The 60,948-nt window shown below is 43.3% G+C and overlaps 5 protein-coding genes across 10 annotated transcripts in view; 2 read left to right on the top strand and 3 right to left on the bottom strand.

Annotated features, from left to right (window-relative positions):
• The first annotated feature begins 12,436 nt into the window (after positions 1-12,436).
• On the top strand, positions 12,437-16,294 carry emp1 (epithelial membrane protein 1). The gene is made up of 5 exons (XM_038978417.1): positions 12,437-12,519; positions 13,836-13,919; positions 14,198-14,300; positions 14,886-15,026; positions 15,394-16,294. Exons 2-5 carry the CDS (start codon positions 13,845-13,847, stop codon positions 15,549-15,551), a joined length of 477 nt encoding a protein of 158 aa, XP_038834345.1. The 5' UTR covers positions 12,437-12,519; positions 13,836-13,844; the 3' UTR covers positions 15,552-16,294.
• On the bottom strand, positions 16,180-21,292 carry zgc:101679 (uncharacterized protein LOC450058 homolog). 2 transcript variants are annotated; one of them, XM_038978408.1, is made up of 12 exons: positions 21,175-21,291; positions 20,685-20,731; positions 20,434-20,506; positions 20,046-20,205; positions 18,929-18,997; positions 18,582-18,702; positions 18,107-18,199; positions 17,915-17,979; positions 17,679-17,760; positions 17,496-17,542; positions 16,870-16,925; positions 16,180-16,697 (listed from the first exon to the last, which is right to left on the bottom strand). In XM_038978408.1, the coding sequence occupies exons 1-12, from the start codon at positions 21,231-21,233 to the stop codon at positions 16,616-16,618; spliced, it is 954 nt and encodes a 317-aa protein (XP_038834336.1). In that variant the 5' UTR covers positions 21,234-21,291; the 3' UTR covers positions 16,180-16,615. The 2 variants fall into 2 exon arrangements, with proteins under 2 accessions (XP_038834336.1, XP_038834338.1); XM_038978410.1 differs by lacking the exon at positions 17,496-17,542 and having other exon boundaries at positions 21,175-21,292.
• On the top strand, positions 19,879-33,791 carry si:ch211-243a20.3 (uncharacterized protein LOC100151507 homolog). Of its 5 annotated transcripts, none has more exons than XM_038978414.1 (6): positions 19,879-20,217; positions 21,951-22,048; positions 24,180-24,378; positions 31,216-31,347; positions 31,478-31,607; positions 33,184-33,791. In XM_038978414.1, the coding sequence occupies exons 4-6, from the start codon at positions 31,233-31,235 to the stop codon at positions 33,506-33,508; spliced, it is 570 nt and encodes a 189-aa protein (XP_038834342.1). In that variant the 5' UTR covers positions 19,879-20,217; positions 21,951-22,048; positions 24,180-24,378; positions 31,216-31,232; the 3' UTR covers positions 33,509-33,791. The 5 variants fall into 5 exon arrangements, with proteins under 5 accessions (XP_038834342.1, XP_038834341.1, XP_038834344.1 ...); XM_038978413.1 differs by adding an exon at positions 24,759-25,389 and having other exon boundaries at positions 21,951-24,378; XM_038978416.1 differs by lacking the exon at positions 24,180-24,378.
• si:ch211-243a20.4 lies at positions 21,460-23,892 on the bottom strand. Its single transcript, XM_038978411.1, has 6 exons — positions 23,631-23,892; positions 23,081-23,368; positions 22,506-22,624; positions 22,253-22,381; positions 21,907-22,026; positions 21,460-21,687 (listed from the first exon to the last, which is right to left on the bottom strand). Exons 1-6 carry the CDS (start codon positions 23,692-23,694, stop codon positions 21,628-21,630), a joined length of 780 nt encoding a protein of 259 aa, XP_038834339.1. The 5' UTR covers positions 23,695-23,892; the 3' UTR covers positions 21,460-21,627.
• A 7,466-nt stretch (positions 33,792-41,257) lies between the features above and the next one.
• grin2bb (glutamate receptor, ionotropic, N-methyl D-aspartate 2B, genome duplicate b) overlaps positions 41,258-60,948 on the bottom strand; it is a 129,273-nt gene continuing 109,582 nt past the window's right edge. Inside the window, 3 exon segments of the mRNA XM_038978590.1 lie at positions 41,258-42,076; positions 42,078-43,868; positions 46,318-46,556. Of these exon segments, the coding sequence (XP_038834518.1) occupies positions 41,258-42,076; positions 42,078-43,868; positions 46,318-46,556 (2,849 nt within the window).

Raw genomic sequence — 60,948 nt, 5'->3', positions numbered from 1 at the left:
TCTGGGGTGGTTGAGTAGCACCAGGCAGAGCTGTGCCTGTGGAGGGAAGGGCGGTCAGAGGGGGGCTGGGCGTCAGGTAGAGAGGATATGGGTGGTGTGGCTGGTAGTGTGGCACATCCAAGGGATATGGGTAATAGCTACAGATGGTATGGGCAGAGGGAGTGCAGGTGACTGGCTGAGGGTAGAGGTGGGGAGGGTAGACCGTGGGCATTGTAGGGTCAAGAGTACCTGAAGGGAGAGTCTGGTGAGGACTAGCCGTGACTGGGCTAGGCAAGGGGTAGTAGATGGGTATGAAGGGGTAATGGTGAGGACCAGATGGGGGGTAGTAAGGACCATAGGGGTAATAGTATGGACCCACAGGCCATTTAGGTTGGGTATTGGGATCAGGATTGGGGCTCCCAGTAGCAGACATGGGCTCTTCAGTAATCAGGGCCTGATTGATGGTCATGTGGACCCCATATGGGTCATTTGGATCTGCAGGTGGTTTTGGAGGTTGGAAAACGGGTGATGAAGGTTTGGATCCAGAAGGGGGAGGAGGAGATCCGGTAACAATGGGGTAAGAATGACGTTCAATGGCAGTAGGTGTTACAGGAAGAACAGGTTCAGTATCGAGAGGAGGAGAAGGTTTGGTATAAGCGGCGGGAGGAGGAGGAGAAGGTTTGGTATAAGCGGCGGGAGGAGGAGGAGAAGGTTTGGTATAAGCGGCGGGAGGAGGAGGAGAAGGTTTGGTATAAGCGGCGGGAGGAGGAGGAGAAGGTTTGGTATAAGCGGCGGGAGGAGGAGGAGAAGGTTTGGTATAAGCGGCGGGAGGAGGAGAAGGTTTGGTATAAGCGGCGGGAGGAGGAGAAGGTTTGGTATAAGCGGCGGGAAGAGGAGAAGGTTTGGTATAAGCGGCGGGAAGAGGAGGAGAAGGTTTGGTATAAGCGGCGGGAAGAGGAGGAGAAGGTTTGGTATAAGCGGCGGGAGGCGGTGGTTTGGTATAAGCGGCGGGAGGCGGTGGTTTGGTATAAGCGGCGGGAGGCGGTGGTTTGGTATAAGCGGCGGGAGGCGGTGGTTTGGTATAAGCGGCGGGAGGAGGAGAAGGTTTGGTATAAGCGGCGGGAAGAGGAGGTTTGGTATAAGCGGCAGGAGGTGGTGGTCGGATAGCTATAAGAGGAGTAGGATCGACAACAGAAGGACGGTGAACACCAGGGGTGATTTCATTATAATAGTTGAGCATGGGATTGTGGGTAGGGGGCGGGGAGAGGTAAAGGGAGTCACGGTGGTCTCCAGAGCCGTAGGGGTGATTCCCAGGCCCCATGGGGAAGAAGGGCTGCTGGCCTGGGTATCTCCCTGGGAGAAGCTGATGGGAGCCAGGGTATGGATCGTGACCAGGGTGGAGGAGAGGGTGATAACCAGCTCCACCGTAAGGGAAATGGGGAATTTGGGGATACATGCCATGAGGGAGGTGGTGGGGGAACGCAGGAAGTTGGGGCATCTGTTCCTGGGCTGGGGGTTGAGTATAAGGGGTGATGGGAGGAGAGGTAAGGGGAGGGCTGGTGGAGGGAGCAAAAGTCACAGGGTCAGGTATCTGCTGCTGTGGGTCACCAGGAGAGAAGGGTTGAGAAAATGGAGGAGAGGGAAAGAAGGGAAATGGAGGGGGGTATGAGGGGCAGGAGAGGATGAAGTCCTGGCCGTCCAATAGGACCAGTCGATGAACTCCATCCTGAAAGAGGAAACATTTTATTTATATATAAGCTCAATTCAATGCTAGAGTGGACTCGAAGTTAAATTGAATGGTTGAGTATCAACTTCCTACAACTTACTCTGATGGTCACACATGGGGCTGTAAAGGGAACATAAAAGATGAGGTCTTCTGAGTGGGACTCCACATGGTAGGCACACTCTTCAGACACAAACGGCACCCACTCGCCGTTCTCTGTTAGGGACAGAGAGAGAGAATGAATGAATCAGTCATAATCCAAATGGGAACATGCGCAGAACTAGCCAACTCACCTATGACCTGTAATGTGTGTATGACCTCCTCCCCTCCATGTATCTGGATGGCCATGCCAAAGTGGGAGCAGAGTACTGAGGGGACAGAGTTTGGGGGGACAGGGTGGGGTCGGGGGTCAGGGTGGGGGACTGGGCAGATGATCTTCACAGGGCTGCCCCACCACAGCATGGGCAGGACATAACTACCATGCTGATTGGGGGGAGGGAGAGTGAGGGAAGAAGAGAGGGGAGAGACAGACAGTGATTAATCTCATGTTCTAGTATGTACAAAAGCAGGGTGGATTGTAGAGTGAATGGACAGGAGGCAGCCGGACTGAAGGTTTCTAAGAGGAACAGAGCATCAAGGCCAGGCACCACAGGCTGAAATGACATTTCTGCAGCTACCTACAGTATTCATTTTGAGATGTTGATATTTTGGTTCATCAATATTAGTATTTTCAAAAAGTAAAAAATACATTTTAAATTCCCTTTAGTTTATCAAACTACAGTCAGCCTTTTAATTCATTTTAAGCACTTAAAATAGACATAGGTCAATCATTTTAAATCTCACTACTTTAAATGACACAATTTAAAAATCAATTTCATATAGTGTTACAAACTGGACTATATTTAGTAACTTACTTTGAGGAGATGGTGATTTGGTCTAAATAGGCATTTGGCAGTCTAATTTCAGTGTACTGTCTAACTGCCATTTCTCGAAAGTCAGACTACCCACACGCCAACTCACTTTCTCAGCTTCACCGTAGGGATGGTGCCAGGATCCCACCAGACATGACGCTTGGCATTCAGGTAAAATAGTTCAATCTTGGTTTCATCAGACCAGAAAATCTTGCTTCTCATGTTCTGTGAGTCCTTTAGGTGCCTTTCGGCAAACTCCAAGCGGATGTAATGTGCCTTTCACTGAAGAGTGGCTTCTATCTGGCCACTCGACCATAAAGGCCTGATTGGTGGAGTGCTGCAGAGATGGTTGTCCTTCTGGAAGTTTCTCCTATCTTCAGAAGAACTCTGGAGCTCTTTCAGAGAGACTATGGGGTTTTTGGTCACCTCCCTGACCAAGGCCCTTCTCCCCCCGATTGCTCAGTTACCCTTCCCCAGATCTGTGCCTTGACACAATCCTGTCTCGGAGCTCTACGGACAATTCCTTTCATCTCATGGTTTGGTTTTTGCACCTGACATTCACTGTCAACTGTGGGACCTTACATGGACAGATGTGACTTTCCAAATCATGTCCAATCAATAGAACTGAATCACAGGTAGACACCAATTAAGTTGTAGAAACATCTCAAGGATGACCAATGGAACCAGGATGCACCTGAGCGCAATTTTGAGTCTCATAGCAACAGGTCTGAATACCAATATAAATAAGGTATTTTTAATACATTTGCCAAACCTGTTTTCCCTTTGTCATTATGGGGTGTGGTGTGTAGATTGATGAAGATTTATTTAATGTTTTTAATCAATTTTAGAATAAGGCTGTACATAACAAAATGTGTAAAAAGTCAAGGGGTCTGAATACTTTCTGAATGCACTGTATATTCTCCAGACTTGCCCAGATAGAAATTGGTGATGTTTAAAAAATATATATATACATACAAATTCTACATACATTTTTCATTGGAAAAATGGACAACCTGATCTGGACAGAATGTGCATTTCTAGGCTGACTTCAAGTTGTCCAGAAATGTATTTGCACGATATGCAAATATGTGCACATTTAATGACAACACATCATTTGCACATTTCAATACAATATTTTATACAAAAGAGGTATAGTTGGGCTACAGTCAACTGGAAAATGTTGATTGTGATATGATTAGGAGGGGGGGTTACCCTTTCTTTGAGGGTGTGGGGCCTGTCTAAGCAACCTGGGGAAAATATTCTACCTCCTGCATGATGTAGCATCCATCGTATGGTGCCATCATCACCATCTCTCTCCAGGTAGTCTTCACATGGTAGCCACAGGACGGCGGCAGCTGGAACAAGGAGATGGGAGAGGTGCCCGCTGGAACGATAAACAGGGGCATATTCAATATTCAGGAACCTACCCAAATTTGTCCAATATAAACTCTTGTTTGCTTCTTAAAAACAGTAAATGGTTTCCATAATGAATACTTAAGGGCCAGGAGTTTCCAGACCACATGACCTTGCCAGGAAAAACTCCTGGGGTATACTCATTTAGCAGATTCCGTTGCAAAACATTTGCAACAGAATTCGTTTACTCTAGGAACCAAATGGAAGTAAACAGTGCAAGCGGAACAAAACGGGGAGGGGACCTACATTAAATTTGTCCAATAGAAACTCTAGTTTTCATTGCAAAATATTCCGTTTGGAGTAAATGGTTTCCGTTGCAAAACATTTTGCAACAGAATCTGCTAAATAAATACACCCCTGGCCCCAGACAACTAAACTAATGAGCCCATTTAATTATATTCCATAACAAGTCACTGATGCTTTCACATTGTGGTAAAGGTCTTTTAGAAATATTGGGTGGGTCTCCAACGCTTACCTCTATCCACCAGTAGATGTGTGTATCCTCGTCCAGATGCAGTGAGCATCATGAGGTTGTCATTACACTGGACCAGAGGCCTCATCGACAGCCATTCACTGGAGTGGGGGTTGTGGTCAGCTGATGGACCATAGACCTTCCCTTGAAAACCGGGGCCTTCAAAACCTATTGGATAAAAGGAGAGATCTTTATCCATGCCCAAACACCAATTTAAAATGCATATACTACTGATAAGGTATCCTAATATATGTGATATTAACCCACGACTGCTTGACCTCACGCAGTTCCAACTCCATTAAGTTTGCTGACGACACGACAATAGTAAGCCTGACTACAAACATCGAGACGGCCGACAGGGAGGATGTTGGCACTCTGACTGCGTGGTGCCAAGTAAACAACCTGTCCGTCAACTTCAGCAAAACAAAGGAGCGGGTTGTGGACTTCAGGAGGAACCAGGCTGGGCACCGCCGGGGAGACGGTAAAAAACAAAACATCAAGTTCCTTGGGAAGGTGAAATGGTTAAACCACAGACACCTCGGTTAAGAAGGCACGACAGCGACCCTTCAACCTCAGGATGCTGAAACCCCATTGAGAGCATACTGTCGGGCAGCGTCACAGCTAGGTGCTACAACGGGTGGTACTCTCAGTCGAACTCACCATTGGGTGCACACTGTCTGACCTCCAGGACACCTACAACACCAGGTGTCGTAGGAAGGTGATACATCTGGGACCCCAGCCACCTGAGCCACGGCCTGTTCTCCCTGCTTCCATCACTCAGACAAGGGCAGTACAAGAGCATCATGGTAAAAACTGGAAGACCAACCAAAAGCTTCTACCCCCAGACCTTCAGGATGCTGAATAGTCACCTACCTGCTCCCCTGTCCCTCTCCTTAACAGACATGTACCCTGCCAGTTAACATTTACCATTGTTAGTGTTATGTATATATTTTATTTATATTATTTATTACATTTGTTTTAATTTCACTTTGACCTGCATTGTTGGAACTCAAGAGTTTAAGATTCACATGACAGGGTTGCAGGTGTAATTACAGGGTACATGTAAACTATTTACACTTTAATCTAATAATAGAAACAGATTCACCTTTGAAGACTGCCTGATGTCCAGCATTGTAATCCAGAGATCTTTTCTGGACATTGAAACCATTACGCACATTCAAAGGCGCCCGCAAATCAGTTGACTTTAGATCAATGTTGGGTTGACTCGAATTATTTATGGAGTTCTCAGGAACGTCAATGGACTCTGCACTCTGTTCTTGAATGCTGGAATTATTAATAGTGGGTCGTAGATTGCGCCGAAGAATGGCCTGTCCGCCCAGGTACTCAGGTTTGTGCTTGGCGTCTTCTTTTGTGTTGATCATCGGTTCTCTGTCAGCATTTGACGCCTTTTCATGATCCGCATTAAAACCATTCAACTTTTCTACACTCAATGCACCACAGAACAAGTTAGAAATAGCTACAGTTATTACACATAAAAACACAACTATGTTTCTCTTCTGTTCGGAAGACATCGCCAGATTGATGCTTCTGCGCACATGCGCATAGAGGCCAACACTCAGGTAAAATCAACTACAGGGCAATGAATTAGGCCTAATTAGTGAGGACCAATCAGATGGCAGCTCGTTATGAAAAGGCTGATTCCGTCTCAATTAACCTTATTACAACAAAACGTTGATAAGGAATTTTCCCAACACTTTCCAAACATTTCCAAAAAGCTGTCGTTCCTTTTTGAAAAAACATGCAAGTCTATGGCTGTGTCTACACTTGACCCTTACATGTGACTTCTGCTATCAGAATCGCATTGTGTTCAAGGGGTCAGGGATGCATTGGCACTCCCTTGTAGGAGCAGTTCTCCATTGGAATGAATGAAATTCGACAGTATTTCAATTAAATATTTCAAGGACAAAATTACATATATTTAAGTATCTTTTGTTGTAGTGGGGACAGTAACATTAGTACTCTCTAAAAACAATACTTTAAGAAAATGTTTTATATATAAAAAATACAAATAAATAATGTTTAGCTCACATAATATACTTGAAAAGTATGTATTGAAATGTCTGTAATAGAATAAACGTGTCAAAAGAATATAGACATTAATAAATTACTTTCTATAGCTTCCTAAATCTTTTTTTACAGTTTACATCTTCAATATGGCGCCTCCAGTCATCCAGGGCTTATGCACGTCATTGGTCTGGACGCAATCAGGCAACCGAAAGTGCGTACAGTGGGTGACGTCAGCAACACTCCGCCCACGAGTGTTTTGGGAGAAACAACCCCATTCCCAGGTGTTGAGGTCCAGAGGGAGGAGAAGGCCTATTCTGGTGGGGTAAGGGGGCTGGAGGGACATACTTAGAATATTGTTTTTGGTGCTGGACAGCCTCCATATGGGGGAGTTGTGGAATCTCTAGATCCTATGGTGTTCTTGTTGGAGGAACAGGGGGCAATATGCTTCCTCTGCAGGTGTTGATACATAGAGGGACTGATGATACTGAGGGAGGAGGAGAGAGAGGATGAGGGGCAGCGAGAGTAGGTGGTTGAGTGACAGGTCTGGTGTGTTGGTTAGGCTTCTCTTGCTGGGGAGAACTGGGGTGATTAGTGACAGAAACAGTAGGATCATATGTCAAAGCCACAAACGCAGGTTGATGTTCCACATGCACGTATTCTTGGTACTGCTCAACCCTTTGACTGTGTTATGTCTCAGCAGGCTGAGGTGGTATGGGAAAACTCAGGGGAGAACTTGAAAGGAACTGGCTTAAAAGGAACAGGCTTGATGGGGGTGGAGTGGGTATCATGTGTAACTCGGGATTGTCGTGGATGAAGGGAAAGCAACGGGGGGTCTTAGCTGGGGACTTGGTGGCTGTGAGCGGTTGGGGAGGGGAAGGGGTAACAGCCTTATCCCTGGTATTTTTTGGGGTGTCGGGTAACTTCCGATGTTGTACTACAGGCACAACTGGGAGAGGGGGTTGGATGGTGAGAGGGGTTGGGGAATGGGTGGGTGGGTGTGAAATGGTTTGCGGTTTGTGAGGCAAAGAATACATATAGTCTAGAGATGCATCAGGCTCCTCATAAGAGTCATAGTGGGGGTTGTTGGGGTGTTGTAGGTAAGGGGTTTGGAACAGGCAGGAGAAAGACAGGTCCTTTCCCTGGATTAGATCTGTACTGTTTACATGCCATTCTATAGGAGAGAGAAAACAATACCCTTACGTAAGGCATACATTTTAAAATAAACTGACCAAATAAGCATAATAAAATCCCCTCTGGAATTGCAGGTACCAACAGCTCACCCATTTATCCCCTAATCATAATGTACAGGAAGCAGTTATAATCCGGTGAGTAACATTAATGGCAGTTATTACTGCATGGCAGTTGTGTACAGTTCCATACATAGCTTTAACTTCACTGTAGTCCCACAAGTTGTGTTGGGAACTACAAACACCAGAGGCTCAGTAGTGTCTTCAGTGGGGTACCAGCATCGGGACGCAGCATACAGGAGCGGCACCCAGTCACCATTCACTGAGGGGGGCGAGAAGATCAGAGGTCAAAGACATTGCTCAATGACCTCTATTCAACTGGTTTAGGCTGCATCCTGATTCTCCGACCACCCTTCTCCCAAATCGTACACATGCACACTCCCTGTCATGGATTTAACAATGGTGAAAACTCCCTTAAAACCATTTCTTGCACCAATCCAATGCATGTGTGTGGAGAATTGGGATTCAGCCATAGTCAAGATAGATCATGTCAATTTACCATGAGATCAAAATTCCTGTACATACAGTACTTACTCCACGGTCTCCTCTCCATAGATCATCAGATCCATCTCAGATCCCAGACTTGTGGCCTGAGGAGAGGGCACCGTGACTGGATGTGAGGCCCTCACTAGAGATCCATACCAATACACTGGCAAAAAAAATACATATTTAACCTTTATTTAACTAGGCAAGACAGTTAAGAACAAATTATTATTTACAATGACGGCTTACACCGGCAAAACCCGGACGACGCTGGGCCAATTGTACGCCGCTCTATGGGACTCCCAATCACGGCCGGTTGTGATACAGCCATGACAATGTAGTCTGTCCCCTGCAAAAGGAATGGATGTTATTATGAGCTGAAATGTGGAAAACCCATTCTAGAAAGCTGCAATGCAAACAGTCATTATTCACCTTGATTCGCAATGTATCCATCAATAGAATTCCAAGCAGTAGAGACTAGCCAAGACTATTCTGGATTGTTCAGATGCATTACATGCCAAGGAAGGATCCAAGACCAAACATACACAGCATGTAGTCCAAAACAGATTCAAGACCAAACATACACAGCATGTAGTCCAAAACAGATTCAAGACCAAACATACACAGCATGTAGTCCAAAACAGATTCAAGACCAAACATACACAGCATGTAGTCCAAAACAGATCCAAGACCAAACATACACAGCATGTAGTCCAAAACAGATTCAAGACCAAACATACACAGCATGTAGTCCAAAACAGATCCAAGACCAAACATACACAGCATGTAGTCCAAAACAGATCCAAGACTAAACATACACAGCATGTAGTTCAAAACAGATTCAAGACCAAACATACACAGCATGTAGTCCAAAACAGATTCAAGACCAAACATACACAGCATGTAGTCCAAAACAGATCCAAGACCAAACATGCACAGCATGTAGTCCAAAACAGACCCAAGACCAAACATGCACAGCATTTAGTACAAAACAGTCAGAACAGAAATCCACACAGTCTTCATAAGTGAGAGGGGCAGATGGGAAAGGACAGGAAGTGGAGAGTGAATACCTCCTGGTGAACAAAGCATCCATTGTAGTGTATCATCAGGACTGCCTCTGTCTGAGGTCTTCAGCTTGAGGCCCTAGCCCGAAGGGAGGTGGGACAGGGCCAGCGGAGAGGCTGATTGGGACAGGGCCAGCAGAGAGGCTGATTGGGACAGGGCTAGCGGAGAGGCTGATTAGGACAGGGCCAGCGGAGAGGCTGATTGGGACAGGACCAGCGGAGAGGCTGATTGGGACAGGACCAGCGGAGAGGCTGATTGGGGCAGGGCCAGCGGAGAGGCTGATTGGGACAGGGCTAGCGGAGAGGCTGATTAGGACAGGGCCAGCGGAGAGGCTGATTGGGACAGGACCAGCGGAGAGGCTGATTGGGACAGGACCAGCGGAGAGGCTGATTGGGGCAGGGCCAGCGGAGAGGCTGATTGGGACAGGGCCAGCGGAGAGGCTGATTGGGACAGGGCCAGCGGAGAGGCTGATTGGGACAGGGCCAGCGGAGAGGCTGATTGGGACAGGGCCAGCGGAGAGGCTGATTGGGACAGGGCCAGCGGAGAGGCTGATTGGGACAGGGCCAGAGGAGAGGCTGATTGGGACAGTGCCAGCGGAGAGGCTGATTGGGGACAGGGCCAGAGGAGAGGCAGGGACGTCCACTAGGAAATTAGAAGTAATGACGGTAATAAGAAGTAGCATCATTCACTGACTGGTAGGGACAGAATTGATTAAGTCAAATACTACTGTCTGGACATTATGTAGTGCTCAGACCACCTGGTAGCTAATTTATACCTAGTCCTAAATGGCACCCTATTCCCTACATAGTGCACTACGTTTGACCAGAGCTCTATGGGGAATATATGGGGAATAGGGTGTGATTAGGACAGACTCAGATTTAGTAAGTTTAAGACCAGTACAGTATTATCATTGGTTTTCAGCCATCCCTATAACCTGACTGACTAACAGGTCTTGAGTGAATGGATACAGATCTTTATTGAAAAGCAATGTTAACTGTGTTAAGCTAGAAGCTCCATATGACTTCCACAAGGCCTATGAGTGTTACAATATGACTTCCACAAGGCCTATGAGTGTTACAATATGACTTCCACAAGGCCTATGAGTGTTACAATATGACTTCCACAAGGCCTATGAGTGTTACAATTATGACTTCCACAAGGCCTACTACAATGTGACTTCCACAAGGCCTATTACAATGTGACTTCCACAAGGCCTACTACAATGTGACTTCCACAAGGTCTACTGCAGTATGACTTCCAAAGGGCCTACTGCAGTATGACTTCCACAAGGCCTACTACAAAATTACTTCCACAAGGCCTACTACAAAATTACTTCCACAGGGCCTACTGCAGTATGACTTCCACAAGGCCTACTACAGTATGACTTCCACAAGGCCTACTGCAGTATGACTTCCACAAGGCCTACTGCAGTATGACTTCCACAAGGCATACTGCAGTATGACTTCCACAAGGCCTACTACAGTATGACTTCCACAAGGCCTACTACAGTATGACTTCCACAAGGCCTACTGCAGTAAAATACTTCCACAAGGCCTACTGCAGTATGACTTCCACAAGGCCTACTGCAGTATGACTTCCACAAGGCCTACTGCAGTATGACTTCCACAAGGCCTACTGCAGTATGACTTCCACAAGGGCTACTGCAGTATGACTTCCACAAGGCCTACTGCAGTATGACTTCCACAAGGCCTACTGCATTAAGACTTCCACAAGGCCTACTGCAGTATGACTTCCACAAGGCCTACTGCAGTATGACTTCCACAAGGCCTGCTAGTGTTACAATATATGGCTTTACATACATCTGTCAATTAAGAATTTTGGAATGTCCTGTTTCTGGAATGTGAACATCAGGATGTCGCTCCCACAATGGACAGTGGGGTCCACCGCTGTATAGCATGCCTATGATGTCCCTTCTGGGGTCCGAGCCCAGGGTCTGGAGAGTAGATCTGCTGTTTAACTGAGGCAATATCTTCAGGACATAAGGTTACATTAGAACAGACTCATTATCATGCGTAAGATAAGGAAATACCTGTATTATTTTGTAGCCTAAGACTAGAAATACACCTATACATTTACTTACTTGAAAAGGTGTCATGGTCAGGCTGATATTGCTGTTGGACATCACCATGGTACCCACTGAGCATCCTGTAATTGACAAAACAACATTCCCCAAGACATGTCCAAAGTAGGCCTACCTACTGAGCAAAAGTACAGCTTTGAGGTGAAAACTCCCATCTAGGAAAAGTGTAACCACTGTAAATTTGACCTCAGAATGTGAAACTCTACAGGCGAAATTCGACTATAAAGCCAAATCTGTATATTAGACCTGACAGCTGTAATTCCAAACGGATTATACAAATGTAGAGCGCTTCTCACATGTGCAGTTAATTATTAATTAACTCAAACAAAACAAAAATCTGGTTGGATTTCATCATGGAAGAAAAAGAGACATACAGTAGAAAGAATTTGTTAATACCTTGAAATATTGAAGGTAAAAAAGTAGGCCTATAGGCTAAAGTACAACATGACATCCATAAACTATGTAGATGGGAAAACATTGCAATGGAGATGACGTGTGCAGTATGTCATTACCCAAAACACGAATAGGTAATGGTTGTTGCTATTCTATTACTCATATTTGGGTTGCTGCTGCGATACTGCGTACAGAGGGGGATTGGGTGTTGTTGTTTACTTATATGAATGTGAAGTAAAATACTGTATGTGTGTTGAGAGCTCATTGTAAAAGGGAGAGGTGTAGCCTACATATTGCTTTGAGGGCGGGGGAGGGGGGCTAGAGTGGAGCGCAACATATTTGTTTGGTTCCTTTTAGAATTAAGAATATACTACAAACTGGGACTATTCTGCACACATTCCGTACACAGCCGTAATTGTTACTCCATTCATTCAACGAGCTCCTTTGAAGATCACTTAGCTTCACGCAGTGTTTTGACAGAGGGAAACGTTGCCTATTTGTCATAGACTTTTAAAGTCCCTGACTTTTTAAAGATACGAACAAGTTTGAGGATATGGGTGGGGTTTGGGAAAGGGGAAAGGGAGGGAAGGGGCCGAAGAGAAAAAAATAGTGATGTGTAGGCTATGAATTCGATGCTGGGTGGGTCTAACGTTACAGCTTTTCAGAATTGCAAATAACTATCGTGCGTAAAAGCTCCTTCACAGGTAATGTTTATCAGCCTAATGCGGTTTACAATTTCTATGCAATGGGATTGGTGGAGGATTGGTACTGTTTAGCGAATTTTTTGAAGGCTCTGTGGGCGAAAACAATAGTTTTGGGGAGGTATTTAAACGTTTTATAATGGAACTACATTCAGTTGATAAAGACGCTTTGGAAGGATTACATGGATTTCACTTTTGCGAGCTGCAAAAAAACGTCAACATAGGTTTACTTTATGCATAGTATTATAGATCATATTTTAATAAATATTTTGTATTCATTTATGTATAACACATTTGTTTCATAGACTCACTTCTGTCGTCGTATTCTCGCGCTCTTTTCTCATAGCCTGTGTATGGGGCCCGTTGCAACTAACGGGGATAGCATCCGTAACAAATGGTAATGTGCAGCCTAGTAGTCCAGATAAAATACATGGCCACGTTGAATAGCCTATTATTTTTCTCTACTGAAACTTGCTATTGAGTCCCAAAAAAATATGCAAATATTCAGGTTAATAATGATTAGTCTGCAGTTAGTGTAACGAATAGTGTAAACTTTTAGGCCTAATAACTTTATACACTTGAGTAACTTTTTAAACAATGTTGTCGTGATGGTAGACCTACAGAAACAACACTTATTACTTTACCCTCTAAGCGGTCTAATTGTAGTTGATAACAAATAAACGAATCTATAAACTCCTTTTATAGGCTAAACGTGAATGAGCAATCGAATCCAATGATTTGAGTCGTATTTGAAACGAGCCCAATTGACCATTTAGGTAGAGCGCTCTTCTATCCCAGACCTGGATCAAAAACATACGTCAAATACTTTAATGTGTGCTTGATTTATCTGGGAGTTTGCACTTTTGGGTATATTTTATTATTCCCATTGTAGGCAAACCAATTCAAGCACAATACAAGCATTTTAAAGTATTTTACATGTATTTGACCCAGATGTGGTTATGCCTCGTATTTAGTAAGATAATTAACCAATAAGGCCGAAGGTGGTGTGGTATATGGCCAATATACCATGGCTAAGGGCTATTCTTAAGCACAATGCAACGCGGAGGGCCTGGAAACAGCCCATAGCCTTGGTATATTGGCAATATACCACAAACACCCGAGGTGCCTTATTGCTATTATGAACTGATTACCAACATAATTAGAGCAGTAAAAATAAATGTTTTGTCATACCCGTGGTATACGGGCTAATATAAAACAGCTTTCAGCCAATCAGCATTCAGGGCTCGAACCACCCAGTTTATAATAAGCAGCATAGCCTACTCACTGTATATCTTTCCACAACACTTATCTTTTCTCAGTTAGTCACAATGTTGGTCCTGGCTGGAATCGTTGTTCTTCACATTACCGCCATCATCCTGCTTCTGGTGGCAACCATTGATAATGTAAGTAAATAAATATCCCCTTTCCTTTTTCTTACTTTCACATGCTTCCAATGTCACCTCAGTGACCCCTTCTGTTCCATCTGTTCTACTGCTCCATATGAACTTCAGAACGTCTTTATGGACACCATAAAAAATACAGGGCTAGAACAAAAATGTCCACTGTTGGGCCTAAGTATCCAACACTGAAAACATGGTTACAACACTGTTATGAGATGATATAGCTGTTAGTAAGTTTTGTTACAATGACTTTGCTACTCTTCTCCTGTGTTGTTTTGCAGGCCTGGTGGTTCACAGACTCAGTGGCCACAGACGTGTGGGGCCGGTGGGAACTGGCAGGCTCAACTTGGCACTACACCAACCTCAAAGGAGACTATGCTGAAGGTATAGTACAGATGCCGTATCTTAATTTGATGACCCTGTTGTTGCAGGAATTTTCCGGCACAGCAGGAAATACAAACTTGTAGTGTACTCAAGGTTTGAGAAGGCTTCGAAAGTTTGTAATTTCTACTTTAAAATGTATCAACTCCTACAAAAAAATGTCATTCACATTTCCTGTTGTTGCAGGATTATTTTCCTTCTGGTTGAAACTGGCTCACATTAAGATACAGCATCTGTGGACTCACCTCTTGTTATGGCTACACAATATTAGCTTCTACCAAAACAAGATAGAGTGGACATGTGCATATGCTTATACTCGCTCGGTAGGCAGGGGTCGAATTAAGCTTCCAAAGTGAAACTAGTTTTGATGTGTTCATTTTACTGTGGTGAGTTCCCAGAACGGTTTTATTTCTACCCCTGCTGGTAGGCCTACATGACATGAACAAAAAAAAAAGATATATTTTGTAATTATTATTAATTAAAATAAATGACTGTCATTGTTCTGTATGACAAGAGTATAGTGTGTCAGGATCAGTATGTGCATCTTCCCATCTCATTGAGCCCTGTTCTCTCTGTATCCCCTTATAGAATACCTCCAGGTAGTGCAGGCCGGGGCAGTGCTGGCCTGCATCTTCTCCATCCTGGGCCTGTTTGTGTTCGTGGCTCAACTCTTCACCTTGTCCAAGGGCCAAAGGTTCACCTTCTCTGGAGCCCTGATGCTCATCTCCTGTAAGTAGCTTGGGTCCCTGTATCTGCATCTTAATACTGTATAATCTATGTAATGACTGATATAAACACAGTGTATATGTTTTGTTGTAGTCCAGCACTAGCAAACAAACTAATAACTGATGCAAACTGATAACTAATCATCCAGTCTTTGAATGCACACCCTGTGGGTGGGTCCCCATGAGCATGATTGAAAAACACTATTGTTTATTGCTATAACTATCACTGTAATTTAAGTTCAGGTTGAAATAGTCTCATCAGCAGTTGTGTCTACAGCCCTATGAGTGACTTTGAGGTGATGTTTCCAGTACAGCACATAACTGTTATTAACCTAACAGGTGTTTTTAAATCTCCCCTCGTCTCCATCTAGGTCTGTGTGTAATGATCGCTGCGTCCATCTACACGGACATCTTCCACAAGCAGGACCAGGGCTGGTTCGGACACTCTTTCATCCTGGCCTGGATCTCCTTCGTTCTCACCTTCATACTGGGCGTCATCTACGTGGTCCTGCGCAAGAAGAGCGAGTAGAGGAACAAGGGATGAAGGGGAGGAGAGGAGGATTGTAAGGAAGGATAGTTTTTATTACGTTTTTGCATTGTGTTGGAAAGGGATGGAGGGAGGGGTCTTAATTAGTTTATTAACAGTCCCAGTATTCCGATTTTTCTTGTGAGGAGGAAGGTGGTACAGAAGGGGGGAGAGCGGACCCCAAAGAATTGTATGCACAATCAATTTCTATGCAGACTACTGCATGCCTGTTCAAATGGGAGATTTGTAATGTGTAATTGATATAGTACTGTATTTTTCAAGGTATGCTACGTACCTGTTGCAGTACTTGAACAATCAGCAAACAAGCTTTAATTTCCAGTACATGTTTTAAAAGGAATTTGAATTTTTATTTTTTATAACTGAAGTATTTTATAACCAATTGTAATTGTTTTTTGATCTAAATACATTGTAACCGGTTGTTGTGTAATTGTCGTAACGTGTATTCTAAGGGCATTTTAATCATGTGTGATTCTGAGTTTTGGTTGGCTTCTATATCAAAATCTATTTTAATCATGTGTGTGATTCTGAGTTTTGGTTGGCTGCTATATCAAAGTACATTTTAATTTGTACAAGTGAAAAAGGTAAACCAGGAACAGAGGTCAATGCGGTGTATGTAATATCACCATTTATTATAATGCAGTAGAGGGATTCTGTTTTGTAATTACATTGGAATTTAAGCCATGTGTGTTCAGACTATACAATTTATTAACAAAATAAAAACGCTACAAAAAAAGCATATTTTTCATTCATATTTCATCTATTCAACATATTTCCAATAAATAACTATTTGATGCAAGACTTCACCACGAGAGCAATCCTGCGACCACTAATAGGCATAACAGGGGATGCAGTAAGATGTACAGTATGTCCTTCACAATGACATGCTTGGTCCGGTTCCCACATTTTTAGAAAAGACGCAACATGTGTTTGTGAATGCAACCCCACCAAAACATTATTCAAGAGGCCCTACAACAGACCAAGACAGAGACAGGAATGTTCCATTTTGTGTCATTCCGAGGGGGTGTAGTGAGTTGATCTGGACTGTACTAAATCCCCTGTCCAGAGGGGGTGATCCGCTCTTGCACCACCAGGTGAAGGAGGTGGTTCTGCTCTGCTGATAGAAGAGGCCTGAGGCATGAAGAAGAAGAATTTACTGTCCATTTTCCTTACAGTCTACGGAAATGTTCTTAATAATTTAGAGACAAGATATCAATGAGAAAACCATAAGGAAAAAAACTCAATTGAAATGTGTATTGGAGCTAAATAGCTACCACATGGCTGAGATTTTATTTTTGCTTACCAGAGTTCAGGTTGAAGAGACTTGAGGGACTCTGTGTCTTTTTCCTGGCAGGCCATCTGCAACAACACAATGATAGACTGTTATAGACTTAAGACTTTGAAAGCCCAGCATAACCACGAATATAGATCAGCATAAAGCTAGAATCCTTAAACCAAAACAATAACAAAGCGTCACCCTGCCTTTGTTTCTGTAAAATGCTGAGGGATGGGCCTGGAGAAACATAACCACTCTAATTCATATACAGAGCTATGGATGCAAGGGCTGACCATCCATGAGATCAACATTATAGTTTTAACCATGTTGTTAGGCTGTACAATTCTGGTTTACATATGCATTGTTTACAAACATTGGAGTAAAACAAGCTTCTATTTTGCGTTCTGATGGGGTACGACAGTTGAACTAAGCTCATGAGGCATTTACAAAGTTATATTCTTCAAGAATCAATGGGTATATACCATTCATTCATAAGATGTAGCAACGATGGTTTCTTGCTTTAAAGTTGACTCAGTCCTACAATTATGCTCATATTAATCCTCATGTGACACTTGACCTTCTCACCCGGACATTAAGAGCCAATACATAGCTATTTTGTGTGATATCGTCTAGTAAGGAAATATGCCACATACCACAACTGACTGCAGGAGCAGGAATACATTCTCAGGTAGGAAAGTCACTACAATGAGAGGGTTGGAAATATATGTTTAACAATATATAATTATGAACTTTGTTCCCCATCCCAACCTTGCTAGTGTTGTGTGTATGAGTGTTTAAGGTCAGTCAGGTTAGAATAATGGCTGTGGTGTAGTTACCCTGACTATGAGGGTCAAACGACTCCCAGGCGTATCTCTCCAGGGTCTGGGCATGCTCTGGCAACAACTTCTGGGGAGGAGGCTGCAAAAGACATTGACATTCGTTCACAGCTTTCAGAGAGATAACGCAATTTAGCAGTGATAAATCATCTGTAAGTGTTTGTAGGAAGGAATTGAATACAAGTGAAATGTAATGGTATAAGAGGGGACAACAATCTTCGGTAAGCTGTGCTTACCTCAAGCAGCATCAGCAAAAGTACTCTGGAAATCTCACACTTGGCCACAATGTCCAGAAATGCACCTAAGAAGACAATGAGCAGACGAAAAGCATACTGTTATCAGTTTCAGAATAGTTAATGAACTTCCCGCTTTAAGACAGGAAGTGATGAGTTAGCCACAAGTGTTGGGCCAGTCCATAATGTCCTCACCAACGGGGGTGCTGGTGCCGGGCAGTTGCAGTCCCCTCTCCTGACACATCAGCTGCATCTCTGTAAGCACGGCCAGCGCGCCGTCATAGTCACCTGACACACAGAGAACAGACAATGTCTATTACAGGATCATGATGTTGTTGTTAGGATTAGAAACACACACACCAGAGTTGGAGTCAGTTCAATATCAATTCCAGTAAATTCAGAAATTGAATTGCACTTCTCTGGAGAAATTCCATGTCCAAAGCAACTTATTGGAATTGACATGGTCTTGACCACAACCCTGCTATACTCTAGTCCCCAACACATGTATATGCTTCAACTGACATCTGGACCACATGCAGGTAATCCCCATACCATAACCCAGTTTCCTGGCTCAGAGATCAATACAGAGTTGAAAACAAAGAATAACACAAATCTTTACCTATTATGGTCCAGACCCATCAACCCCCACACATCCCGCCACTGTACTCACGGGTGAGTATTTTGCAGGTGGCCATCTCTCCCATAGACAGCAGAGACTCAATGGGCTGCTGTGTCTGTAGTTCTGCTGCTCTCTGGTAGTGAACTATGGCCTCACCTGGTCTGTTCATCTCCTATAGACAAAGATGAGAAGAGAGAGGAAGAGGAAGAGAGAGAGGGAGAGGAAGGGAGAGCGGGAGGGAGGGGAGAGAACAGAAGACAGAGAAACAGAGAGAAAAAAAGAGAGAAAGAGAGAGAGAGGATGAGAAGGATGATCATATGATCTTAATTCACCACACAGACTGACATAGAAGAGGAATGGTTGCCAATCTATCTTTTGTGATCAGTTTGGTCCATTACCTTGAGGGCATTGCCAAGTTCCAGAGATAGACTGGCGGCCATGACAGGCTGGTTCATCTCAATGTAAACCTGAAACAGATTTGTAAAACACAGCATTATACTACTGTCTCCAGAGGACTCTAGGGGAAAGGCCAGGGAAAATGGGTTGTTAGTATGTATGGTAAATTCTCCAGATGCTTGGTCTATCTCTTTGTAGCTGTTATTTCAGATGGATTCAACAATTAACTAAAGAGGATTAGATTATCATTTAAATGCCCTAGCAAAACCAATACAGATATTCTGATTGATCATTTTCCCGTTCACAGCTGTTGTTCACCAAGCCTGGTTAAACTAGACTGAATGCTGAGCTCACTTTTGTCTCACTTTATGTCAGTCAGTTCCATCTGGTTTAATAGGGAAGCTTATATTCATGAGCTCGCCTTGACTGGCAGCTCTTTGAAACGCCTCTGTCAAGAAACGTGGATGCAGTGAGCAGTGTTGCAGTTAAATCATCTCAAGCAAATTTGGTGAAACGTAAAGCAACTCAATACAACATTGAAATTACATGTGTTTTTTAAAATATTTTTTATACATCTATGTCTCTTGTGATGCAGTTCACAGCAGCACGGACGGATGTGTTGACATGACAATTGCGTCAGAGTTTTGAATGCCCTTCCCCCCCCCTTTTGTTCCATGCTGGCTGAAGACCAAGCTAGACAGTAACTAGCTAACACCAGGCACAGATGGAAGTATCTTTGCCATAGATGAAGAGTAACCTTTTAATTATATTTGCTGACACCCTACAGTCAAATTTTGCACCAGTAAAGTAGCTATCTAGCTACTGTATATAAACCATGCCCCTCTGCAAACATGTGACATCACACGTGCTGTCCCCCTATCCCGATAATAATCCCGCCTCCTGAAATAAAAGTGTTTGACATGGGGGAGGAGACCAGTAACTTTATGATCAAACTTTACCAATGTAGAAGCAACAGTCATGTTTCATACTTTGATCTGGTTTTATCCAAATATCATCAAATTTCATGAAAAACATGATTTTGACTGTTCGTGACCTTTAACTTATGACTTGTTTGTGTATCTCTATTCTATTATGTCAAACATTTGTAGTCTTTTTTACCTTGATGGCAAAGCTGTAGCAGTTGAGTGCGGCCTGCAGGTGCTCGTCGAAGCCTGGGGCTTGTAGTGCTCTGTTCTCCTTCTCAGAGAGCAGGAAGAGCCGGGCAGCATCGGTCAGGGCCAGGGCCTCCCCAGGAGCATTGAAAAGAGTCTGCTCACACCTGTGGGTTCAGGTATGATATAACAGGTATAGATTATATATTGTTATGTGAGATATCTAATTTACATTATAATAGGTAGTAGGAAATAATGTTGGTTGTAGGATACTTACAATGGAGGAGAAAGGGCAATATTGATCCATCATTCTATGCTACCCATGTCTGTATGATATTAATAAGGGCAAACAATATGTTCTGATTAGGGGGCAATAGTTAGAGATGGAGACTTGCCTTGCCATTGCAAGGTCACAGAAGGCTGCATACTGAAGACAGTCTTGCTGCTTCAGCTCTTTAGCCAACTGACCTGCAGCCAAGCAGAAATACTGGGTGAGATGCAAGCCATATAATCAACAGAAATGTGCAAATGGTGTACTTAATAGTAGGGGTCATCATCTGAAAACATGAACATATGAATGAATTGCTGATATGTTAGAAACATGGTTATTAGTCATAATTTTTTCCAGGAAACATTAGTTACTCACCAAACTGCTCACTTGCTTCTGCTACATTGGGTTTCCGAAGAAAACGTCTAAGATGGACAAAGTGAAATTACAACTAAGCCAGTAGAGACAACAGAATGTCCGACATGTTTAGTTAGCTAGTTACCGTTAGCCTAGTAACCACTGCTCTAGTACCTGATTAGCTACAACGCTAGAAAACTAACGTTAGCTAAACAATCATTATCATTCAGGGACGAGGATTCATTTGAAACAGCTAACTAAATATCTAGTGCCAGCTAGTTAATGAGATTAGCCAAAACATGGTAAAAATTGTTTTAAAAAATAAATAAAACGCTTTTGGGGCTTTTCTTTGGACCCATGGAACTGACAGCAAGTTTAGCTGGCCACCGTTAGCTAGCTAACGTTAGCTGTGAAATCCTGGCTCGCAATTCAAAAGATTAGACGATCATGCATTACACATAGTCACTCGAATGGGTACCTAAAACAAAACCAAGAACGTAATAAATCGTACTTTTTCAATTTATTTGATACAGCACGATATCTCATCAGAAAGTCCCCCTCCGCTGCCATGGTCAACAATAGATGAAAAACGTAAATAAACCTAACCAGGAAGTAGAGACGGGAGACGCGTTTCGATTGGTTCTTACTCAAAATAGCCTAAAAGTCTCATTGGATACAACCTTATTATGGTGGGATTTTGGAGTACAGGGGTTCAGTTTGCAAAATCTCTCGCTAAAATGAATCTGACATATTGCAGATATCTGTTAATTAGACAAAATAACAACCAGAGACATTCCGTGATGATAACAACCAGAGACACAGCAGTTTATTTTCAACAGAAGTCACGAAGCTGCAGGGTAAAATACATACGTGATTTTAGGTCTGTGTAAAAGAACAAGAGAGATTGCAAAGGCAGGAAAATAGAGGCATATAGATTCCCAAACACAGTGCAGATGCCAGTAGGTCAGAAATTCTCATAGACGCATTCAAATATTCCTTCCCCTTGCGGCGTTGCATTCTCCATCTGTAGGAGGAGAGTGGGAGAGAGGTCAGGACAGTAGCATCCTCATTAACTCGAACAGGTCTTTATCAACATTATTGGTAGCTATAGGTCTACTCATATCTATTTGGGGGAATAGAATATAGTAGAAAAATAGAATACAATTAAATATAATATATCTGGAATGACAAAACCAAGGCTTTAGTAATTTATATTTCCTGGTTAGTGTATGTTCACACTGACCGATTCCTTTGACTTTCTCTTTGCTTTGACTTTCCTCTGGACAGATTCACGGTTTACTGCTGCTGCTGATGCTCCTGGGGTCAAGACCTCATAGACAGATGCTGGCCGAGACTCTAGACTCTGAGAGAGGAGGGAGTTCCAGGTGAGACACATTCATTCTTGTGGATTACATAGGGCCTACAGTGGATGTGAAAGTTAATCAAAACAGTGAATCTTTGTTGATGATATTCTTTTGATGACCCACACACAGCTTTGACATGTGTCAAGGTGATTTTTTTTTGTTTAACTCATAAAATCAATGTGATATAGTTACAGCAAGTCAATGGAGATAGAGAGACATGCTTACAGCGTAAACTGAAGCAGAGGCAGCTGCATTCACTGATGTTTTACTGTTCTCCTCCTCCTCTTCATTCTCCCCTCTATTCATTCTGCTTACTCCACTACCGGTACTTCCATTCTTCAATATAAATTGACCCTGGAAATCACAAGTTAACACACAAACACAGACTGATACAATGACAACATATCAACCACAACAGAAGGGTACAAAAATATACAGTGTTTCAAAACCTCCACCAAACCTTTCTCAAATCTCTTACCCATTCGCTTTTGAACACATATATGGAGCCGATCACACTGAAGATGAGGAGGCCTGTGGTAAGAGCCCCCAACACGATGAAAAGGCTGAAACCAGAGTAAGGCTGCCAGTACCCCTCGTCTGAAAGAGAGACAGAGACAGAGACAAATACAGAGAGACAGAGACAAATACAGAGAGACAGAGACAAATACAGAGAGACAGAGACATATACAGAGACACAGAGACAAATACAGAGACACAGAGATACAGAGACAATAAACATAGTACAATTCGAGTTTGTCCAGTGTCAGTCAATGGCTGAACACTTTGGTTGGAAGTAGATTAATGTCAAGGGGAAAAAAAAGAGTTAGAGGGCTTTTTATTTTCATGATGCCAATCATGCGTGTTGTTGATGGTGGCGTGCATCTGACATTCAGCTGACATCTACAGTATTTGTACCAAAAAAGGGATTGTGTTTTCACAATCATGTCAACAATTCCTGTTACTCAACATGTGGATAACAGAAGTTTCACTAACTGACTAACTGTTATCTTTCTATCATCCCTTAATTTTCTTCTTCTTCTACCACACACTCACCTTTCACCAGAAGGGTCCAGAAGATCTCCACATCTTTATACTTACAGTTATACTCTCCTGAGTACGAACTGTTATATGCTGTTATTTCCCAATTAAATATGCTTGTTTTTGTTTCAGGAGAAAATAGAATATTCCATTCTTTTATCTTCTTTTGGTCTGGAGGCCCAGAGCAGACTAAGTCGCTGGAGCTCTGATTCATTGGGATGGTCACTCTGAGTTTGTAATGGACCGTTTCTCCTGCCAGAGCCACTCTGATTCTGTCCGGCATGGAGATGGCTGGGTTGGCTTCTAAATTACACAGGGGGATGTAGAGTAAGGCTCAATCTGACATCTAAGAACCAAATACGCAACTTACTTATGTATTGATTTGCAATACTTTGATATATCCCGCTAAAAATACATTGATATACAATGTTGATGAGAAAAGACAATTCTGTAAATGACAACAGGAATTTCTATCATGACATTTCTAACTTCTAACATGAAAAAATGACTTTCAACAGTATCATGGTATTGGTATTTAAATGTTTTGTTAATTAAATACCCTTACCTTGAGCCTGATGATTTCCCAAACACATCAGCACACACAGAACTCCCACCATCCAGAAGCACATTTTGAAGAGACACCAAAAGTTTCGTTTTTCCCCTCTGTTTCTATTTCTCTGTGGTCACTTGAGATAGGAATACCTGTATCAGTATTGGAAGGATTTCGTCGAATTTCCCAAACAGTGTATGAGTGTCGCTCTTAGCCTTTCCCCTGTTCAGATTGCCCAGAATGTGTATGTCTATATCTGTTAGTCTTGGCCTCAGAGAGGTCGCAATACTGGGGTTCCTGTTTTGCCCTGGCTACTTCCTCAAAGTATTAATTAATGTGAGCCTTGTAAAATCCCCAACCATCAGAGATAGAATGACCAAGATACTGTACTGATCTAGGAGGCATAGGCTATAAACAGATTATGAAAGAAAGCATGAAGCATTTACAGCAGACAGGGAATGTCCAAAAAGTAAAGTTATTACAGTATGTATTCTTGTGTATGTTTTGTTGTGATACCACAGGCAGCTACTGTGTTATTATTGTGTTTGTTACGTCACTCACCAGATCCATCCCAGATGCAGTGTTGAGTTTCCTCCACTGTGAGACAGTGTTGGAGAGACCCAGAGTTGAAGTTCAAACCACACGTGAGCACTAAATGAGAGTCTGGCCCTTCAGATGAAAGAGAGAGAGAGAGGAAAACATCTGAGAAAGAGAGAATGGAATTCGTGGGAGGTGACAAATTGTCTATGTTAATGAAAACCAGGTGAATGTACATCCGTTTGACTTCTCCTCAACTAATGCTCTCAGTCAGTGTGGAAGGAAGAACTGCACAGCATTGCAACACCTCTGCACGTGCCTATGCCTCTTCCCCACTTCCCTTCTTCCCTCTCTCTCTATTCCCTTCTTTTACAAACTCTTTCCCCTGTCATCCCCCTTTCATTGGCAGAGCTAGAAGCCAACTCTGACCTCACAGCAGCCACTGCACAAAAACAGACTCAGAGAGAGAGAGAGAACAGAAATAACATCTGGATACCAGTGAATAAAAATGATGTTCACTCTATTTCATACCATTCCCCCTCTCCTTATCTATCTCTAACTCCCCTCTGACCTTAAATCACTTTCTTGCATTCTTTTACCTGGCAGGGCAAATCCACTGTCAACAGTATGGAAGGTATTCACCTGGATTTGGTCAGTTGATGTATTGGACTGAACTTGGACGATAACCAGAGCTGGATGAAATGTGTCATCATTTGAGAAATGTGGAGAATTTGCTGTTATACTTTTGGGTTCTTGAAATAATGTTATAGCTCATAGGATAACAATCATTCTTTACCTCCATCTGCATCAGAGAGATGGGGAAACAGAGGGGTGGGGAAGGGGGGAATGACAGGAAGACTAAAAAGAAAAGTGAATATGAAGAGAACACGTACGTCTGGAAACAGCTGGAACCCAGAAAGAGAGGGGGAGAGAGAGAGAGAGAGAGAAAGAGGGAGAGAGAGAAGAGAGAGTGAGATGTGTACGCTCCTCAGTCCTCTCACAGTTCACAAATAAAGAGTTCTTAAGTGGGTCCGCACTGCCCAGCCACATTCTCCTGCTAATCACATTACTACTGCAGGGACAGAGAGGAGAAGAGAGGGAAGAAGAAGAGGAGACCAGGGCATTGGAAGAGTGGAGGAGAGAAAAGGGGGAGATAATACTTCAAATAAAGTGAAGGCACCAAGTTCTATTGAGTGACAATTTGGACCTGCTAAATTAAACCTAATTCCCTGAAGGTGTAAGTATTGTTTCATTCACTCATTTAAAACACGCAATGTACTTCTCATCCAGCAAATGCATTGGTTTGTTGACCTTGTTTCAGTTGTTTGTGGCACTGTTGTTTTACCGTTGACAATTTAACTGGGATAGATACAGAACCTTATCTTCCTGCATGGGTCTAATGTGTCTGTTTGGTTCTTGATATGTTTATTGAAACAGCTCCACCATATTCAAGTTTCACGTTTCAATGTTTATTCGCCACCTGCACAGGACACCACAGGTGTAAAACAGTACGGTGAAATTCTTACCTTGAGAGCCCTTTCCCAACATTGCAGTGATAATAATATACTGTAGATAATAATAGAAAATAGAATAAAAAATACAATTAATAATAAAAACCCCACAAGAACTACGATGACAGTTAAAGAAACGAGAGTGCAAGTACATACAGGTCAGTATCAGTACCTTATTCAATGTGCAGGGGTACTGGAGTGGTAGTATATACAGGTCAGTACCAGTACCTTATTCAATGTGCAGGGGTACTGGAGTGGTAGTATATACAGGTCAGTACCAGTACCTTATTCAATGTGCAGGGGTACTGGAGTGGTAGTATATACAGGTCAGTACCAGTACCTTATTCAATGTGCAGGGGTACTGGAGTGGTAGTATATACAGGTCAGTGCCAGTACCTTATTCAATGTGCAGGGACACTGGAGTGGTAATATATACAGGTCAGTACCAGTACCTTATTCAATGTGCAGGGGTACTGGAGTGGTAGTATATACAGGTCAGTACCAGTACCTTATTCAATGTGCAGGTGTACTGGAGTGGTAGTATATACAGGTCAGTACCAGTACCTTATTCACTGTGCAGGGGTACTGGAGTGGTAGTATATACAGGTCAGTACCAGTACATTTTACATTTACATTTACATTTTGCAGACGCTCTTATCCAGAGCGACTTACAGTAGAGTGCATACATTTTATTACATTTTCATTACATTTTACATACTGAGACAAGGATATCCCTACCGGCCAAACCCTCCCTAACCCGGACGACGCTATGCCAATTGTGCGTCGCCCCACGGACCTCCCGGTTGCGGCCGGCTGCGACAGAGCCTGGGCGCGAACCCAGCCCAGCCTGGGCGCGAACCCAGAGACTCTGGTGGCGCAGCTAGCACTGCGATGCAGTGCCCTAGACCACTGCGCCACCCGGGAGTACCTTATTCAATGTGCAGGGTTACTGGGGTGGTAGTATATACAGGTCAGTACCAGTACCTTATTCAATGTGCAGGGGTACTGGAGTGGTAGTATATACAGGTCAGTACCAGTACCTTATTCAATGTGCAGGGACACTGGAGTGGTAGTATATACAGGTCAGTACCAGTACCTTATTCAATGTGCAGGGGTACTGGTGTGGTAGTATATACAGGTCAGTACCAGTACCTTATTCAATGTGCAGGGGTACTGGAGTTGTAGTATATACAGGTCAGTACCAGTACCTTATTCAATGTGCAGGTGTACTGGAGTGGTAGAATATACAGGTCAGTACCAGTATCTTATTCAATGTGCAGGGACACTGGAGTGGTAGTATATACAGGCCAGTGCCAGTACCTTATTCAATGTGCAGGGGTACTGGAGTGGTAGTATATACAGGTCAGTACCAGTACCTTATTCAATGTGCAGGGGTACTGGAGTGGTAGTATATACAGGTCAGTACCAGTACCTTATTCAATGTGCAGGGGTACTGGAGTGGTAGTATATACAGGTCAGTACCAGTACCTTATTCAATGTGCAGGGGTACTGGAGTGGTAGTATATACAGGTCAGTACCAGTACCTTATTCAATGTGCAGGGACACTGGAGTGGTAGTATATACAGGTCAGTACCAGTACCTTATTCAATGTGCAGGGACACTGGAGTGGTAGTATATACAGGTCAGTACCAGTACCTTATTCAATGTGCAGGGACACTGGAGTGGTAGTATATACAGGTCAGTACCAGTACCTTATTCAATGTGCAGGGGTACTGGAGTGGTAGTATATACAGGTCAGTACCAGTACCTTATTCAATGTGCAGGGACACTGGAGTGGTAGTATATACAGGTCAGTACCACTACCTTATTCAATGTGCAGGGGTACTGGAGTGGTAGTATATACAGGTCAGTACCAGTACCTTATTCAATGTGCAGGGACACTGGAGTGGTAATATATACAGGTCAGTACCAGTACCTTATTTAATGTGCAGGGGTACTGGAGTGGTAGTATATACAGGTCAGTACCAGTACCTTATTCAATGTGCAGGGGTACTGGAGTGGTAGTATATACAGGTCAGTACCAGTACCTTATTCAATGTGCAGGGGTACTGGAGTGGTAGTATATACAGGTCAGTACCAGTACCTTATTCAATGTGCAGGGGTACTGGAGTGGTAGTATATACAGGTCAGTACCAGTACCTTATTCAATGTGCAGGGGTACTGGAGTTGTAGTATATACAGGTCAGTACCAGTACCTTATTCAATGTGCAGGGGTACTGGAGTGGTAGTATATACAGGTCAGTACCAGTACCTTATTCAATGTGCAGGGACACTGGAGTGGTAGTATATACAGGCCAGTGCCAGTACCTTATTCAATGTGCAGGGGTACTGGAGTGGTAGTATATACAGGTCAGTACCAGTACCTTATTCAATGTGCAGGGGTACTGGAGTGGTAGTATATACAGGTCAGTACCAGTACCTTATTCAATGTGCAGGGGTACTGGAGTGGTAGTATATACAGGTCAGTGCCAGTACCTTATTCAATGTGCAGGGGTACTGGAGTGGTAGTATATACAGGTCAGTGCCAGTACCTTATTCAATGTGCAGGGACACTGGAGTGGTAATATATACAGGTCAGTACCAGTAACTTATTTAATGTGCAGGGGTACTGGAGTGGTAGTATATACAGGCCAGTACCAGTAACTTATTTAATGTGCAGGGGTACTGGAGTGGTAGTATGTACAGGTCAGTACCAGTACCTTATTCAATGTGCAGGGGTACTGGAGTGGTAGTATGTACAGGTCAGTACCAGTACCTTATTCAATGTGCAGGGGTACTGGAGTGGTAGTATATACAGGTCAGTACCAGTACCTTATTCAATGTGCAGGGGTACTGGAGTGGTAGTATATACAGGTCAGTACCAGTACCTTATTCACTGTGCAGGGGTACTGGAGTGGTAGTATATACAGGTCAGTACCAGTACCTTATTAAATGTGCAGGGGTACTGGAGTTGTAGTATATACAGGTCAGTACCAGTACCTTATTCAATGTGCAGGGGTACTGGAGTGGTAGTATATACAGGTCAGTACCAGTACCTTATTCAATGTGCAGGGGTACTGGAGTGGTAGTATATACAGGTCAGTACCAGTACCTTATTCAATGTGCAGGGGTACTGGAGTGGTAGTATATACAGGTCAGTACCAGTACCTTATTCAATGTGCAGGGGTACTGGAGTGGTAGTATATACAGGTCAGTACCAGTACCTTATTCAATGTGCAGGGGTACTGGAGTGGTAGTATATACAGGTCAGTACCAGTACCTTATTCAATGTGCAGGGGTACTGGAGTGGTAGTATATACAGGTCAGTGCCAGTACCTTATTCAATGTGCAGGGGTACTGGAGTGGTAGTATATACAGGTCAGTGCCAGTACCTTATTCAATGTGCAGGGACACTGGAGTGGTAATATATACAGGTCAGTACCAGTAACTTATTCAATGTGCAGGGGTACTGGAGTGGTAGTATATACAGGTCAGTACCAGTAACTTATTTAATGTGCAGGGGTACTGGAGTGGTAGTATATACAGGTCAGTACCAGTACCTTATTCAATGTGCAGGGGTACTGGAGTGGTAGTATGTACAGGTCAGTACCAGTACCTTATTCAATGTGCAGGGGTACTGGAGTGGTAGTATATACAGGTCAGTACCAGTACCTTATTCAATGTGCAGGGGTACTGGAGTGGTAGTATATACAGGTCAGTACCAGTACCTTATTCACTGTGCAGGGGTACTGGAGTGGTAGTATATACAGGTCAGTACCAGTACCTTATTCAATGTGCAGGGGTACTGGAGTTGTAGTATATACAGGTCAGTACCAGTACCTTATTCAATGTGCAGGGGTACTGGAGTGGTAGTATATACAGGTCAGTACCAGTACCTTATTCAATGTGCAGGGGTACTGGAGTGGTAGTATATACAGGTCAGTACCAGTACCTTATTCAATGTGCAGGGGTACTGGAGTGGTAGTATATACAGGTCAGTACCAGTACCTTATTCAATGTGCAGGGGTACTGGAGTGGTAGTATATACAGGTCAGTACCAGTACCTTATTCAATGTGCAGGGGTACTGGAGTGGTAGTATATACAGGTCAGTACCAGTACCTTATTCAATGTGCAGGGGTACTGGAGTGGTAGTATATACAGGTCAGTACCAGTACCTTATTCAATGTGCAGGGGTACTGGAGTGGTAGTATATACAGGTCAGTACCAGTACCTTATTCAATGTGCAGGGGTACTGGAGTGGTAGTATATACAGGTCAGTACCAGTACCTTATTCAATGTGCAGGGGTACTGGAGTGGTAGTATATACAGGTCAGTACCAGTACCTTATTCAATGTGCAGGGGTACTGGAGTGGTAGTATATACAGGTCAGTACCAGTACCTTATTCAATGTGCAGGGGTACTGGAGTGGTAGTATATACAGGTCAGTACCAGTACCTTATTCAATGTGCAGGGGTACTGGAGTGGTAGTATATACAGGTCAGTACCAGTACCTTATTCAATGTGCAGGGGTACTGGAGTGGTAGTATATACAGGTCAGTACCAGTACCTTATTCAATGTGCAGGGGTACTGGAGTGGTTGAGGTGGGTTCATACATAAAAAGTGGCTGGTAGTATGATGTACATGTAAACAAGGCTGAAAAGTGACTGGTAGCAGAACGGGAGCATGGAGAACAGTCAATGTCCCGGGTGACCGGAGTCTTTGGCAATTTTTCGTGCCATGTTATGGCTTTTCAAACTTGTTTCTTGTGAGGATAGGTGTTAATTTGTATATTCCATTCTCCCTCTGGTCTGGTGCCAACTGCAACACGAGACCCTCTTATGAAGTCATTTACAAGACTTCTTTCATGAGTTATCATCTAAGATATCCAAAACATTCCAAGTGATTACCAATCCTTCTCATGGTCTCCGTTCTGGCTATAATCCCCTTCCTGCTCTTTATATTGCCTTGTTTCTGGAACCAATACAATACAATCAAGGTCTTCAAACTGTTTGCTGGTTGGTTGGACACATGGTCCTTCTCCTTCTATCACACCACTGTCCTGAAGACACAGGCCCCACTGTCCCTCACACAAAATAGATTTTCTTCAGGCTTTGAAATAAACTAATTGAGTTTGTTCAGTCCAACAGGTCATAAGACTGTCTGACTCCTGTCCTTACCACAAATGAATGGCTATGTTACCTGTTTTCAGTTATAGTATTGAAAACATACTTTGAGAGACTTTCAAAGAGCGATAGGTAATATAGAGGGTTTCTAAGATGACCTATACCAAACCAACATGTGAACATGCACGTGGATCTGTTTTCAACTCTTAACTGGGCCACGGAGAGACTGTTGGCAGCCTTGTGTGGAAAAAACTACTTTTTCTTCACTCTCTCTCTCCCTCTTTCTGATTCTTCTCTCTGTCTCTGACTTTCCCTATTTCTTCTGAACATAATCAAATTGTTGTAATGTCACAGTGAACTGATTTTGGCTAATTGGCAGATTTTTTTCAATCATTCTTGTTGTGTTTTCCTTTTCTTCTTCATAAAGGGCTGTGTCTTCTCATCATGGCCCCTCAAACTGTGATGCTGCTGCTGCTTCTGGCTGCCATGGCGACCATGGCCCAGTCCGTTAGCGAGGAGAACGAACTGGATTATGGGTACTGGAACTACCGGGAGGGAGGTAAGCTAATAAATAAGAACATCCAGCCAGCCTACTCAGTTGACGTCAAGGAAAGAAAAAGCAGAAGTGAAACAGACAGGTCTTTCATAACAACGTCTCTTCTTCCTTTTCTCTGGGGTTGTGGTTGCAGCTGAGAGTGTGAACGTGACCACTGTCCGCAGTGTGACCAGAGTCCTGGACGTCTGGGGAAAACGCATCTTCAACGAGATCAAGACCCTACTCCACTCTCAGCCCAGCACCCTGCTCCCTGACTACTCCAGGTAGGAGTACCAGAGGGACATCTTTACTGTGGTATAGGTCAACAGAGTGTACAAATCCATTTTACAGTACTTTCAGAAAGTATTCATACCCCTTGACTTATTCCAAATTGTGTTGTGTTACAGCCTGAATTCAAAACAGATTAAGTATATATGTTTTTCTTACCCCATCTGCAGACATTACTCCATAATGACAAAGTAAAACATGTTTTTAGATATTTTTGCAAATGTACTGAAAATTAAATACAGAAATACCTCATTTGCATAATTATTCACACCCCTGAGTCAATACATGTTAGAAACACCTTTAGCAGCGATTACAGCTGTCTTTCTGGGTAAGTCTCTAAGAGCTTTCCACACCTGGATTGTACAATATTTGCCCATTTAAAATTCTTCAAGCTGTCAAATTGGTTGTTGATCATTGCTAGACAACCGTTTTCAAGTCCTGCCATAGATTTTCAAGCCAATTTAAGTCAAAACTGTAACTAAGCCACTCAGGAACATTCACTCTCTTCCTGGTAAGCAACTCCAGTGTATATTTTACCTTGTTTTCCGTTATTGTCCTGCTGAAAGGTGACTGTCTCCCAGTGTCTGTTGAAAAGCAGACTGAACCAGGTTTTCCTCTAGGTTTTTTCCTGTGCTTAGCTCCATTCTGTTTATTTTTTATCCTGAAAAACTCCTTAATGATTACAAGCATACCCATAACACAGTACAGCCACCACTATGCTTCAAAATATGGAGAGTGATACTCAGTAATGTGTTGTATTGGATTTGCTCCAAACACAACACTTTTTATTCAGGACAAAAAGTGAATTGCTTTGCCACATTTTTGCAGTATTATCTTTGTAGTGACTAGGTGTATTGATACACACACCAAAGTGTAATTAATAACTTCACCATTCTCAAAGATATTCAATGTCTGCTTTTTTTATTTTACCCATCTACCAATAGGTGCCCTTCTTTGCGAGGCATTGTAAAACCTCCCTGGTCTTTGTGGTTGAATCTGTGCTTGAAATTCACTGGGGTACAGAGAGGAGGTAGTCATTAAAAAAATCATGCTAAACACGATTATTACTCACAGAGTGATCCATGCAACTTATTATGTGACTTGTTAAGAAAATCTCTACTCCTTACTTATTTAGGCTTATCATAACAAAGGGGTTGAATACTTATTGACTCAAGACATTTCAGCTTCTCATTTGTAATTCATTTGTAAAAATGTCTAAAGACATAATTCTACTTTGACATTATGTGATATGTGTAGGCTTGTGACCCCCCAAAAAACTCAATTTCATTCATTTAAAATAACACAACAAAATGTGGAGAAAGTGACAGGGGGTGAATACTTTCTGAAGGCACCGTATGTCTCTATAATGAAGTTGTAGGCCTATAAAGTTATTTAATCTGTCCAACAATGTGTGAATGACATTGTAGATTGATGTTGCTAAGTTCCTGTTTTGACTCTACAAAATATTGACCACTGCAGATGAATAATTTGAAGTTACTGTCCAGGTTCTTAAAGTGTGATTGATTGCCAGTTTGAAGTGCCTGTTGCTAAGTTACTCTTTGTGTCCTGCAGGGTGCGCCCTCTGTCCGAGTCACTCAACGATCTCTTCAGGGAAGTCACTCTGCTGCACAGGCGTATCACGGAACTCACCCATCGCCTAGCAACCCTGGAACCATTCCTCCGTCGCCACGGCTACCGGGACGAGGGGGAGGAGGGAGGGGGTGGCGGTAGCAGGGCTCTGCCACCTCGGAGCATGAGAGGTGGCGCAGCGAGACTGACGAGGTACACCTTGAAGAAGGCGGTCCCTGTGAGGGGGACTAGGGTGGTGAGGAGGAGGAGGGTGAGAGTATACAACAACGGACAAGTTAGGATGCTGGAGAGTGCGAGTGAGAGATAGCGGGAGGGATTGTGGACTACGGAGGAGTGTGATAGTAGGAAAGTTAGTGTTAGGGTTCTAAGTTCAGTGAGAGGTCAAAGGTGAAAGAGCGAGTAATTAACGAAATAGAGTCTGCAAATAATTATAATGTATCAAAATCTGATATCTATTGTAGAAAGTTGATGTAAAATGTATGTATTCTCTATCTCTGCTTCATTATAAACAAAGATGTGCATCTGTAGTTGTTATGTGTATCAATCCATGAGAGAGCAATGATATATTCATTAAACAAACTCATCAAGTCTCAACTGTCTGATCATCTCATTCAGAACTAGCCAACTGTGGCTGCATGGCCATGAAAATAATTCCGTCATTTGCATGGAAGCGTGATCACCATTGGATTCAAAACCAATCGCCACACAATTGATTTTAGAGTACCACATTATCAGTACACAATAGAACAAAATGCTACTATTGGAGAGGATGTTGTATGCCACACTGTTATGTTTTAATATCTGACTTTAAAGGGTGACTCCCTATCCTGTTATTCGTTTGGGATATCATTATTTTTTTCCCGTTAGCTGTAGTCACAAAGGGTAATACTAAAGCCAGATGGTATATATACTGTGTGAGTGTGGATGTGTTGTGGGCATAAGGATCGAACTTTGTGCCCTCATTAAAACTTTGCCAAGCGTTTCTACAGCAACCGTTCCTTCTCTCCTTTCTCTCCTCTCCTCTTCCCCATCTCTGCTTGTCATCCTCCGTTGTTTCTCTCTAGCCCTGTTTATACCTGGTTCTAACATGGGTCCTTTTTCCTGATCTTGTCCACATTCTGATTGATCCCGCATTTTTAGACAGGTTTACACGATTAAAAGACGCATTGTGTAGACCAATCTGGGAGCGTTGAAACCACTTAAATCATCATTATACCGGCCTCTAACATCATTGACAGGCTGCACCATTGACTTATGCCACCAACATGTCTTCAAATAAATAACTTATTATTGGAAAGAATAGCTGTGAAACAATTTGCATACAGGGATGGATCAGGAAATTTGGTCACAATGCAGACACAAAAATCTCTACTTCTTAATCTGCATTCCATTATGACTCTCTCTCTCTCTCTACTCTCGCTCTCCCTCTTTCTCTCTACTGTCTTTCTATTCTCTCTCTCCTCTCTTACTACTCCCTACTCTCCTCTTTCTCTACTTGCTCTCTCTCTCTCTCTCTCTCTCTCTCTCTCTCTCTCTCTCTCTCTCTCTCTCTCTCTCTCTCTCTCTCTCTCTCTCTCTCTCTCTCTCTCTCTCTCTCTCTCTCTCTCTCTCTCTCTCTCTCTCTCTCTCTCTCTCTCTCTCTCTCTCTCTCTCTCTCTCTCTCTCTCTCTCTCTCTCTCTCTGTACTTTCCATTTTGGTATTGTATGTTGATCCATTTTCCCATCCAATCCACTAAGACAGTGAGAATATACAGTATAAATCCTCAACTCTTCCCCATCTCTTGAATAAAGAGCCAGTTGCTAGGTAACAGTTAATTGTCAAGTAGTTACATGTGTTGCAATGTGTTCTATCAATGTGTTCTATCAATGTGTCCTATCAATGTGTTCTATCAATGTGTTCTTGTTCTACCAGTGTTGTTTATAGCACTAGCTAATTATTTATCTCTCATTGACATAGGATCATAGCAGAGATCTTGAATTATACAAATATAGATACAGAGATTTGCTTTACCAAAATCTCAAAGAGGGTTTTGTGGATGACTGGTTTCTTTAAATATCTCCCTTGTTGCTGGTCAGAGCTCTTTCAGAAGAAAGAGAGACAGAGAGAGAGTCTCAGGAGGAGAATTTGGAGTCTTTCAAATTCTGTATACAATATCCTACTGGCTCACTTTTTATCAGTGTGTCATTCGTCACCTCCCTCTCCGTCTGTCCTGGCCTACAAACCTGCCTCTCCAACATCTTGAGTAACCTCAATCTCATTTCAGTGTCCTACTTGTGAAAGAAAAAAGACAGGCAGAAAGATACGAAAATGCAGAAAAAGGAGAGCTACGGAGAGACAAGATGAAAGGTAAAAGGGGATGAGAGGAATGGGAGGATGGACAGGTGTCCTGGATGAAAGTGACAATACAGCAACAGGATTAAAGAGGAGGAGTGATACTGGCCATTTAAATGACAGATGAATCTGAGAACACTTGAAAAGGCCCTGCACCTTTAAAGGGGCAATCTGCAGTTAATACAGACATTTTTGGACTTGATATGTACCCGTTGATTCTTGAAGAATATTACTTATAAATACCTCATGAGCTGTTGTACCCCACCAGAAGCCAAAATATAAGCTTGTTTTACTCCAATGTTTGTAAACTAATTAAATTTAAACAAACACTATATAGAGTCAAAACATGTTTACAACTATAATATTGATATCATGGCTGGTAAGTCCTTCCATCCATCCATAGCTCTGTCTAGGAAGTTGAAAGTGGTTACAATTCTCCAGCCCCATTATAAAAAAAACGAAACAGGGGCGGGGAGGCACTTTTCTATTGTTTTAACTGCTGAATGACCCTTTAAGGTATTGGTCCTTCGAGACAGATAATTCCAATATATACAAAAACATATACATTATCATGAATCGCAGACAAATGAGAGACCATGAATGAATGTTGAAATCTGTTTAGAGGGGGAAAATAAGAAAACGTAGGAATTTCACAAATTACATGATTTCATTGTTTTATTATTAATACTCAACACTTTGTTTTGTACAAAGAGACAGAAGAAGAATATTTCTTAGCACTTATTTTCACATCGACTGTGTTTAATTATCCTCATTTTAAATATTATTAAATATTTAATCACATTTGTTATTGTTCTTTAACACATGTCATTTCTTCCCATACAAAAATTAAAGAGTGACTGAAATGTTTAGTCATATATACATTTTCACAATCTGTACAGTTCTAGAAATGGTCGTGTTATAATTTTCTCTTGGAAACACGTAAAATAAAGGGTTGCCAAAGAAGAAAAATGATAACTTGTAAAAATGTAGTAGAGAGTCATGATGTTGTGCTTATGTTATAGCCACTAATGTCATTACCATTAGTTGTGTAACAAAAACAAGTGTGTATGCCGGTCTTTTACCAAATTAAAGTGAATAGAAATACATACACACACACACACACACACACACACACACACACACACACACACACACACACACACACACACACACACACACACACACACACACACACACACACACACACACACACACACACACACACACACACACACGTAATCAAGCGTATGTACTGAGGCACATACAACAACAACAGAAAGAAAGAAAGAAAGAAAGAAAGAAAGAAAGAAAGAAAGAAAGAAAGAAAGAAAGAAAGAAAGAAAGAAAGAAAGAAAGAAAGAAAGAAAGAAAGAAAGCAACTTACTGAAGAACGAGTGGTTGTAGGGAAAAAACAAGCAAAAACATTGAAAATCAAAGCTGGTTCATCACTTCATAAAAACGTTATACCAATACCTTTACCTCATTCACAGGAATTTAATAATACCAATACCTTCACCTCATTCACAGGCATTTAATAATACCAATACCTTTACCTCATTCACAGGCATTTAATAATACCAATACCTTTACCTCATTCACAGGCATTTAATAATACCAATACCTTTACCTCATTCACAGGCATTTAATAATACCAATACCTTTACCTCATTCACAGGCATTTAATAATACCAATACCTTCACCTCATTCACAGGCATTTAATAATATCAATACCTTCACCTCATTCACAGGCATTTAATAATACCAATACCTTCACCTCATTCACAGGAATTTAATAATACCAATACCCTCACCTCATTCACAGGAATTTAATAATACCAATACCTTTACCTCATTCACAGGCATTTAATAATACCAATACCTTCACCTCATTCACAGGCATTTAATAATACCAATACCTTCACCTCATTCACAGCATTTACAACCAAACATCAAGAGGAGCAGAGAAGCCTGAACTTCTCTTCTTACACTTCTTCTGGTTCCATAATAAATCTGTTGAAACTATTTCTGTCATAGCAATTATTCCTATTGACAATTCTGTTTACTGAATTTGAAATATTTTAAAATAACGACAATTTTCAGAGCAAAATTCGATTTGTCTTTTTACAGAGACAAACACACACCAACAAGGATCAGAATCAATTAAATCGATTAAAAAGTCCAGATATCATTCCCAAACACCCACTTTTGGGATAAAATAGAGTCTAAGTAAAAAATGGAAAATAAAACAATTCCACTGATGCATGCATGTCCTTACACACTGACTCAATATCATACACACTGACTTGTCAGTCATGAAAGAAGGAAAAATCTTTCAAAGTTTCAATAGGGATGTACAAGTATTGATCAACTAATCAATAACACTGATTGTGCTTAGATCGTACAATTTGGTTTGGCAAAAAGACAAATCACTTAGAAATGTAATATTTCAGACAGCTATAACTTAAAGTAATTCATAAATAGAATAAATCAAATGAAGATATGGGGTGTCCTAAATTGATTATTACAACAATGACATGGAGGTGAACACAAATACAGCTTGGACCTGGATATCTGTCTGTGATAAGTTGTGGCTTTAAGGTCATCTTCCATGGACATGAGGTTATCATTGATGGAAGTGACCCAGAGACATTGGCAAAAGCATGATAAACAAACCACTGGACTCAATGCTTATAGAATAGGGGAAAACATTTTCCTTTCCACACTATGTGGAGATTCAACGTTTTTTCATTTTTATCATGGCGTTGGTTTGCTTTTCTCCACCTTCTACCAAGTACCTTCTAGGACAGTTGTGAGGACTGTTTTCCAAAAGGAAAATACTGTCCAGTGCCTTCAATCACATTTGTAAATTCACAAGATATTTGTCCTTGATAGATGAAAAGTGGTTGTTCTGGTTGAAATAGACAGAATTATTCAAATAAGGTTTTATTTTAAACGCAGAGATTAAGAATTCTTGCTAATACTAGGCCAATGGTAACCCTGTCCTGGACAAGTACTCAAGCTTCACAAACGCCATTGTCCTTGTATCCTACTTATGTATCAAGCCATTGTCCTTGTATCCTACTTATGTATCAAGCCATTGTCCTTGTATCCTACTTATGTATCAAGCCATTGTCCTTGTATCCTACTTATGTATCAAGCCATTGTCCTTGTATCCTACTTATGTATCAAGCCATTGTCCTTGTATCCTACTTATGTATCAAGCCATTGTCCTTGTATCCTACTTATGTATCAAGCCATTGTCCTTGTATCCTACTTATGTATCAAGCCATTGTCCTTGTATCCTACTTATGTATCAAGCCATTGTCCTTGTATCCTACTTATGTATCAAGCCATTGTCCTTGTATCCTACTTATGTATCAAGCCATTGTCCTTGTATCCTACTTATGTATCAAGCCATTGTCCTTGTATCCTACTTATGTATCAAGCCATTGTCCTTGTATCCTACTTATGTATCAAGCCATTGTCCTTGTATCCTACTTATGTATCAAGCCATTGTCCTTGTATCCTACTTATGTATCAAGCCATTGTCCTTGTATCCTACTTATGTATCAAGCCATTGTCCTTGTATCCTACTTATGTATCAAGCCATTGTCCTTGTATCCTACTTATGTATCAAGCCATTGTCCTTGTATCCTACTTATGTATCAAGCCATTGTCCTTGTATCCTACTTATGTATCAAGCCATTGTCCTTGTATCCTACTTATGTATCAAGCCATTGTCCTTGTATCCTACTTATGTATCAAGCCATTGTCCTTGTATCCTACTTATGTATCAAGCCATTGTCCTTGTATCCTACTTATGTATCAAGCCATTGATGGAAATTGCCAAAACATTCCATAATCATCTTCGGCACAATGTTGAAAGTTTACTGAGATTTACTGAATGTTACATCCAGACTGTCTTGTGTGGCCTGTATAAAGTGATTGATTTGTTTTGGTATTCACAAGGAAAAAGCTAACAAATAGTGAATAGTGATTTTTCTCCCCAATCCCCATCTCAAGTGACCACCTTTAGTGATATCTGAATTCTCAGAAATTATAACACATTCTAAGTAAGTCAAACATAATTAGTGGTTTGATCAAGTCCTTGACGTGAATTAAGGAGAGACATACAGTATACAGTACAGTAATAGTACAGTGATTGGGTGAAATGAAATAAATAAACCAACGGAGACTTTCGTTCCTCCCTGTGTTCACAACACACCACTCTCGACCCATCCCCCTTCTGATAAATGTGTCTTGATAATATAGCAGCAACAGCTTACTGCCATAATACAAATGAAATAAGTAACACGTCCTGCTGTTCATCTCTCCATTCCCAGAACATGGACCATATCTTAAAAGTAGAAAACTGTCAAGTCCAACTGAAACCAACTCCATTGAATCACTTCCCAGCAACATATAGGCATACAAGGGGATTTACATATATTTAGCAAATACTGCATCTATGCCAAGTTTTAAAAAACAATACAAAAATGATAATAAGTGTAATTGATAGTTTACCTTTGGGTATATAAGGGGGTGATATGTTGGGATTTAAAACGGTAAATCAAATGATTTATGGAAAGCTAAAGGGTGAGATAAGAGCCTCTTGACTGGCACCCGAGTGAAACGAGCAGAAAACTACATCTTCCATGATGCAACTATCTCTCCTTTCAGGTGGGTGGATCTCGTTTAAAGCAAAATGTCAGCTCAGCGGATTCTCAGAGAACATGATAACCACTTTATGAATTACTAGTTAATAACTGAATTGTCCACAGAATGAACACCCTTTCTACCGATAGGAGGAGGAGTCTTCATATCTTTATGATTGTAGTGAATTCAGTAAGGCACATCCCGCTCGGTATCTGAGATCACCACTACTCCCGACGTACTGCCAGGCAAAACAAGAAATCTAAACTGCAAACCAGTATGATGCCACATAGGGACTTTCTCCTTCACTATAAGATGTCAAGTATATGGAAAATGTACTCAGCAAATCATGCCTTTCACATACAATATACTTTTTTCACAGCACTCCAAGAACAGAAGATATGGATAATCAAGAATTAAGAAGAAATCTGAATTACACAACCTAAAAGTATTGGTACTTAAGTAACATTTCTTCCTAACAAAGAGTCTATTAGTCTCCTGTAATATGGTGGCCTAGCAAATAATTAACAACAGTACAAATATATAACAACATGAACTATTTAAAAAAAAAAAAAAAAACGAGCCCAAACTGAACATCTTAAACAATTTAATTATATTCAATAATATCATTAACAACATTATCAATACAATTATTGTTAGTTTACCCTGTTACTTCAAGAAAAGTATTCGATTTTTCATTCATTTGATTGTATTTCTGATAACTAAGCAAAACATTTGTCTTGGTGTAAGGAACAGCAGGCGAGCGGAAGAGAGGGAAAGATAAAAGAGGGAGTGAAGAAGGAGAGGAGAAACGGAGGAGAGATTTCTCTCCTCCTCCCTCACAGTCTCAGAGTCAAGCAGCAGAATCCATTCATTTCCTCATTAGAAGTCGCGTCGCTTTCTGTTACACTTGACAGTTCCTTCACTCTCCTTCACTCTGTCCGCAGTGTCCATTGTCCAACTAACCTTCCTCAGTTAGAAATATGAGAACGATGTCCACAATGTAGCGGCTATTCGTTCTCCTCAGACGGAGAAGCAATTATCCTGTTCTCTAGCTCCGTCTCTTTCTTTCAGACGTCAGACTCGATGCTGGAGAGCTTCTCGTAAACGTGGCCGTTGCTCGAGCCGTTGAAGGGTCTCTGTCCGCCCTGCCCCACCAACCCTAACCCCCCGTCCCTGACCGGCAGTAGCTTGTTGCCTCCCAGTCTGGGGCCATGGTGGTTCCCCATGGGCCCCCCCAACCCTCCCCCGAGACACAGATCATTGGGGAACCTGGGGGTCACGTTGGACATGACCCCCGTCGTGGCTGATGCCGGCAAATATGAAGGCACCCCCATGGAGCCTCGGAAGTCCCCGCGGCTGTTGTTGAGGAGATGCTGTGGCGGTTGTTGCTGTTGCTGTGGAGACATTTTGACGTAGTACGGTTTGCCGCCATGTAATAGACACTGGTCGTCGCCGAAGGTTGGGATGAAGGGGTTCTGGGTCACCTTATCTGGGTAGAGAGATTTAGACAAGGAGTAAGTCCCGGCCCCTTTGCCACTACCGCCCCCACCACCTCCACCTCCCATCATTCTTCTATCTCTGTCCCTCATGTCTTTCTCCCCCACCGACCGACGGTGCAACCCACCTTCGCCTCGTTCGCCTCGGAACAAACTGAAGGAGGAGCCTCCTTTCGCCCTCTCCCGCTCACTACCACCCCGACTGAAAAAGGAGGGACTATCTCTGTCCCTCTCCGCGTACTGGGCAAACATTTGGGCGTATGGGCTAACGCCCTCCATGTAGCGGTCTTTGTCTTTCAAGCTCACGCTTCTGGGCGGGAGGAGCTGCCCCCCTCCCCCTCCTCCCCCACCTCCTCCTCCTCCCCCGCCCATGCGTCCGCCGCCCCCCCCCCTTCTGCAAATCTACAAACGTGTCGTAGGAGTGTTGCCTCCGTAACACCCGCCCACCTGGCCCTAGCTTCCTGCGCTGTGCATGACTTTGTGATTGGCCAGCACCCCCCGCATCACCACTCTTCCCCCTTCCACCCCCCATCTGGCTAAATATGAGGTTATCTTCACTGATGTCATACAGGTTGCCTGGTTTCTTACACGACTCGCACCGTTTGCAAGTAGCAGAGCTTGGACGACTATTTCCCCCTCCGCCACTAGGGCCCCCACCCCCTCCTCCCCCTCCGCCACTAGCGCCCCCATGCGTACAGGTCCCCCCTCCTCCATGGTGAGAGATGGACTTCCCTCCTCCTCCCCCGCCACCACCACTGTGATTCCGACACTCCCAGTCACCCCCTGCTATGCCTCCACCTCCCACTTCAGACATGTTCTTCTCCCAACACGTGTGGGCCTGTTGCCCTGACGACCCCAAGCCCATTCCTCCGACTACGCCACTTTTACCCTCTGACTTCTTGGGTTTGTTACCTTTCAGGAAATCCTCCACGGGCACTAAGCTCTTACAAATGCCACTACCACTACTACCGCCACCGACTCCTCCTCCCCTACCGCCCATCGGACAAGGCCCGTCGGACATATCCACATGCTCCCACTGGGCAGAGCCCTCCTTGGAATGGAACTGCTCTGCATAGTACTCCCTCAGATTTTCTTTGTCGCGGAATAAGTAAGGTGAAGAGTTACCCCCTCCTCCTCCACCTCCTCCACCTCCTCCTCTCTTCCGCTCAGAGGGGACCAGGGGTGGGGAGGCCGAGCGGTGTCCCAGAGGCCCGCGGGAGAAGTGGTGGTGGACGGTGTGATGGTGTTGGGCTCGCCTCCGGTAATCAATCTCGTCCTGCTCCCGCCTGGATTTGGCTGAGTGGGGCCTCTTTTTCAAACTGTCCCTGTACTGTTTACGCCTCTTGGCGTTGCCCTCCAGATTGCCGTAGGTGATGGTGTGTGAGGAGATATCCGACACATCATCGCCCCCCGAGCCCCCGCCACCCCCTCCTCCTCCACCCATGCAGTACCTGTCGTGACCGCCCCTGTCGATAAACCCAGAACTGGATGCCCCGCCTTTGAAGGAGAACCTCCCGTAGAGGTCGTTCGACTTGAACTGACCCCCCTGCTGACCGGAGCCTGAGGCCGAGGTGTGGCCGGCGATCAGGTCAAACTTATTGGTGTTCCTGTGAGTCAGGGAGGCAACGCGGGGCTGTGTGGTGAATATGGGCGCTACCCCTCCCCCTAAACTGTCACAATCAAACATCCCTCCCTCCAATGAACTGGTACTGCCTAAGCTACTCGGCCTGTTAGGCGGGGGGCCGGACATACCCAGAGCCAGCCCGGGTCCCGGGCCTGAGTGGTGGTGCAGGTAATGGTCCTGGTACAGGTTGTTGTCCTTCAGGGGCAAGTTGCCAAAAGTCCTCTCCACCTCGCTGATGTAGTCGCTGAACATGTTGTCCTCGGGCAGGTAGGGCGGCGGCGGGGCCTTGCGCTCTTGTAAGCTGCGCCGGTGCTCGGAGATGTCATAGATGCTGGGCGACTCGCCGCCGCCACGGTGGTGGCCACCGTAGTCCAGGGCGCCGTGCATGTGCGGCGAGCCGTTGACCCCCGGGATGGCGGTCATGTCCTTGGCTGTGCGGAGCAGTCGCAGGATGTTGGAGTGGGTGTTGTTCATGTTCATGTTCATGGTGGCCGATGGAGAGTCCATGGCCGACTTGTTCTCCTCGATCTGGACCCCGTGGATACAACTCCAGATGCCCTGTTGGAGGAATAGATTAATAGGGGGGGATAGAGAATGGTAGAGAAACAGGAAGAGAGGGAGAGAGAGAAAAACATGGGGAGAGGGGGAGCAAGCGAAAGAAACCAACACAAAGACAGATTGACGAAAACATAAATAGGGTAGATTGGTGGACGAGCATTAGAAAGCGGACGGGAGGTGGAAAGGTGGAGAGAGATGAGAGAGAGAGAGAGAGCGACAAAGAGAGAGAGGTTAATGCATTGCAGTGTTTCATCTGGCCACCTTGTTTACACACTATTAAACAGTAATAGGGGTGAGTTCATCAATACGTTCGCCCTGGGGAGCAGACAGAGCTTTGGCCCCTGCAGAGGCTCAGAGCCTCTCCTCTCCTCCTCTCACTCAGACCCAGTGTTGGAGGGCAGATCAGAGACTTGATTGATAATGACAGGAGCGCCGTTAGCGTCTAGTTTTGACCAACCAATCAATAAGTTGAATTAATTTAATTTAAATTCAGCTGACAGCACTTTTCCTGGGGCAATCCAACCCCCGTCTCGTAAAGACACGTCACGAAAATGAATCATGCAATAAAAGTATTTTAAAATATTCTGCGAAATGAAAGGCAGGTGTGGTTTTGTTGAAATGTTATGTTTTTATCTGGTTGTGAATTTGGCATTGTGAGGACAGTAATTCTAAGAGGTGACACCTACCAACAAATCAAGGCATGTATGTTAGGATCAGCGCTGTGGGTTGGTGTTTCTCATGCCATTCCAGATTTAAAAAACGAAAGATCATTGCCTGCCAGTGAAAACGTGTTTCACTGTTCATCAGGGGCGTCATGTCAAAACCATTTTTTTTGTCCATCTCTTAGTCACTCCTCTCCCCTGGCCCCCTGGCCCCCTAAATTCATTATTCTTTTTTCTACTCTTTCCACTCTTTTATTTCTCTTTCACTCTTTCTTTGTGTATTTTTTTGTCTTATTTTATCTCCATTGCCTCCTGGTCGCCATGGTGAAGCTTCTCCTCCAACGGGACTTTCTTTATCTATCTATGTATGTCCATACAATCCCTCTATAAAGGTGATAGGACAGAGGTTACTGGCACATCTTTCCCTTTGTGCTCCTCTGTTCCTTCTGTTCCCCTTTTATGTTTTTTATCATTCTTTTTCACGGACAGATTTCCTTTTCCTCGCGTCGTATGTTATCTGTACCTCTCATCATATGCCCTCTCTTTCTTTCTGTCCCCTTCCCTCTCTCTCTCTCCCTGTATGTGTGCAGATTGGTTGAGCGCTATACTTTCTCATTTTTTCCACCCTCTGTCCCTCCACAACTGGAGCACTAGACCAGGCATAGAAATCTTTAATAGACTAATATCTCTTGCAGGCGGCAATAATTAGACGAGGGGTAGTCTGTAATAGTGTAGAGGGTGAAAATGAATGCTGTAATGCAGCTGCCAAATAACATCAACACCTGTACACTTGAACCAATAAATACTGAATTTGTATTCTATCGAGGCTCTCCTTACATGTAAACTATTTGATGTACTTTGCATAAAACCATTATTGCTGTCTTACAGAGTAACTATCGTCGAGCTCCCAAAAGAGGAAGGATACAGTAGAGAAAACTGCATTTTCAAAATGCTCAAGGGGGCATAAGAAAAACCTTTCTTAAGAAGTTCAGGCAGGTAAACATTTGCGACTGTTTCTCAAATTAATGATAATTGAGTTCAATGAGCGTGCAACAACAAAAACATTCCCCCCCTCTCTTAAAAGGTAACATTATGCAAATGCGATTGTTCCTCAAGCAATTGTTTTGCATGCGTAAACAAGCTCTCTGACTTACAATAATAACTGCCATGACAACTGCCATGGTAAATGACCCGCATAAACAGCCCTCAGAGCAGTCCCCATTTAAAGACGCAACAACACCGTGATAAAGTCCTGTTTTTACCCTTCTATACAACTGGAATCAGTGGGCATGTAACTAACTGTAAGAGCCTTAGCATTAGTGTTATATATTAAAAAGGCTTTCAAAAGGCCCATTGGCGATGACTGTTATGTTAGTTTTGCTAGCACCGTTAGCACGGATTAGCCTAAATTCTATTAGCGTTCACAATATCAGTAGTTATACTCTTCTTGTTATCCTTGCTCAAAGGGTATCATGCAGTGTCACTACTTATTACTATGTCTCTATCACAGTTAACAAAGTATCATTAGCTTATTAGTATAGGTTTTATTATGCCGCGTTCACATCATGTAAGCTGACTCGTTGTAGAAAGATTATACTCAAGTTTCTCACTTGGGAAGTATCAGAATCAACAAATATTAAGCCCTACGCAAATAACTTACGTTAATTTGAACTTGGAAGTTCCAAGTTTCTGACATGACGTGAGCGTAGCATAAGCACAGAGTATTAGCAACCTGGCCAGGAAGTACCGGTCCGGTTAGAAGTGCTCCAATCCAGCCAATAACTCACCCTGCTGATGGAGAAGGTAAAGCCTGGCTTGCCGGTGCAGTAGCCCATGAAGCAGAAGCGCAGTTGCCAGTAGAAGGCGTGCTCGGCAATGAATGTGATGAGCGACAGAGCCATGGCCGCCCCCAGCATGTAGAAGACGCCTGCCATGTTGTCCACGTCCAGCTGGCTGCTCATCACCTCGTTCTTCTCATTGTGGCAGATCCCCGTCAGCCACAGAGCCTCCAGCTCCTCCATCTCTCCTGGGGGGACAAGCAGGAGATAGAGGGGGTTAGGAGGGGTTAGCAGGAGGGGTTAGTTTATGATAAGGTTAGGGGAGAGGGGGTATATAGAGGGGCTAGTTTATAATAAGGTTAGGGTGAGGGGCTATATGGAGGGGTTAGTTTATAATAAGGTTAGGGTGAGGGGGTATATGGAGGGGTTAGTTTATAATAAGGTTAGGGTGAGGGGCTATATGGAGGGGTTAGTTTATAATAAGGTTAGGGTGAGGGGCTATATGGAGGGGTTAGTTTATAATAAGGTTAGGGTGAGGGGGTATATGGAGGGGTTAGTTTATAATAAGGTTAGGGTGAGGGGGTATATAGAGGGGCTAGTTTATAATAAGGTTAGGGGAGAGGGGGTATATAGAGGGGCTAGTTTATAATAAGGTTAGGGTGAGGGGCTATATGGAGGGGTTAGTTTAAAATAAGGTTAGGGTGAGGGGCTATATGGAGGGGTTAGTTTATAATAAGGTTAGGGTGAGGGGGTATATAGAGGGGCTAGTTTATAATAAGGTTAGGGGAGAGGGGGTATATGGAGGGGTTAGTTTAAAATAAGGTTAGGGTGAGGGGGTATATGGAGGGGTTAGTTTATAATAAGGTTAGGGTGAGGGGGTATATGGAGGGGTTCGTTTAAAATAAGGTTAGGGTGAGGGGGTATAAGGAGGGGTTAGTTTATAATAAGGTTAGGGTGAGGGGGTATATGGAGGGGTTAGTTTATAATAAGGTTAGGGTGAGGGGCTATATGGAGGGGTTAGTTTATAATAAGGTTAGGGTGAGGGGGTATAAGGAGGGGTTAGTTTATAATAAGGTTAGGGTGAGGGGCTATATGGAGGGGTTAGTTTAAAATAAGGTTAGGGTGAGGGGGTATATGGAGGGGTTAGTTTATAATAAGGTTAGGGTGAGGGGGTATATGGAGGGGTTCGTTTATAATAAGGTTAGGGTGAGGGGGTATATGGAGGGGTTAGTTTATAATAAGGTTAGGGTGATGGGGTATATGGAGGGGTTAGTTCATAATAAGGTTAGGGTGAGGGCCTATATGGAGGGGTTAGTTTATAATAAGGTTAGGGTGAGGGGGTATATGGAGGGGTTAGTTTATAATAAGGTTAGGGTGAGGGGCTATATGGAGGGGTTAGTTTATAATAAGGTTAGGGTGAAGGGGTATATGGAGGGGTTAGTTTATAATAAGGTTAGGGTGAAGGGGTATATAGAGGGGTTAGTTTATAATAAGGTTAGGGTGAGGGGGTATATGGAGGGGTTAGTTTATAATAAGGTTAGGGGAGAGGGGGTATATGGAGGGGTTAGTTTATAATAAGGTTAGTGTGAGGGGGTATATGGAGGGGTTAGTTTATAATAAGGTTAGGGTGAGGGGGTATATGGAGGGGTTAGTTTATAATAAGGTTAGGGTGAGGGGGTATATGGAGGGGTTCGTTTATAATAAGGTTAGGATGAGGGGGTATATGGAGGGGTTAGTTTATAATAAGGTTAGGGTGAGGGGGTATATAGAGGGGCTAGTTTATAATAAGGTTAGGGTGAAGGGGTATATGGAGGGGTTTGTTTATAATAAGGTTAGGGTGAGGGGGTATATGGAGGGGTTAGTTTATAATAAGGTTAGGGTGAGGGGGTATATGGAGGGGTTAGTTTATAATAAGGTTAGGGTGAGGGGGTATATGGAGGGGCTAGTTTATAATAAGGTTAGGGTGAGGGGCTATATGGAGGGGTTAGTTTAAAATAAGGTGAGGGTGAGGGGGTATATGGAGAGGCTAGTTTATAATAAGGTTAGGGTGAGGGGGTATATGGAGGGGTTAGTTTATAATAAGGTTAGGGTGAGGGGGTATAAGGAGGGGTTAGTTTATAATAAGGTTAGGGTGAGGGGCTATATGGAGGGGTTAGTTTATAATAAGGTTAGGGTGAGGGGGTATAAGGAGGGGTTAGTTTATAATAAGGTTAGGGTGAGGGGCTATATGGAGGGGTTAGTTTAAAATAAGGTTAGGGTGAGGGGGTATATGGAGGGGTTAGTTTATAATAAGTTTAGGGTGAGGGGGTATATGGAGGGGTTAGTTTATAATAAGGTTAGGGTGAGGGGGTATAAGGAGGGGTTCGTTTATAATAAGGTTAGGGTGAGGGGCTATATGGAGGGGTTAGTTTAAAATAAGGTTAGGGTGAGGGGGTATATGGAGGGGTTAGTTTATAATAAGTTTAGGGTGAGGGGGTATATGGAGGGGTTAGTTTATAATAAGGTTAGGGTGAGGGGGTATAAGGAGGGGTTAGTTTATAATAAGGTTAGGGTGATGGGGTATATGGAGGGGTTAGTTTATAATAAGGTTAGGGTGAGGGGCTATATGGAGGGGTTAGTTTATAATAAGGTTAGGGTGAGGGGGTATAAGGAGGGGTTAGTTTATAATAAGGTTAGGGGGTATATGGAGGGGTTAGTTTATAATAAGGTTAGGGGAGAGGGGGTATATAGAGGGGCTAGTTTATAATAAGGTTAGGGTGAGGGGCTATATGGAGGGGTTAGTTTATAATAAGGTTAGGGTGAGGGGGTATATGGAGGGGTTAGTTTATAATAAGGTTAGGGTGAGGGGGTATATGGAGGGGTTAGTTTATAATAAGGTTAGGGTGAGGGGGTATAAGGAGGGGTTAGTTTATAATAAGATTAGGGTGAGGGGGTATATGGAGGGGTTAGTTTATAATAAGGTTAGGGTGAGGGGCTATATGGAGGGGTTAGTTTATAATAAGGTTAGGGTGAGGGGGTATAAGGAGGGGTTAGTTTAAAATAAGGTTAGGGTGAGGGGGTATATGGAGGGGTTAGTTTATAATAAGTTTAGGGTGAGGGGGTATATGGAGGGGTTAGTTTATAATAAGGTTAGGGTGAGGGGGTATAAGGAGGGGTTAGTTTATAATAAGGTTAGGGTGATGGGGTATATGGAGGGGTTAGTTCATAATAAGGTTAGGGTGAGGGGGTATATGGAGGGGCTAGTTTATAATAAGGTTAGGGTGAGGGGCTATATGGAGGGGTTAGTTTATAATAAGGTTAGGGTGAGGGGCTATATGGAGGGGTTAGTTTATAATAAGGTTAGGGTGAGGGGGTATATGGAGGGGTTAGTTTATAATAAGGTTAGGGTGAGGGGGTATATGGAGGGGTTAGTTTATAATAAGGTTAGGGTGAGGGGGTATATGGAGGGGTTAGTTTATAATAAGGTTAGGGTGAGGGGCTATATGGAGGGGTTAGTTTATAATAAGGTTAGGGTGAGGGGGTATATGGAGGGGTTAGTTTATAATAAGGTTAGGGTGAGGGGGTATATGGAGGGGCTAGTTTATAATAAGGTTAGGGTGAGGGGGTATATGGAGGGGCTAGTTTATAATAAGGTTAGGGTGAGGGGCTATATGGAGGGGTTAGTTTATAATAAGATTAGGGTGAGGGGGTATATGGAGGGGTTAGTTTATAATAAGGTTAGGGTGAGGGGGTATATGGAGGGGCTAGTTTATAATAAGGTTAGGGTGAGGGGGTATATGGAGGGGCTAGTTTATAATAAGGTTAGGGTGAGGGGCTATATGGAGGGGTTAGTTTATAATAAGGTTATGGTGAGGGGGTATATGGAGGGGTTAGTTTATAATAAGGTTAGGGTGAGGGGGTATATGGAGGGGTTAGTTTATAATAAGGTTAGGGTGAGGGGGTATATGGAGGGGTTAGTTTATAATAAGGTTAGGGTGAGGGGGTATATGGAGGGGTTAGTTTATAATAAGGTTAGGGTAAGGGGGTATAAGGAGGGGTTAGTTTATAATAAGGTTAGGGTGAGGGGCTATATGGAGGGGTTAGTTTATAATAAGGTTAGGGTGAGGGGCTATATGGAGCGGTTAGTTTATAATAAGGTTAGGGTGAGGGGCTATACGGAGGGATTAGTTTATAATAAGGTTAGGGTGAGGGGCTAAACGGAGGGGTTAGTTTATAATAAGGTTAGGGTGAGGGGGTATACGGAGGGGTTAGTTTATAATAAGGTTAGGGTGAGGGGGTATATGGAGGGGTTAGTTTATAAGGGTAGGGTGAGGGGGTATATGGAGGGGTTATTTTATAATAAGGTTAGGGTGAGGGGGTATATGGAGGGGTTAGTTTATAATAAGGTTAGGGTGAGGGGGTATATGGAGGGGTTAGTTTGTAAGGGTAGGGTGAGGGGGTATATGGAGGGGTTAGTTTATAAGGGTAGGGTGAGGGGGTATATGGAGGGGTTAGTTTATAATAAGGTTAGGGTGAGGGGGTATATGGAGGGGTTAGTTTATAAGGGTAGGGTGAGGGGGTATATGGAGGGGTTAGTTTATAATAAGGTTAGGGTGAGGGGGTATATGGAGTGGTTAGTTTATAAGGGTAGGGTGAGGGGGTATATGGAGGGGTTAGTTGATAATAAGGTTAGGGTGAGGGGGTATATGGAGGGGTTAGTTTATAAGGGTAGGTTGAAGGGGTATATGGAGGGGTTAGTTTATAATAAGGTTAGGGGAGAGGGGGTATATGGAGGGGTTAGTTTATAATAAGGTTAGGGGAGAGGGGGTATATGGAGGGGTTAGTTTATAATAAGGTTAGTGTGAGGGGGTATATGGAGGGGTTAGTTTATAATAAGGTTAGGGTGAGGGGGTATATGGAGGGGTTAGTTTATAATAAGGTTAGGGGAGAGGGGGTATATGGAGGGGTTAGTTTATAATAAGGTTAGGGTGAGGGGCTATATGGAGGGGTTAGTTTATAATAAGGTTAGGGTGAGGGGCTATATGGAGGGGTTAGTTTATAATAAGGTTAGGGTGAGGGGCTATATAGAGGGGTTAGTTTATAATAAGGTTAGGGTGAGGGGCTATATGGAGGGGTTAGTTTATAATAAGGTTAGGGTGAGGGGGTATATGGAGGGGTTAGTTTATAATAAGGTTAGGGTGAAGGGCTATATGGAGGGGTTAGTTTATAATAAGGTTAGGGTGAGGGGCTATATGGAGGGGTTAGTTCATAATAAGGTTAGGGTGAGGGCCTATATGGAGGGGTTAGTTTATAATAAGGTTAGGGTGAGGGGGTATATGGAGGGGTTAGTTTATAATAAGGTTAGGGTGAGGGGCTATATGGAGGGGTTAGTTTATAATAAGGTTAGGGTGAAGGGGTATATGGAGGGGTTAGTTTATAATAAGGTTAGGGTGAAGGGGTATATAGAGGGGTTAGTTTATAATAAGGTTAGGGTGAGGGGGTATATGGAGGGGTTAGTTTATAATAAGGTTAGGGGAGAGGGGGTATATGGAGGGGTTAGTTTATAATAAGGTTAGTGTGAGGGGGTATATGGAGGGGTTAGTTTATAATAAGGTTAGGGTGAGGGGGTATATGGAGGGGTTAGTTTATAATAAGGTTAGGGTGAGGGGGTATATGGAGGGGTTCGTTTATAATAAGGTTAGGATGAGGGGGTATATGGAGGGGTTAGTTTATAATAAGGTTAGGGTGAGGGGGTATATAGAGGGGCTAGTTTATAATAAGGTTAGGGTGAAGGGGTATATGGAGGGGTTTGTTTATAATAAGGTTAGGGTGAGGGGGTATATGGAGGGGTTAGTTTATAATAAGGTTAGGGTGAGGGGGTATATGGAGGGGTTAGTTTATAATAAGGTTAGGGTGAGGGGGTATATGGAGGGGCTAGTTTATAATAAGGTTAGGGTGAGGGGCTATATGGAGGGGTTAGTTTAAAATAAGGTGAGGGTGAGGGGGTATATGGAGAGGCTAGTTTATAATAAGGTTAGGGTGAGGGGGTATATGGAGGGGTTAGTTTATAATAAGGTTAGGGTGAGGGGGTATAAGGAGGGGTTAGTTTATAATAAGGTTAGGGTGAGGGGCTATATGGAGGGGTTAGTTTATAATAAGGTTAGGGTGAGGGGGTATAAGGAGGGGTTAGTTTATAATAAGGTTAGGGTGAGGGGCTATATGGAGGGGTTAGTTTAAAATAAGGTTAGGGTGAGGGGGTATATGGAGGGGTTAGTTTATAATAAGTTTAGGGTGAGGGGGTATATGGAGGGGTTAGTTTATAATAAGGTTAGGGTGAGGGGGTATAAGGAGGGGTTCGTTTATAATAAGGTTAGGGTGAGGGGCTATATGGAGGGGTTAGTTTAAAATAAGGTTAGGGTGAGGGGGTATATGGAGGGGTTAGTTTATAATAAGTTTAGGGTGAGGGGGTATATGGAGGGGTTAGTTTATAATAAGGTTAGGGTGAGGGGGTATAAGGAGGGGTTAGTTTATAATAAGGTTAGGGTGATGGGGTATATGGAGGGGTTAGTTTATAATAAGGTTAGGGTGAGGGGCTATATGGAGGGGTTAGTTTATAATAAGGTTAGGGTGAGGGGGTATAAGGAGGGGTTAGTTTATAATAAGGTTAGGGGGTATATGGAGGGGTTAGTTTATAATAAGGTTAGGGGAGAGGGGGTATATAGAGGGGCTAGTTTATAATAAGGTTAGGGTGAGGGGCTATATGGAGGGGTTAGTTTATAATAAGGTTAGGGTGAGGGGGTATATGGAGGGGTTAGTTTATAATAAGGTTAGGGTGAGGGGGTATATGGAGGGGTTAGTTTATAATAAGGTTAGGGTGAGGGGGTATAAGGAGGGGTTAGTTTATAATAAGATTAGGGTGAGGGGGTATATGGAGGGGTTAGTTTATAATAAGGTTAGGGTGAGGGGCTATATGGAGGGGTTAGTTTATAATAAGGTTAGGGTGAGGGGGTATAAGGAGGGGTTAGTTTAAAATAAGGTTAGGGTGAGGGGGTATATGGAGGGGTTAGTTTATAATAAGTTTAGGGTGAGGGGGTATATGGAGGGGTTAGTTTATAATAAGGTTAGGGTGAGGGGGTATAAGGAGGGGTTAGTTTATAATAAGGTTAGGGTGATGGGGTATATGGAGGGGTTAGTTCATAATAAGGTTAGGGTGAGGGGGTATATGGAGGGGCTAGTTTATAATAAGGTTAGGGTGAGGGGCTATATGGAGGGGTTAGTTTATAATAAGGTTAGGGTGAGGGGGTATATGGAGGGGTTAGTTTATAATAAGGTTAGGGTGAGGGGGTATATGGAGGGGTTAGTTTATAATAAGGTTAGGGTGAGGGGGTATATGGAGGGGTTATTTTATAATAAGGTTAGGGTGAGGGGGTATATGGAGGGGTTAGTTTATAATAAGGTTAGGGTGAGGGGCTATATGGAGGGGTTAGTTTATAATAAGGTTAGGGTGAGGGGGTATATGGAGGGGTTAGTTTATAATAAGGTTAGGGTGAGGGGGTATATGGAGGGGCTAGTTTATAATAAGGTTAGGGTGAGGGGGTATATGGAGGGGCTAGTTTATAATAAGGTTAGGGTGAGGGGCTATATGGAGGGGTTAGTTTATAATAAGATTAGGGTGAGGGGGTATATGGAGGGGTTAGTTTATAATAAGGTTAGGGTGAGGGGGTATATGGAGGGGCTAGTTTATAATAAGGTTAGGGTGAGGGGGTATATGGAGGGGCTAGTTTATAATAAGGTTAGGGTGAGGGGCTATATGGAGGGGTTAGTTTATAATAAGGTTATGGTGAGGGGGTATATGGAGGGGTTAGTTTATAATAAGGTTAGGGTGAGGGGGTATATGGAGGGGTTAGTTTATAATAAGGTTAGGGTGAGGGGGTATATGGAGGGGTTAGTTTATAATAAGGTTAGGGTGAGGGGGTATATGGAGGGGTTAGTTTATAATAAGGTTAGGGTAAGGGGGTATAAGGAGGGGTTAGTTTATAATAAGGTTAGGGTGAGGGGCTATATGGAGGGGTTAGTTTATAATAAGGTTAGGGTGAGGGGCTATATGGAGCGGTTAGTTTATAATAAGGTTAGGGTGAGGGGCTATACGGAGGGATTAGTTTATAATAAGGTTAGGGTGAGGGGCTATACGGAGGGGTTAGTTTATAATAAGGTTAGGGTGAGGGGGTATATGGAGGGGCTAGTTTATAATAAGGTTAGGGTGAGGGGGTATATGGAGGGGCTAGTTTATAATAAGGTTAGGGTGAGGGGGTATATGGAGGGGTTAGTTTATAATAAGGTTAGGGTGAGGGGGTATATGGAGGGGTTAGTTTATAATAAGGTTAGGGTGAGGGGGTATACGGAGGGGTTAGTTTATAATAAGGTTAGGGTGAGGGGGTATATGGAGGGGTTAGTTTATAAGGGTAGGGTGAAGGGGTATATGGAGGGGTTATTTTATAATAAGGTTAGGGTGAGGGGGTATATGGAGGGGTTAGTTTATAATAATGTTAGGGTGAGGGGGTATATGGAGGGGTTAGTTTGTAAGGGTAGGGTGAGGGGGTATATGGAGGGGTTAGTTTATAAGGGTAGGGTGAGGGGGTATATGGAGGGGTTAGTTTATAATAAGGTTAGGGTGAGGGGGTATATGGAGGGGTTAGTTTATAAGGGTAGGGTGAGGGGGTATATGGAGGGGTTAGTTTATAATAAGGTTAGGGTGAGGGGGTATATGGAGGGGTTAGTTTATAAGGGTAGGGTGAGGGGGTATATGGAGGGGTTAGTTGATAATAAGGTTAGGGTGAGGGGGTATATGGAGGGGTTAGTTTATAAGGGTAGGGTGAAGGGGTATATGGAGGGGTTAGTTTATAATAAGGTTAGGGGAGAGGGGGTATATGGAGGGGTTAGTTTATAATAAGGTTAGGGGAGAGGGGGTATATGGAGGGGTTAGTTTATAATAAGGTTAGTGTGAGGGGGTATATGGAGGGGTTAGTTTATAATAAGGTTAGGGTGAGGGGGTATATGGAGGGGTTAGTTTATAATAAGGTTAGGGGAGAGGGGGTATATGGAGGGGTTAGTTTATAATAAGGTTAGGGTGAGGGGCTATATGGAGGGGTTAGTTTATAATAAGGTTAGGGTGAGGGGCTATATGGAGGGGTTAGTTTATAATAAGGTTAGGGTGAGGGGCTATATAGAGGGGTTAGTTTATAATAAGGTTAGGGTGAGGGGCTATATGGAGGGGTTAGTTTATAATAAGGTTAGGGTGAGGGGGTATATGGAGGGGTTAGTTTATAATAAGGTTAGGGTGAAGGGCTATATGGAGGGGTTAGTTTATAATAAGGTTAGGGTGAGGGGCTATATGGAGGGGTTAGTTTATAATAAGGTTAGGGTGAGGGGCTATATGGAGGGGTTAGTTTATAATAAGGTTAGGGTGAGGGGCTATACGGAGGGGTTAGTTTATAATAAGGTTAGGGTGAGGGGGTATACGGAGGGGTTAGTTTATAATAAGGTTAGGGTGAGGGGGTATATGGAGGGGTTAGTTTATAAGGGTAGGGTGAAGGGGTATATGGAGGGGTTATTTTATAATAAGGTTAGGGTGAGGGGGTATATGGAGGGGTTAGTTTATAATAAGGTTAGGGTGAGGGGGTATATGGAGGGGTTAGTTTGTAAGGGTAGGGTGAGGGGGTATATGGAGGGGTTAGTTTATAAGGGTAGGGTGAGGGGGTATATGGAGGGGTTAGTTTATAATAAGGTTAGGGTGAGGGGGTATATGGAGGGGTTAGTTTATAAGGGTAGGGTGAGGGGGTATATGGAGGGGTTAGTTTATAATAAGGTTAGGGTGAGGGGGTATATGGAGTGGTTAGTTTATAAGGGTAGGGTGAGGGGGTATATGGAGGGGTTAGTTGATAATAAGGTTAGGGTGAGGGGGTATATGGAGGGGTTAGTTTATAAGGGTAGGTTGAAGGGGTATATGGAGGGGTTAGTTTATAATAAGGTTAGGGGAGAGGGGGTATATGGAGGGGTTAGTTTATAATAAGGTTAGGGGAGAGGGGGTATATGGAGGGGTTAGTTTATAATAAGGTTAGTGTGAGGGGGTATATGGAGGGGTTAGTTTATAATAAGGTTAGGGTGAGGGGGTATATGGAGGGGTTAGTTTATAATAAGGTTAGGGGAGAGGGGGTATATGGAGGGGTTAGTTTATAATAAGGTTAGGGTGAGGGGCTATATGGAGGGGTTAGTTTATAATAAGGTTAGGGTGAGGGGCTATATGGAGGGGTTAGTTTATAATAAGGTTAGGGTGAGGGGCTATATAGAGGGGTTAGTTTATAATAAGGTTAGGGTGAGGGGCTATATGGAGGGGTTAGTTTATAATAAGGTTAGGGTGAGGGGGTATATGGAGGGGTTAGTTTATAATAAGGTTAGGGTGAAGGGCTATATGGAGGGGTTAGTTTATAATAAGGTTAGGGTGAGGGGCTATATGGAGGGGTTAGTTTATAATAAGGTTAGGGTGAGGGGCTATATGGAGGGGTTAGTTTATAATAAGGTTAGGGTGAGGGGCTATATGGAGGGGTTAGTTTATAATAAGGTTAGGGTGAGGGGGTATATGGAGGGGTTAGTTTATAATAAGGTTAGGGTGAGGGGCTATATGGAGGGGTTAGTTTATAATAAGGTTAGGGTGAGGGGCTATATGGAGGGGTTAGTTTATAATAAGGTTAGGGTGAGGGGCTATATGGAGGGGTTAGTTTATAATAAGGTTAGGGTGAGGGGGTATAAGGAGGGGTTAGTTTATGATACGGTTGTAGGTTAGGGGTTAGAGGGGATATACAGTGAGGATGGGTTAGGTTGGTTCAGTTTATATTGAGTTAGGTTAGGAGAAGATGGAAAGAGAATATAGCTAGTTGCTGAAAGGAAAGGTGAGGTAATTGAATAGTATAAGGCATGAGTGCTGAGGGATACAGTGTGCTGAGGGATACAGTGTGCTGAGGGATACAGTGTGCTGAGGGATACAGTGTGCTGAGGGATACAGTAGAGGGGGATACAGTAGAGAGGGATACAGTGTTGAGGTATACAGTATAGAGGGATACAGGGAAGAGGGATACAGTGCAGAGGGATAGAGTGAAGAGGAATACAATGCAGGGGGATACAGTTTGGAGGGAAACAGTGAAGAGGGACACAGTAGAGGGATGCAGTGAAGAGGGATACAGTGGAGAGGGATACAATAAAGGGAGCGGGACACAGTGTGGATACAGTCGAGAGAGATACAATGCAGAGGGATACATTGAAGAGGAATACCGTAAAGAGGGATACAGTGAAAAGGGTTACAGTAGAGAGAGATACAGTGAAGGGGATACAGTAAAGAGGGATACAGTGAACAGAAATACAATGTTGAGGGATACAGTGAAGAGGGATAAAGTAAAGTGGGATACAGCGGAGAGAGATACAGTGTATAGGGATACAGGGAAGAGGGATACAGTGAAGAGGGATACAGTAGAGAGGGATACAGTGAAGAGGGATACAGTGAAGGGGATAGAGTGCAGAGGGATACAGTGAAGGGGGATACAGTAGAGAGGGATACAGTGACGAGGGATAGAGTGCAGAGGGATACAGTGAAGAGGGATACAGTGAAGAGGGATACAGTGTCGATGGATACAGTAAAGAGGGATACAGTGAAGATAAATACAGTAGAGAGGGAAACAGTGCAGAGGGATACAGTAGAGGGATGCAGTGAAGAGGGTTACAGTAGAGAGGGATACAGTGAAGAGGGATACAATAAAGAGGGATACAGTAGCGGGATGCAGTGAAGAACGATACAGTGAAGAGGGATACAATAAAGAGGGATACAATAGAGAGGGATACAGTAGAGGGATGCAGTGAAGAGTGATACAGTGAAGAGGGATACAGTGATGAGGGTTACAGTAGAGAGGGATACAGTAGAGGGATGCAGTGAAGAGTGATACAGTGAAGAGGGATACAGTGATGAGGGTTACAGTAGAGAAGGATACAGTAGAGGGATGCAGTGAAGAGGGATACAGTGGAGAGGGATACAGTGGAGAGGGATACAGTAGAGGGATGCAGTGAAGAGCGATACAGTGAAGGGGGATACAGTGAAGAGGGTTACAGTAGAGGGGTGCAGTGAAGAGCGATACAGTGAAGGGCGATACAGTGAAGAGGGATACATTCGAGAGGGATACAGTGGAGAGGGATACAGTAAAGAGGGATACAGGGGAGAGACATACAATGCAGAAGAATACAGCAAAGAGGGATACAGTAGAGAGGGATACAATGTAGAGGAATGGAGTGAAGAGGGATACATTCTAGAGGGATACAGTGAAGAGGGACACCGTTTAGAGGGATACAGTGAAGAGGGATACAGTAGAGAGGGATACAATGTAGAGGAATGGAGTGAAGAGGGATACATTCTAGAGGGATACAGTGAAGAGGGACACAGTTTAGAGGGATACAGTGAAGAGGGATACAGTAGAGAGGGATACAGTGAAGAGGGATACAGTAGAGAGGGATACAATGTAGAGGAATGGAGTGAAGAGGGATACAGTAGAGAGGGATACAGTAGAGGGATGCAGTGAAGAGGGATACATTAGAGGGGATACAGCATAGAGGGATACAGTAAAGAGGGATACAGTAGAGGGGGATACAGTAGATGGATGCAGTGAAGAGGGATACATTAGAGGGGATACAGCATAGAGGGATACAGTAAAGAGGGATACAGTAGAGAGGGATACAGTACGGAGGTATAAAGTGAAGAGGGATACCATGAAGAGGGATACTGTAAAGGGGGATACAATAGAGGGATGCAGTGAAGAGGGGTACAGTAGAGAGGGAAACAGTGTGGAGGGATACAGTGGAGAGGGATACAGTGAAGAGGGATACAGTGGAGAGGGATGCAGTGGAGAGGGATACAGTTGAGATGGATACAGTAGAGAGGGATACAATGAAGATGGATACAGTTGAGAGGGAAACAGTAGATAGGGAAACAGCGGAGAGGGATACAGTGGTGAGGGATGCAGTTGAGAGGGAAACTGTGAAGAGGGATACAGTTGAGAGGGATACAGTGAAGAGGGATACAGTAGAGAGGGAAACAGTGGAGAGGGATACAGTGGAGAGGGATGCAGTTGAGAGGGAAACAGTGAAGAGGGATACAGTTGAGAGGGATACATTGAAGAGGGATACAGTAGAGAGGGAAACAGTGGAGAGGGATACAGTGGAGAGGGATGCAGTTGAGAGGGAAACAGTAAAGAGGGATACAGTTAAGAGGGATACAGTGAAGAGGGATACAGTAGAGAGGGAAACAGTGGAGATGGATAAAGTGCAGTGGACTGTAATTAATATTGTGAGACACTGATTAAGTTGCTTCTGATGCCTTTGATTGTTATTGTGACTGTGTGTGTGCATGTGTGCATGCGTGTGTGTGTGTGTGTGTGTGTGTGTGTGTGTGTGTGTGTGTGTGTGTGTGTGTGTGTGTGTGTGTGTGTGCGTGCGTGCGTGCGTGCGTGCGTGTGTGGCCATTACAGCTGTGTGTGTGAGCACAGTCAGTACAGGAGTGAACAAATCAAATCAAATGTTATTTGTCACATGCACCGAATACAAAAGTTGTAGACTTACAAGGCCTTAACCAACAATGATTAAGTTGCTTCTGATGCCTTTGATTGTTATTGTGACTGTGTGTGTGCATGTGTGCATGCGTGTGTGTGTGTGTGTGTGTGTGTGTGTGTGTGTGCGTGCGTGCGTGCGTGCGTGCGTGCGTGCGTGCGTGCGTGCGTGCGTGCGTGCGTGCGTGCGTGCGTGCGTGCGTGCGTGCGTGCGTGCGTGCGTGCGTGGCCATTACAGCTGTGTGTGTGAGCACAGTCAGTACAGGAGTGAACAAATCAAATCAAATGTTATTTGTCACATGCACCGAATACAACAGTTGTAGACTTACAAGGCCTTAACCAACAATGCATAAAAAAAAAAAAATTGTTCGTAAAATATTTACTAAATAAACTAAAGTTTATTATTTTTTTGAATCATTCAAAAAGTAACACAGTAGATTTACATAACAATAACGAGTCAATGTGCGGGGGTACAGGTTAGTCGAGGTAATTTGTAAAGTGACTATGCATAGATAATAAACTGCGAGTAGCAGCAGTGTAAAAACAAAGGGGAGAGGAGGGGGTCAAATAGTCCAGGTGACCATTTGATTAGTTGTCCAGCAGTCTTATGACTTGGGTGACTGGAGTCTTTGACAATGTTTTGGGCCTTCCTCTGACACTGGCTAGTATAGAGGTCCTGGATGTCAGGAAGCTTGGCCCCAGTGATGTACTGGGCTGTACGTACTACCCATAGCGCCTTACGGTCAGATGCCGAGCAGTTGCCATAACAGGGGACCCATGCTAAATCTTTTCAGTCCCCTGAGGGGGAAAAGGCATTGTCGTTCCCTCTTCACAACTGTCTTGGTGTGTTTGGACCATGATAGTTGGTTGGTGATGTGGACACCAAGGAACTTGAAACTCTCGACCCGCTCCACTTCAGCCCTTTCGATGTGAATGGGGGCGTGTTCGGCCCTCCTTTTCCTGTAGTCCACGATCAGCTCTTTTGTCTTGCTCACATTGAGGGAGAGGTTGTTGTCCTGGC

This window comes from Salvelinus namaycush, chromosome 39, assembly GCF_016432855.1.
Source record: "Salvelinus namaycush isolate Seneca chromosome 39, SaNama_1.0, whole genome shotgun sequence".
Classification (NCBI taxonomy): Eukaryota; Metazoa; Chordata; class Actinopteri; order Salmoniformes; family Salmonidae; genus Salvelinus; species Salvelinus namaycush.
The sequence above is the reverse complement of the archived record's forward strand: the minus strand, read 5'-3'. Positions and strand labels throughout refer to the sequence as shown.

Bases quoted from the DNA above. Each gene is read 5' to 3' on its own strand.
- emp1 (XM_038978417.1), top strand. From the start codon at position 13,845: ATGTTGGTCCTGGCTGGAATCGTTGTTCTTCACATTACCGCCATCATC. The intron at 13,920-14,197 runs GTAAGTAAATAA...GTTGTTTTGCAG, and splicing joins TGGTGGCAACCATTGATAAT to GCCTGGTGGTTCACAGACTC. The intron at 14,301-14,885 runs GTATAGTACAGA...ATCCCCTTATAG, and splicing joins CAAAGGAGACTATGCTGAAG to AATACCTCCAGGTAGTGCAG.
- zgc:101679 (XM_038978408.1), bottom strand. From the start codon at position 21,233: ATGGCAGCGGAGGGGGACTTTCTGATGAGATATCGTGCTGTATCAAAT. The intron at 18,703-18,928 runs GTAATGGACCAA...CTTTGTCTATAG, and splicing joins AACTTGGCAATGCCCTCAAG to GAGATGAACAGACCAGGTGA. The intron at 18,200-18,581 runs GTGAGTACAGTG...TCTGTGTGTCAG, and splicing joins CACCTGCAAAATACTCACCC to GTGACTATGACGGCGCGCTG.
- si:ch211-243a20.4 (XM_038978411.1), bottom strand. From the start codon at position 23,694: ATGTGCTTCTGGATGGTGGGAGTTCTGTGTGTGCTGATGTGTTTGGGA. The intron at 22,382-22,505 runs GTAAGAGATTTG...TGTGATTTCCAG, and splicing joins ATGTGTTCAAAAGCGAATGG to GGTCAATTTATATTGAAGAA. The intron at 22,027-22,252 runs GTAAGCATGTCT...CTCCTCTCTCAG, and splicing joins CCTCTGCTTCAGTTTACGCT to AGTCTAGAGTCTCGGCCAGC.
- si:ch211-243a20.3 (XM_038978416.1), top strand. From the start codon at position 31,233: ATGGCCCCTCAAACTGTGATGCTGCTGCTGCTTCTGGCTGCCATGGCG. The intron at 31,348-31,477 runs GTAAGCTAATAA...TTGTGGTTGCAG, and splicing joins CTGGAACTACCGGGAGGGAG to CTGAGAGTGTGAACGTGACC. The intron at 31,608-33,183 runs GTAGGAGTACCA...TGTGTCCTGCAG, and splicing joins CTGCTCCCTGACTACTCCAG to GGTGCGCCCTCTGTCCGAGT.